General features: G+C 39.0%; 1 protein-coding gene across 1 annotated transcript; it reads right to left on the reverse strand.

Annotated features, from left to right (window-relative positions):
• Positions 1-18460: 18460 nt before the first annotated feature.
• On the reverse strand, positions 18461-50883 carry LOC137633704 (serine/threonine-protein kinase pakG-like). The gene is made up of 4 exons (XM_068365952.1): positions 50779-50883; positions 20558-20855; positions 19812-19918; positions 18461-18868 (listed from the first exon to the last, which is right to left on the reverse strand). Exons 1-4 carry the CDS (start codon positions 50881-50883, stop codon positions 18461-18463), a joined length of 918 nt encoding a protein of 305 aa, XP_068222053.1.
• Between the last annotated feature and the right edge of the window lie 19718 nt (positions 50884-70601).

The following is a 70601-nucleotide window of genomic DNA, read 5'->3' on the forward strand; positions in this document are numbered from 1 at the left end:
ATAACTACGTCGTATCTGACAAAAACAAAATCACGCATGGGTAGCCAGATCATCTAGACACACTTTCCAACATTAAAAAAGCAAAAGTTTTACGACACTATTTCGCAATATCTTACGGAAAAATGACTTGGCAAAAAAATTTAAAAAAATTAAAAAGAGACACTCGCGGTAAAATGCCCGACATTCTAATATACGACATCTCAGATAAAAAAAAAGACATGCACGTGTTAGCCCAACCATCAAGGCACACTTTCTAACACATAAACATGAAAAAAAAATGAATAATATACGGCAATTCCTTACTACGTAGTAATTTTTACAAATATTGAAAAAAAAACAGAAATTGGTAACCGCAGTTAAATACCCAATATACCAATAACTACGTCGTATCTGACAAAAACAAAGTCATGCATGGGTAGCCAGATCATCTAGACACACTTTCCAACACTAAACAAGCAAAAGTTTTACGACACTATTTGGCAATATCTTACGGAAAAATGACTTGGCAAAAAAATGAAAAAAAATGAAAAAGGGGCACTCGCGGTAAAATGGTCCTCGTGGTGATGAACGACATTTTAACTAAAAAAAAAAACATGCACATGGTAGCCAAACAATCCACCAAGACTTTCCACAACTGATAACCTATACAAGTTGCACCATTCTACGACAATTTCATAATACGTAATAACTTTGATAATTATGCAAACTACCTCAGAAGGGTAAACTCGGACGCGAACGACCCCGACGCGTCTCAGAAATCGGGGAAGGAGTACAGCTACAGCAATGCACATCTGGACACTACTAGAGCGTGTAGGGGAGACTCCTCCTGCAGGTCGATCACCCACAAATTCAGTCACAGGGGTGAGTCACGTGAGAAAAACCTGTTTTTTTTTGACGCTCGGGGTCGCAAACGACCCACCGTACCTATCCAGGGTTAAACTTTGGGTTTCCTGGGGGCTGATTTTTAAACTTCTGGTTTCCAGGGGCTGATTATCAAACAGTTGGTTCTCTAGGGGGCTGATTTTCAAACTTTTGGTTTCCTGAGGGCTGATTTTCAAACATTGGGTTTTCCAGGGGCTTATTTTAAAACTGGGTTTCCTGGTGGATGATTTTCAAACTCGGTTTTCAGTGCCTGATTTTCAAACTTTTGGTTTTCAGGGGGCTGATTTTCAAACTTTGGGTTTTCAGGGGGCTGTTTTCAAACTTTGGGTTTTCAGGGGACTGATTTTCAAACGCTGGGTTTCCTAAGAGGCTGTTTTTCAAACTTTTGGTTTTCAGGGGGCTGATTTTCTAAATTTTGGTTTTCAAGGGGCTGATTATCAAACTTTTGGTTTTCAAGGGGCCTGATTTTCAAACATTTGGTTTCCTGGGGCTTATTTTCCTACTTTGTGTTTCCTGGGGGCTGATTTTTAAACTTTTGGTTTTCAGGGGAATGATTTTTGAACTTGGTTTTTCAGAGGCCGATTTATAAACTTTGGATTTTCCAGGAAGCTGAATTTCAAACTTGGGTTTTCACAGGGAGATGATTTTCAAACTGTATTTTCAGGGGGCTGATTTTCAAATTTTAGGATTTCCAAGGGGCTGATTTCCAAACATTTGCTTTCCTGGGGTCTGATTTCCAAACTTTTGGTTTTCAGGAGGCTGATTTTCAAACTTTTGGTTTTTAGGGGGCTGATTTTCAAACTTTTGTTTGACAGGGGGCTGATTTTCAAACTCTAAGTTTTCAATGGGCTGATTTCAAAACTTTGGGTTTTCCAAGGCGCTGATTTTCAAACTTTGGGTTTCCTGGGGGGGGGGGGAATTTAGACTCTGGGTTTCTAGGGGCTGATTCTCAAACTTTTGGTTTTCCAGGTGGCTGAATTTCAAACTTTGGGTTTTCCAGGGTGCTGATTTTCGAACCTTGGGTTTCGTGGGGGCTGATTTTCAAACTTTGGGTTTCCTGGGGGCTGATTTTTAAACTTTTGGTTTTCGAGGGGCTGATTTTCGAACTTTTGGTTTTTCAGGGTCTTATTTATAAACTTTGGATTTTCCAGGGGGCTGATTTTCAAACTTGGGTTTTCACAAGGGGGCTGATTTTCAAACTTTGGGTTTTGGGGGCTGATTTTCAAATTTTGGGTTTTCCAATGGGCTGATTTTCAAACTTTTGGTTTCCTGGGGGCGGATTTTCAAACTTTTGATTTTCAGGGGACTGATTTTCCCACTTTGGGTATTCAAGGGGCTGATTCTCAAACTTTTGTTTGTCAGGGGGCTGATATTCAAACTCTAAGTTTTCAAGGGGCTGATTTCAAAACTTAGGGTTTTCCAGGGGGCTAATTTTAAAATTTGGGTTTCCTGGGGGCTGATTTTCATCTCTGGGTTTCCAGGGGGCTGATTCTCAAACATTTGGTATTTCACGGGGCTGAATTTCAAACTTTGGGTTTTCCAGGGGGCTTATTTTTCAACCTTGGGTTTCCTGGGGGCTGATTTTCAAACTTTGGGTTTCCTGGGGGCTGATTTCCAAACTTTGGGTTTTCAGGGGACTGATCTTCAAACTTTGGGTTTCCTGGGGGCTGATTTTCATAATTTTGGTTTCCTGGGGGCTAATTTTCAAACTGTGGGTTTTCAGGGGGAAGATTTTCCAACTTTGGGTTTCCTGGAGGCTGATTTGAAATCTTTTGGTTGTCAGGGGGCTGATTTTCAAACTTTGGGTTTTCAGGTTGCTGTTTCTCAAACTTTTGGTTTTCAGGGGGCTGATTTTCAAATTGGGTTTTCCAAGGGGCCGATTTTCAAACATTGGCTTTCACAGGGCTGATTTTCAGACTTTTGATTTTCAAGGGGCTGATTTTCGAAATTTGGGTTTCCTTGGGGCCGATTTTTAAACTTTTGGTTTTCAAATGGAAGATTTTCATACTTGGTTTTCCAGGGGACTGATTTCCAAACTTTGGGTTTCCCATGGGCTGATTTTCTAACTTTGGGTTTCTTGCGGGCTCTTTTTCAATTTTTTGGTTTTCTGGGGGCTAATTTTCAAACTTTTTTTTCAGGGGGGCGGATTTTCGAAATATTGGTTTGTCAGGGGGCTGATTTTCAAACTTTGGGTTTTTCAGGGTGCTGATTTTGAAAACTTTTGGTTTTCTATGGGGCTGATATCTAAACTGAGTTTTATAGGGGGCTGATTTTCAATTTTTGAGTTTTAAGGGGGCTGATTTCAAAACTTTGGGTTTTCTGGGGGCTGATTTTCAAACTTTGAGCTTACTGTGGGCTAATTTCCAAACTTTGGGTTTTCAGGGGCTGATTTTCCAACTTTGGGTTTTCAGGGCCTGATTTTCAAACTTTTGGTTTTCAGGGGGCTGATTTCCAAACTTTGGGTTTTCAGGGGGCTGTTTTAAAACTTTTGGTTCCCTGTGGCTGATTTTCATACTTTGGGTTTCCTGGGGGCTGATTCTTAAACTTTTGGTTTTCAAGATGCTGATTTTCGAACTTTTGGTTTTTCAGGGTCTTATTTATAAACTTTGGATTTTCCAGCGGGCTGATTTTCAAACTTGGGTTTTCACAGGGGGCTGATTCTCAAACTTTGAGTTTTTGGGGGCTCATTTTCAAATTTTGGGTTTTCCAATGGGCTGATTTTAAAACTTTTGGTTTCCTGGGGGCTGATTTTCGAACTTTTGGTTTTCAGGGGACTGATTTCCAAACTTTGGGTTTTCAGGGGGCTGATTCTCAAACTTTTGTTTGTCAAGGGGCTGATATTCAAACTTTTGGTTTTCAAGGGGCTGATTTTCAAACTTTTGATTTTCCTTAGGACATATTTTTAAACTTTGGGTTTCCTGGGGGCTGATTTTTAAACTTCTGGTTTCCAGGGGGCTGATTATCAAACTTTTGGTTCTCTAGGGGGCTGATTTTCAAACTTTTGGTTTCCTGAGGACTGATTTTCAAACATTGGGTTTTCCAGGGGCTTATTTTAAAACTGGGTTTCCTGGTGGATGATTTTCAAACTCGGTTTTCAGTGCCTGATTTTCAAACTTTTGGTTTTCAGGGGGCTGATTTTCAAACTTTGGGTTTTCAGGGGGCTGTTTTCAAACTTTGGGTTTTCAGGGGACTGATTTTCAAACGCTGGGTTTCCTAAGAGGCTGTTTTTCAAACTTTTGGTTTTCAGGGGGCTGATTTTCTAAATTTTGGTTTTCAAGGGGCTGATTATCAAACTTTTGGTTTTCAAGGGGCCTGATTTTCAAACATTTGGTTTCCTGGGGCTTATTTTCCTACTTTGTGTTTCCTGGGGGCTGATTTTTAAACTTTTGGTTTTCAGGGGAATGATTTTTGAACTTGGTTTTTCAGAGGCCGATTTATAAACTTTGGATTTTCCAGGAAGCTGAATTTCAAACTTGGGTTTTCACAGGGAGATGATTTTCAAACTGTATTTTCAGGGGGCTGATTTTCAAATTTTAGGATTTCCAAGGGGCTGATTTCCAAACATTTGCTTTCCTGGGGTCTGATTTCCAAACTTTTGGTTTTCAGGAGGCTGATTTTCAAACTTTTGGTTTTTAGGGGGCTGATTTTCAAACTTTTGTTTGACAGGGGGCTGATTTTCAAACTCTAAGTTTTCAATGGGCTGATTTCAAAACTTTGGGTTTTCCAAGGCGCTGATTTTCAAACTTTGGGTTTCCTGGGGGGGGGGAATTTAGACTCTGGGTTTCTAGGGGCTGATTCTCAAACTTTTGGTTTTCCAGGTGGCTGAATTTCAAACTTTGGGTTTTCCAGGGTGCTGATTTTCGAACCTTGGGTTTCGTGGGGGCTGATTTTCAAACTTTGGGTTTCCTGGGGGCTGATTTTTAAACTTTTGGTTTTCGAGGGGCTGATTTTCGAACTTTTGGTTTTTCAGGGTCTTATTTATAAACTTTGGATTTTCCAGGGGGCTGATTTTCAAACTTGGGTTTTCACAAGGGGGCTGATTTTCAAACTTTGGGTTTTGGGGGCTGATTTTCAAATTTTGGGTTTTCCAATGGGCTGATTTTCAAACTTTTGGTTTCCTGGGGGCTGATTTTCAAACTTTTGATTTTCAGGGGACTGATTTTCCCACTTTGGGTATTCAAGGGGCTGATTCTCAAACTTTTGTTTGTCAGGGGGCTGATATTAAAACTCTAAGTTTTCAAGGGGCTGATTTCAAAACTTAGGGTTTTCCAGGGGGCTAATTTTAAAATTTGGGTTTCCTGGGGGCTGATTTTCATCTCTGGGTTTCCAGGGGGCTGATTCTCAAACATTTGGTATTTCACGGGGCTGAATTTCAAACTTTGGGTTTTCCAGGGGGCTTATTTTTCAACCTTGGGTTTCCTGGGGGCTGATTTTCAAACTTTGGGTTTCCTGGGGGCTGATTTCCAAACTTTGGGTTTTCAGGGGACTGATCTTCAAACTTTGGGTTTCCTGGGGGCTGATTTTCATAATTTTGGTTTCCTGGGGGCTAATTTTCAAACTGTGGGTTTTCAGTGGGCAGATTTTCCAACTTTGGGTTTCCTGGGGGCTGATTTGAAATCTTTTGGTTGTCAGGGGGCTGATTTTCAAACTTTGGGTTTTCAGGTTGCTGTTTCTCAAACTTTTGGTTTTCAGGGGGCTGATTTTCAAATTGGGTTTTCCAAGGGGCCGATTTTCAAACATTGGCTTTCACAGGGCTGATTTTCAGACTTTTGATTTTCAAGGGGCTGATTTTCGAAATTTGGGTTTCCTTGGGGCCGATTTTTAAACTTTTGGTTTTCAAATGGAAGATTTTCATACTTGGTTTTCCAGGGGACTGATTTCCAAACTTTGGGTTTCCCATGGGCTGATTTTCTAACTTTGGGTTTCTTGCGGGCTCTTTTTCAATTTTTTGGTTTTCTGGGGGCTAATTTTCAAACTTTTTTTTCAGGGGGGCGGATTTTCGAAATATTGGTTTGTCAAGGGGCTGATTTTCAAACTTTGGGTTTTTCAGGGTGCTGATTTTGAAAACTTTTGGTTTTCTATGGGGCTGATATCTAAACTGAGTTTTATAGGGGGCTGATTTTCAATTTTTGAGTTTTAAGGGGGCTGATTTCAAAACTTTGGGTTTTCTGGGGGCTGATTTTCAAACTTTGAGCTTACTGTGGGCTAATTTCCAAACTTTGGGTTTTCAGGGGCTGATTTTCCAACTTTGGGTTTTCAGGGCCTGATTTTCAAACTTTTGGTTTTCAGGGGGCTGATTTCCAAACTTTGGGTTTTCAGGGGGCTGTTTTAAAACTTTTGGTTCCCTGTGGCTGATTTTCATACTTTGGGTTTCCTGGGGGCTGATTCTTAAACTTTTGGTTTTCAAGATGCTGATTTTCGAACTTTTGGTTTTTCAGGGTCTTATTTATAAACTTTGGATTTTCCAGCGGGCTGATTTTCAAACTTGGGTTTTCACAGGGGGCTGATTCTCAAACTTTGAGTTTTTGGGGGCTCATTTTCAAATTTTGGGTTTTCCAATGGGCTGATTTTAAAACTTTTGGTTTCCTGGGGGCTGATTTTCAAACTTTTGGTTTTCAGGGGACTGATTTCCAAACTTTGGGTTTTCAGGGGCTGATTCTCAAACTTTTGTTTGTCAAGGGGCTGATATTCAAACTTTTGGTTTTCAAGGGGCTGATTTTCAAACTTTTGGTTTTCCTGAGGACATATTTTTAAACTTTGGGTTTCCTGGGGGCTGATTTTTAAACTTCTGGTTTCCAGGGGGCTGATTATCAAACTTTTGGTTCTCTAGGGGGCTGATTTTCAAACTTTTGGTTTCCTGAGGGCTGATTTTCAAACATTGGGTTTTCCAGGGGCTTATTTTAAAACTGGGTTTCCTGGTGGATGATTTTCAAACTCGGTTTTCAGTGCCTGATTTTCAAACTTTTGGTTTTCAGGGGGCTGATTTTCAAACTTTGGGTTTTCAGGGGGCTGTTTTCAAACTTTGGGTTTTCAGGGGACTGATTTTCAAACGCTGGGTTTCCTAAGAGGCTGTTTTTCAAACTTTTGGTTTTCAGGGGGCTGATTTTCTAAATTTTGGTTTTCAAGGGGCTGATTATCAAACTTTTGGTTTTCAAGGGGCCTGATTTTCAAACATTTGGTTTCCTGGGGCTTATTTTCCTACTTTGTGTTTCCTGGGGGCTGATTTTTAAACTTTTGGTTTTCAGGGGAATGATTTTTGAACTTGGTTTTTCAGAGGCCGATTTATAAACTTTGGATTTTCCAGGAAGCTGAATTTCAAACTTGGGTTTTCACAGGGAGATGATTTTCAAACTGTATTTTCAGGGGGCTGATTTTCAAATTTTAGGATTTCCAAGGGGCTGATTTCCAAACATTGGCTTTCCTGGGGTCTGATTTCCAAACTTTTGGTTTTCAGGAGGCTGATTTTCAAACTTTTGGTTTTTAGGGGGCTGATTTTCAAACTTTTGTTTGACAGGGGGCTGATTTTCAAACTCTAAGTTTTCAATGGGCTGATTTCAAAACTTTGGGTTTTCCAAGGCGCTGATTTTCAAACTTTGGGTTTCCTGGGGGGGGGGAATTTAGACTCTGGGTTTCTAGGGGCTGATTCTCAAACTTTTGGTTTTCCAGGTGGCTGAATTTCAAACTTTGGGTTTTCCAGGGTGCTGATTTTCGAACCTTGGGTTTCGTGGGGGCTGATTTTCAAACTTTGGGTTTCCTGGGGGCTGATTTTTAAACTTTTGGTTTTCGAGGGGCTGATTTTCGAACTTTTGGTTTTTCAGGGTCTTATTTATAAACTTCGGATTTTCCAGGGGGCTGATTTTCAAACTTGGGTTTTCACAAGGGGGCTGATTTTCAAACTTTGGGTTTTGGGGGCTGATTTTCAAATTTTGGGTTTTCCAATGGGCTGATTTTCAAACTTTTGGTTTCCTGGGGGCTGATTTTCAAACTTTCGATTTTCAGGGGACTGATTTTCCCACTTTGGGTATTCAAGGGGCTGATTCTCAAACTTTTGTTTGTCAGGGGGCTGATATTCAAACTCTAAGTTTTCAAGGGGCTGATTTCAAAACTTAGGGTTTTCCAGGGGGCTAATTTTAAAATTTGGGTTTCCTGGGGGCTGATTTTCATCTCTGGGTTTCCAGGGGGCTGATTCTCAAACATTTGGTATTTCACGGGGCTGAATTTCAAACTTTGGGTTTTCCAGGGGGCTTATTTTTCAACCTTGGGTTTCCTTGGGGCCTATTTTCAAACTTTGGGTTTCCTGGGGGCTGATTTCCAAACTTTGGGTTTTCAGGGGACTGATCTTCAAACTTTGGGTTTCCTGGGGGCTGATTTTCATAATTTTGGTTTCCTGGGGGCTAATTTTCAAACTGTGGGTTTTCAGGGGGCAGATTTTCCAACTTAGGGTTTCCTGGGGGCTGATTTGAAATCTTTTGGTTGTCAGGGGGCTGATTTTCAAACTTTGGGTTTTCAGGTTGCTGTTTCTCAAACTTTTGGTTTTCAGGGGGCTGATTTTCAAATTGGGTTTTCCAAGGGGCCGATTTTCAAACATTGGCTTTCACAGGGCTGATTTTCAGACTTTTGATTTTCAAGGGGCTGATTTTCGAAATTTGGGTTTCCTTGGGGCCGATTTTTAAACTTTTGGTTTTCAAATGGAAGATTTTCATACTTGGTTTTCCAGGGGACTGATTTCCAAACTTTGGGTTTCCCATGGGCTGATTTTCTAACTTTGGGTTTCTTGCGGGCTCTTTTTCAATTTTTTGGTTTTCTGGGGGCTAATTTTCAAACTTTTTTTTCAGGGGGGCGGATTTTCGAAATATTGGTTTGTCAGGGGGCTGATTTTCAAACTTTGGGTTTTTCAGGGTGCTGATTTTGAAAACTTTTGGTTTTCTATGGGGCTGATATCTAAACTGAGTTTTATAGGGGGCTGATTTTCAATTTTTGAGTTTTAAGGGGGCTGATTTCAAAACTTTGGGTTTTCTGGGGGCTGATTTTCAAACTTTGAGCTTACTGTGGGCTAATTTCCAAACTTTGGGTTTTCAGGGGCTGATTTTCCAACTTTGGGTTTTCAGGGCCTGATTTTCAAACTTTTGGTTTTCAGGGGGCTGATTTCCAAACTTTGGGTTTTCAGGGGGCTGTTTTAAAACTTTTGGTTCCCTGTGGCTGATTTTCATACTTTGGGTTTCCTGGGGGCTGATTCTTAAACTTTTGGTTTTCAAGATGCTGATTTTCGAACTTTTGGTTTTTCAGGGTCTTATTTATAAACTTTGGATTTTCCAGCGGGCTGATTTTCAAACTTGGGTTTTCACAGGGGGCTGATTCTCAAACTTTGAGTTTTTGGGGGCTCATTTTCAAATTTTGGGTTTTCCAATGGGCTGATTTTAAAACTTTTGGTTTCCTGGGGGCTGATTTTCAAACTTTTGGTTTTCAGGGGACTGATTTCCAAACTTTGGGTTTTCAGGGGGCTGATTCTCAAACTTTTGTTTGTCAAGGGGCTGATATTCAAACTTTTGGTTTTCAAGGGGCTGATTTTCAAACTTTTGGTTTTCCTGAGGACATATTTTTAAACTTTGGGTTTCCTGGGGGCTGATTTTTAAACTTCTGGTTTCCAGGGGGCTGATTATCAAACTTTTGGTTCTCCAGGGGGCTGATTTTCAAACTTTTGGTTTCCTGAGGGCTGATTTTCAAACATTGGGTTTTCCAGGGGCTTATTTTAAAACTGGGTTTCCTGGTGGATGATTTTCAAACTCGGTTTTCAGTGCCTGATTTTCAAACTTTTGGTTTTCAGGGGGCTGATTTTCAAACTTTGGGTTTTCAGGGGGCTGTTTTCAAACTTTGGGTTTTCAGGGGACTGATTTTCAAACGCTGGGTTTCCTAAGAGGCTGTTTTTCAAACTTTTGGTTTTCAGGGGGCTGATTTTCTAAATTTTGGTTTTCAAGGGGCTGATTATCAAACTTTTGGTTTTCAAGGGGCCTGATTTTCAAACATTTGGTTTCCTGGGGCTTATTTTCCTACTTTGTGTTTCCTGGGGGCTGATTTTTAAACTTTTGGTTTTCAGGGGAATGATTTTTGAACTTGGTTTTTCAGAGGCCGATTTATAAACTTTGGATTTTCCAGGAAGCTGAATTTCAAACTTGGGTTTTCACAGGGAGATGATTTTCAAACTGTATTTTCAGGGGGCTGATTTTCAAATTTTAGGATTTCCAAGGGGCTGATTTCCAAACATTTGCTTTCCTGGGGTCTGATTTCCAAACTTTTGGTTTTCAGGAGGCTGATTTTCAAACTTTTGGTTTTTAGGGGGCTGATTTTCAAACTTTTGTTTGACAGGGGGCTGATTTTCAAACTCTAAGTTTTCAATGGGCTGATTTCAAAACTTTGGGTTTTCCAAGGCGCTGATTTTCAAACTTTGGGTTTCCTGGGGGGGAATTTAGACCCTGGGTTTCTAGGGGCTGATTCTCAAACTTTTGGTTTTCCAGGTGGCTGAATTTCAAACTTTGGGTTTTCCAGGGTGCTGATTTTCGAACCTTGGGTTTCGTGGGGGCTGATTTTCTAACTTTGGGTTTCCTGGGGGCTGATTTTCAAACTTAAGGTTTTCAGGTGGCTGATTTTCTAACATGGGGTTTGCTGGGGGCTGATTTTCAATATTTTGGTTTTCCAGGGGCTGATTATTCAACTTTGGGTTTTCAGGGGGCTGTTTTCAAACTTTTGGTTTTCAGGGGGCTGATTTTCAATCTTTTGGTTTTCTGGGGGCTGATTTTCAACTTTGGGCTTTCAAGGGGAAGTGATTTTCATACTTTGGGTTTCCTAGGGGCTGATTTTTAAACTTTTGGTTTTAAGAGGGCTGATTTTCAAACTTTTTGTTTTCCAGGGGGCTGATTTTCAGACTTTTGGTTTCCTGGGGCTGATTTTCATAATTTGGGTTTCCTGGGGGCTGATTCTCGAACTTTTGGTTTTCAGGGGGCTTATTTTCATACTTTTGTTTTTTCAGGGGTTGATTTTCTAACTTTGGATTTTCCAGGGGGCTGAAATTCAAACTTTGGGTTTCCCATTTGGCTGATTTTCAATCTTTGGGTTTTCAGGGGGCTGATTTTCAAATTTTGGGTTTTCCAAGGGGCTGATTTTTCAAACTTTTGGTGTCCTTGGGGACCGATTTTTAAACTTTTGGTTTCCTGGGGGCTGATTTTCAAACTTGATTTTCAAGGAGCTGATTTTCAAACTGGGGTTTCAGGGGGCTGATTACCAAACTTTTGGTTGTCATGGGGCTGATTTTCAAACTTTAAGTTTTCACAGGGCTGATTTTTCAACTTATGGTTTTCAGGGGATGATTTTGAACTCAGGGTTTCCAGGGGGGCTGATTTTCAAACTCTTGATTTTCCAGGGGACTGATTTTAAGCTATTGGTTTTCCAGGGGCTGTTATTCAAACTTTGGGTTTCCTGGGGGCTGATTTACTGACTTTGGGTTTTCTGGGTGCGGATTTTCTAACTTTGGGTTTTTCGGATGCTGATTTTCAAACTTTTAGTTTTCCAGGGGGCTGATTTTCAAACTTTGGGTGTTTTGGGTGATAATTTTCAATTTTTGGGTTTTCCAGGGGATGATTTTCAAAGATTGGGTTTTCCAGGGGGATGATTTTCATACTTTGGATTTCCTGGGGGAGGATTTTCAAACTTTTGGTTTTCAGAGGACTGATTTTCAAACTTTTGGTTTTCCAGGGGCTGATTTTCAAACTTTTGTTTCCCTAGGGCTGATTTTCATACTGTGGGTTTCCTGGGGTCTGATATTCAAACTTTTGGTTTTCAGGGGGCTGATTTTCAATCTTGGGTTTACTGGGGGCTGATTTTCAAACTTTTGGTTTCCTGGGGGCTAATTTTCAAACTTTGGGTTTTCAGGGGGCTGTTTTTCAAACTTTTGTTTCCCTAGGGCTGATTTTCAAACTGTGGGTTTCCTGGGGGCTGATTTTCAAACTCTGGTTTTCAGGGGGCTGATTTTCAACTTTGGGTTTCCTGGGGGCTGATTTTCAATCTTTTGGTTTTCAGGGGGCTGATTTTCAAACATTTGGTTTTCAGGGGGCTGTTTTTCAAACTTTTGGTTTTCAGGGGGCTGATTTTCAAACTCTGAGTTTTCCAAGGGTCTGTTTTTCAAACTTTTGGTTTTCAGAGGTCTAATTATCAAACTTTTGGTTTTCAAGGGGCTGATTTTCGAACTCTGGGTTTCTTGGGGGCTGATTTTCAAACTTCAGGTTTTCAGAGGGCTGATTTTTTTACTTTTGGTTTTCCAGGGGGCTGATTTTGAGGGCTGATTTTCAAACTTTTGGTTTCGGGGGGCTGATTTTCATACTTTGGGTTTCCTGGAGGCTGATTTTTAAACTTTTGGTTTTCAGGTGCCAGATATTCAAACTTTTGGTTTTCTAGGGGACTGATTTTCAAACTTTGGGTTTTCCAGGTGGCTGATTTTCAAAATTTGGGTTTTCCAGGGGCTGGTTTTCAAACTTTGGGTTTTCCAAAGGGGCTGATTTTTAAACTTTGGGTTTTCCAGGGGACTAATTTCAAAACTTTGGGTTTTCAGGGGGCTTATTTTCAAATTTTTGATTTTACAGGGGGCTGATTTTCCAAACTTTTGGTTTCCTGGGGGGCTGGTTTTCTAACTTTTCTTTTCCTGTACCGCTCATTTTCAAACTCTAGGTTCCCTTGGGGCTGATTTTCAAACTTTTGGTTTTCCAGGGGGCTGATTTTCAAACTTTGGGTTTTCCATGGGCTCATTTTCAAACTTTGGGTTTCTTTGGGGCTCATTTTCAATTTTTGGGTTTCCTGGGGGCTAATTTTCAAACTTTTGGTTTTCAGGGGGTGGATTTTCAAACTATTGGTTTGTCAGGGGGCTGATTTTCCAATTTTGGGTTTTCCATTGGGCTGATTTTCTAACTTTGGGTTTTCCAGGGGGCTGATTTCCAACATGGGTTTTCTAGGGGGCTGATTTTCAATTTTTGGGTTTTCAGGGGGCTGATTTTAAAACTTTGGGTTTCCTGGGAGCTGATTTTCAAACTATGGGTTTCCTTGGGGCTAATTTTCAAACTTTGGGTTTTCAGAGATCTGATTTTCAAACTTTTGGTTTTAAGGGGGCTGATTTCCAAACTTTGGGTTATCAGGGGGCTGTTTTCAAACTTTTGGTTTCCTGGGGCTGATTTTCATACTTTGGGTTTTCAGGGGGCTGATTTTTAAACTTTTGTTTGTCAGGGGGCTGATTTTCAAACTTCAAGTTATCAAGGGGCTGATTTCAAAACTTTGGGTTTTCCAGGGGACTGATTTTAATCTTTGGTTTTCCAGGGGGCTGAATTTCAAACTTTGGGTTTTCCAGGGGGCTGATTTCCGAACCTTGGGTTGCCTGGGGGCTGATTTTCGAACTTTCGGTTCCCTGGGGGCCGATTTTCAAACTTTTGGTTTTCAGAGGGTTGATTTTCAAACTTGGTTTTCCAGGGGCTGATTTTCAAACTTTTGTATCCCTGGGGCTGATTTTCATACTTTGGGTTTCCTGGGGGCCGATTTTCAAACTTCAGGTTTTCAGAGGGCTGATTTTTTAACTTTTGGTTTTCCCTGGGGATGATTTTCAAACTTTTGGTTTCCTGGGGCTGATTTTCATACTTTGGGTTTCCTGGAGGCTGATTTTGAAAGTTTTGGTTTTCAGGGGCCAGATATTCAAAATTTTGGTTTTCTAGGGGACTGATTTTCAAACTGGGTTTTCCAGGTGGCTGATTTCCAAAATTTGGGTTTTCCAGGGGGCTGGTTTTCAAACTTTGGGTTTTCCAAAGGGCTTTATTTTTAAACATTGAGTTTTCCCAGGGACAAATTTTAAAACTTTGGGTTTTCAGGGGGCTTATTTTCAAATTTTTGATTTTACAGGGGGCTGATTTCCAAACTTTTGGTTTCCTGGGGGGCTGGTTTTCAAACTTTTGGTTTCCTGTACCGCTCATTTTCAAACTTTAGGTTTCCTTTGGGCTGATTTTCAGACTTTTGGTGTTCCAGGGGGCTGATTTTCAAACTCTGGGTTTTCCATGGGCTCATTTTCAAATTTTGGGTTTCTTTGGGGCTCATTTTAAATTTTTGGGTTTCCTGGGGGCTAATTTTCAAACTTTTGGTTTTCAGGGGGTGGATTTTCAAACTATTGGTTTGTCAGGGGCTGATTTTCCAACTTTAGGTTTTCCATTGGGCTGATTTTCTAACTTTGGGTTTTCCAGGGGGCTGATTTTCAAACTGGGTTTTCTAGGGGGCTGATTTTCAATTTCTGGGTTTTCAGGGGGCTGATTTTAAAACTTTGGGTTTCCTGGGGGCTGATTTTCAAACTATGGGTTTCCTTGGGGGCTAATTTTCAAACTTTGGGTTTCCTGGGGGCTGATTTTCCAACTTTAGGTTTCCAGGTTCTGATTTTCAAACTTGGTTTTCAGGGGGCTCATTTTCAAACTTTGGGTTTTCAGGGGGCTGTTTTCAAACTTTTGGTTTCCTGGGGCTGATTTTCATACTTTGGGTTTCCTGGGGGCTGATTTTCGAACTTTGGGTTTTCAGGGGGCTGATTTTCAAACTTTTGTTTGTCAGGGGGCTGATTTTCAAACTTCAAGTTTTCAAGGGGCTGATTTCAAAACTTTGGGTTTTCCAGGGGACTGATTTTAAACTTTGGGTTTCCTGGGGGCTGATTTTCAACTCTGGGTTTCCAGGGGATAGATTCTCAAACTTCTGGTTTTCCAGGGGGCTGAATTTCAAACTTTGGGTTTTCCAGGGGGCTGATTCTCGAACCTTTGGTTTCCTGGGGACTGATTTTCAAACTTTGGGTTTAAAGGGGCTGATTTTCTAACTTTTGGTTTTCAAGGGGCTGATTTTCAAACTTTTGATTTTCACGGGGCTGATTTTCGAACTTTAGGTTTTCAAGGTGCTGATTTTCAAACCTTTGATTTTCAAGGGGCTGATTTTCGAATTTTAGGTTTCCTGCTGGTCGATTTTCAAACTTTTGGTTTTCAGAAGGCTGATTTTCAAAATTTTGGTTTTCCAGGGGCTGATTTTCAATCTTTTGTATCCCTGGGGCTGATTTTCATACTTTGGGTTTCCTTGGGGCTGATTTTCAAAATTTTGATTTCCTGTGGGTTAATTTTAAAACTTTGGGTTTTCAGGGAGCTGATTTTCCCACTGGGTTTCCTGGGGGCTGATTTTCAATCTTTTGGTTTTCAGGGGGCTGATTTTCTAACTCTGGGTTTTCACGGGGCTGTTTTTCAAACTTTTGGTTTTCAGTGGGCTAATTTTCAAAATCTGGGTTTTCCAAGGGGCTGATTTTCAAACTTTTGGTTTTCAATGGGCTGATTTTCAAACTTTTGATTTTCAAGGGGCTGATTTTCGAACTTTAGGTTCTCAAGGGGTTGATTTTTAAACTTTTGATTTTCAAGGGGCTGATTTTCAAACATTAGGTTTCCTGGGGCTGATTTTCATACCTTGGGTTTCTTGAGTGCTGATTTTCAAACTTTTGGTTTTCAGGGGGTTGATTTTCAAACTGTTGGTTTTTAAAGGGCTGATTTATAAACTGTATTTTCCAGGGGGCTGATTTTAAAACTTGGGTTTTCACAGGGGGCCGATTATCAAGCTTTGGGTTTTCAGGGGGCTGATTTTCAAATTTTGGGTTTTGCAAGGTCTGATTTTCAAACTTTTGTTTTCCTTGGGGCTGATTTTCAAACTTTTGGTTTTTCAAGGGACTGATTTTCGAACTTTGGGTTTTCAGGGGGCTGATTTTCAAATTTTGGGTTTTCCAGTGGGCTGATTTTTAAACTTTGGGTTTCCTGGGGGCTAATTTTCTACTCTGGGTTTGCGAGAGGCTGATTGTCAAACTTTTGGTTTTCCAGGAGGCTGATTTCAAACTTTGGGTTTTCAGGGGGCTAATTTTTGAACTTTGGGTTTCCTGGGGGCTGATTTTCAAACATTGGGTTCCCTGGTGACTGATTTTCAGTGTTTGGGTTTTCATGGGGCTGATTTTCAAACTTTGGGTGTCCTGGGGTCTGATTTTCAAACTTTTGGTTTCCTAGGGGCTAATTTTCAAACTTTGGGTTTTCAGGGGGCTGATTTTCGCACTTGGGGTTTCCCGGGGGCTGATTTTCAATCTTTTTGTTTACAGGGGGCTGATTTTCAAACTCTTGGTTTTCAGGGGGCTGTTTTTCAAACTTTTGGTTTTCAGGGGGCAGATTTTCAAACTCTGGGTTTTCCAAGAGGCTGATTTTAAAACTTTTGGTTTTCACGGGGGTGATTTTCAAACCTTTGGTTTTCACGGGGCTGATTTTCAAACTTTTGATTTAGAAAGGGGCTGATTTTCGAACGTTTGTTATTCAAGGGGCTGATTTTCAAACTTGATTTTTAAGGGGCTGATTTTCGAACTTTGGGTTCCCTTGGGGCCGATTTTCAAACTTTTGGTTTTCAGAGGGCTGATTTTCCAAGCTTTGGTTTTCCAGGGGCTGATTTTAAACTTTTGTTTCCCTGGGGCTGATTTTCATACTTTGGTTTCATGGGGGCTGATTTTCAAACTTTTGGTTTTCAGAGGGCTGATTTACAAACTTTTGGTTTTCCAGGGAGCTCATTTTCAAACTTTTGGTTTTCAGGTTGCTCATTACCAAACTTTTGTTTTTTCAGGGGCTGATTTTCAAACTATGGATTTTTCAGGGGGCTGATTTTCAAACTTTGGGTTTCCCAGGGGGCTGATTTTCAAACTTTGGGTTTTCAGGGGGCTTATTTTCAAATTTTGGGTTTTCCAGGGGCTGATTTTCAAACTTTTGGTTTCCTTGGGGACTGATTTTTGAACTTTTGGTTTCCTGGCGGCTAATTTTCAAAATTTTGCTTTTCAGGAAACTGATTTTCAAACTGAGTTTTCAAGGGGCTGATTTTCAAACTTTTGGTTGTCAGGGGGCTGATTTTCAAACTTTAAGTTTTCATAGGGCTGATTTTTTAACTTATGGTTTCCAGGGGCTAATTTAAAAAAATCTGGGTTTTCCAGGGGCTGATTTTCTAACTTTGGGTTTCCTGGGGGCTGATTTTGAACTCTGGGTTTCCAGGGGGCTGATTTTCAAACTTTCGGTTTTCCAGGGGACGGAATTTCAAGCTCTGGGTTTTCCAGGGAGCTGATTTTCAAACTTTGGGTTTCTTGGGGGCTGATTTTCCTACTTTGGGTTTCCTGTGGGCTGATTTTCAAACTTTGGGTTTTTTCAGGTGTGAATTTCAAAACTTTCTGTTTTCCGTGGGCTGATTTTCAAACTCTGGGTTTTGTGGGTGCTAATTTTCAAACATTGGGTTTTCCAGGGGGATTATTTTCAAACTGCGTTTTCCAGGGGGATGATTTTCATACTTTGGGTTTCCTGGGGGATGATTTTAAAACTTTGGGGGTCCTGGGGGCTGATTTTCAAACTTTGGGTTTCCTGGGGGCTGATTATCAAATTCTGGGTTTCCAAGGTGGTGATTTTCAAACTTTTGGTTTTCAGGGGGCTGATTTTCATACTTTTGGTTTTCAAGGGGGCTGATTTTCAAACTTTTAGTTTCCTGGGGCTTATTTTCAAACTTTAAGTTTTCCAGGGGGCTGATTTCCAAATTCTGGTTTTCCTGGAGGATGATTTTCAAACTTTGGGTTTCCTGGGGGCTGATTTCCAAACTTCTTGTTGTAAGGGGCTGATTTTCGAACTATGGGTTTCTTGGGGGCTGATTTTGAAACTATGGGTTTTCAGGGGTCTGATTTTCAAACTTTTGGTTTTCAGGGGAATGATTTTCAAACTTTTGGTTTTCCTGAGGGCATATTTTCAAACTTTGCATTTCCTGGCGGCTGATTTTCAAACTTCTGGTTTCCAGGGGGCTGATTTTCAAACTTTTGGTTTTCCTGAGGGCTGATTTTCAAACTTTTGGTTTTCCAGGGGCTTATTTTAAAACTGGGTTTTCAGGGGACTGATTTCCAAACTTTTGGTTTTAAGGGGGCTGATATTCAAACTTTTGGTTTCCTGGGACTGATTTTCTAACTTTGGAATTCCAGGGGACTGATTTTCAAACTTTGGGTTTCCTGGAGGTTGATTTTCAAAATTTTTGTTTTCAGGGGTCTGATTTCCGAACTGGGTTTTTCACGTGGCTGATTTTCAAAGTTTGGGTTTTTAGGGGCTGATAATCAAACTGGGTTTTCAAGGGGGCTGAATCTAAAACTTTGGGTTTCCTAGGGGGTGATTTTCAAACTTTTGGATTCCAGGGGGTTGATTTTCAAACTTTTGGTTTCCTGGTGCTTATTTTCTAACTGGGTTTTCAAGGGGCTTATTTTCAAACTTTTGGATTTCAGGGGGCTGATTTTCAAACTTTTGGTTTCCTGGTGCTTATTTTCTAACTGGGTTTTCAAGGGGGCTTATTTTCAAATTTTGGGTTTCCTGGGGGCTGATTTTCCTACTTTGGGTTTCCTGTGGGCTGATTTCCAAACTCTGGGTCTTGTGGGTGCTAATTTTCAAACATTGGGTTTTCCAGGGGTCTGATTTTCAAACTTTGGGTTTCCTGGGGGATGATTTTAAAACTTTGGGGGTCCTGGGGGCTGATTTTGAAATATTTGGTTTTCTGGGGGCTGATTATCAAATTCTGGGTTTTCAAGGGGGTGATTTTCAAACTTTTGGTTTTCAGGGGGCTGATTTTCATACTTTTGGTTTTCAAGGGGGCTGATTTTCAAACTTTTAATTTCCTGGGGCTTATTTTCAAACTTTAAGTTTTCCAGGGGGCTGATATCCAAATTCTGGTTTTCCTGGAGGATGATTCTCAAACTTTGGGTTTCCTGGGGGCTGATTTCCAAACTTCTTGTTGTAAGGGGCTGATTTTCAAAATATGGGTTTCCTGGAGGCTGATTTTGAAACTTTGGGTTTTCAGGGGTCTGATTTTCAAACTCTTTGTTTTCAGGGGGATGATTTTCAAACTTTTGGTTTTCCTAAGGGCATATTTTCAAACTTTGCATTTTTTGGCGGCTGATTTTCAAACTTCTGGTTTCCAGGGGGCTGATTTTCAAACTTTTGGTTTTCCTGAGGGCTGATTTTCAACCTTCGGTTTTCCAGGGGCTTATTTTAAAACTGGGTTTTCAGGGGGCTGATATCCAAACTTTTGGTTTTCAGGAGGCTGATTTACAAACTTTTGGTTTCCTGGGACTGATTTTCTAACTTTGGAATTCCAGGGGACTGATTTTCAAACTTTGGGTTTCCTGGAGGTTGATTTTCAAAATTTTTGTTTTCAGGGGTCTGATTTCCTAACTGGGTTTTTCACGTGGCTTATTTTCAAAGTTTGGGTTTTTAGGGGCTGATAATCAAACTGGGTTTTCAAGGGGGTGAATCTAAAACTTTGGGTTTCCTAGGGGCTAATTTTCAAACTTTTGGATTTCAGGGGGCTGATTTTCAAACTTTTGGTTTCCTGGTGCTTATTTTCTAACTTTGGGTTTTCAAGGGGCTTATTTTCAAACTTTTAGATTTCAGGGGGCTGATTTTCAAACTTTGGGTTTCCTGTGGGCTGATTTTCAAACTTTGGGTTTTTTCAGGTGCGGATATCAAAACTTTCTGTTTTCCGTGGGCTGATTTTCAAACTCTGGGTCTTGTGGGTGCTAATTTTCAAACATTGGGTTTTCCTGGGGGATGATTTTCAAACTTTGGGTTTTCCAGGGGGATGATTTTCAAACTTTGGGTTTCCTGGGGATGATTTTAAAACTTTGGGGGTCCTGGGGCTGATTTTCAAACATTTGGTTTCCTGGGGGCTGATTATCAAATTCTGGGTTTTCAAGGGGGTGATTTTCAAACTTTTGGTTTTCAGGGGGCTGATTTTCATACATTTGGTTTTCAAGGGGGCTGATTTTCAAACTTTTAGTTTCCTGGGGCTTATTTTCAAACTTCAAGTTTTCCAGGGGGCTGATTTCCAAATTCTGGTTTTCCTGGAGGATGATTTTTAAACTTTGGGTTTCCTGGGGGCTGATTTCCAAACTTCTTGTTGTAAGGGGCTGATTTTCAAAATATGGGTTTCATGGGGGCTGATTTTGAAACTTTGGGTTTTCAGCGGTCTGATTTTCAAAATTTTTGGTTTTCAGGGGGATGATTTTCAAACTTTTGGTTTTCCTGAGGGCATATTTTCAAACTTTGCATTTCTTGGCAGCTGATTTTCAAACTTCTGGTTTCCAGGGGGCAGATTTTCAAACTTTTGGTTTTCCTGAGGGCTGATTTTCAAACTTTCGGTTTTCCAGGGGCTTATTTTAAAACTGGGTTTCCTGGTGGATGATTTTCAAACTTCAGGTTTCCGGGGGCTGATTTTCAAAATTTTGGTTTTACAGGGGGCTGATTTTCAAACTTTTGGTTTTCAGGGGCTGATTTTCAAACTTTTGGTTTCCTGGGACTGATTTTCTAACTTTTGAATTCTAGGGGACTGATTTTCAAACTTTGGGTTTCCTTGAGGTTGATTTTCAAAATTTTGGTTCTCAGGGGTCTGATTTTCTAACTGGGTTTTTCACGTGGCTGATTTTCAAACTTTGGGTTTTTAGGGGCTGATAATCAAACTGGGTTTTCAAGGGGGCTGAATCTAAAACTTTGGGTTTCCTAGGGGCTGATTTTCAAACTTTTGGATTTCAGGGGGCTGATATTCAAACTTTTGGTTTCCTGGTGCTTATTTTCCAACTTCGGGTTTTCAAGGGGCTTATTTTCAAACTTTTGGATTTCAGGGGGCTGATTTTCAAACTTTATGTTTCCTGGGGGCTGATTCTCAAACTTTTGGTTTTCAGGAGGCTGATTTTCTAACTTTGGAATTCCAGGGAGCTTATTTTCAAACTTTGGGTTTCCTGGAGGCTGATTTTCCAACTTTTGGTTTTCAGGGGGCTGATTTTCTAACTTTGGGTTTTTCAGGTGGCTGATTTTCAAACTTTGGGTTGTCAGCGGCTGATAATCAAACTGGGTTTTCAAGGGGTCTGATTTAAAAACTTTGGGGTTCCTAGTAGCTGATTTTCAAATTTTGGGTTTTCAGGGGGCATATTTCCAAACTTTTGGTTTTCAGGGGGCTGATTTTCAAACTTTTTGTTTCCTGGGGGCTGATTTTCAAACTTTTGGTTTTCAGGAGGCTGATTTTCTAACTTATGGTTTTTCAGGGGGCTGATTTTCATACTTTGGGTTTCTTGGGGGATGATTTTCAAACTTTGTGTTTCCTGGGGCATATTTTCAAACTTTGGGTTTTCAGGGCGCTGATTTCAAAACTTTGGGTTTTCCAGGTGGCTAATTCTCGAACTTTGGGTTTCCGAGGGGCTGATTTTCAAACTTTGGGTTTTTCAGGTGCCTTATTTTCAAACTTTGGTCTTTTCAGGAGGCTTGTTTTCAAACTTTGGGTTTCCTGGGGGCTGATTTCCAAACGTAGGGTGTCTTGGGGGTTGATTTCAAAATTGGGTTTTCAGAGGCTGATTTTAAAACTTTTGGTTTTCAGAGGGCTGATTTTCAATATTTCGGTTTTCCAGGGAGCTGATTTTCAAACTTTTGATTTTCAAACGGTTGATTTTCAAACTTTTGATTTTCAAGGGGTTGATTTTCAAACTTTTGGTTCTCCAGGGGGCTTTTTTTCAAACTATGCGGTACAAGGGGGTTGATTTTCCAAAATGGGTTTCTTGGGGGCTGATTTTCAAACTTTTGGTTTTCAGAGGGGCTGATTTTCAAACTTTTTGTTTTTCAGGGGCTGATTTTCAAACTTTGTGTTTTCCAGGAGGCTGATTTTCAAAATAGGTTTTCCAGGGGGCTGATTTTCAAACTTTGGGTTTCCTTGGGGCAGATTTTCAAACTTTGGGTTTTCCAGGTGCCTTATTTTCAAACTTTGGGTTTTCCAGGTGCCTTATTTTCTAACTTTGGTTTTTTCAGGAGGCTGATTTTACAACTTTGGGTTTCCTGGGGGCTGATTTCCAAACTTAGCGTGTCTTGGGGGTTGATTTCAAAATTGGGTTTTCAGAGGCTGATTTTAAAACTTTTGGTTTTCAGAGGGCTGATTTTCAATATTTCGGTTTTCCAGGGAGCTGATTTTCAAACTTTTGATTTTCAATCGGTTGATTTTCAAAATTTTGATTTTCAAGGGGTTGATTTTCAAACTTTTGGGTCTCCAGGGGGCTTTTTTTCAAACTATAGGGTACAAGGGGGTTGATTTTCCAAAATGGGTTTCCTGGGGGCTGATTTTCAAACTTTTGGTTTTCAGAGGGGCTGATTTTAAAACTTTTTGTTTTTCAGGGGGCTGATTTTCAAACTTTGTTTTCCAGGAGGCTGATTTTCAAAATAGGTTTTCCAGGGGGCTGATTTTCAATCTTTTGGTTTCCTGGGGGCTGATTTTCAAAATTTGGGTTTTCAGGGGGCTGATTTTCAAACTTTAGGTTTCAGGGGGCTGATTTTCAAACTTCTGGTTTTCAAGAGGGCTGATTTTCAAACTTTTGGTTTTCTTAGGCTGATTTTCAAGCTTTGGGTTTTCCAGGGGGCTGATTTTCAAACTAAGGGTTTCCTCGGGGCTGATTTTCAAAATTTGGGTTTCCTTGGGGCTGTGTTTCAAACTTGGTTTTCAGGGGGCAAATTTCCAAACTCTGGGTTTTTCAGGTGGCTGATTCTCAAACTGGGTTTCCTTGGGGCTGATTTTCAAACTTTGGTTTTTTGGGGGGCTGATTTCCAAACATTGGGTTCTCCAGGGGTCTGATTTTCAAACTTTTGGTTTTCATGGGGGTGATTTTCAAACTTTTGGTTTTCTTGGGGGCTGATTTTCAAACTTTAGGCTTCCCAGGGGCTCATTATCAAACTTTTGGTTTCCTGGTAGCTGATTTTCAAACTTTTGGTTTGCAGGGGACTGATTCTCAAACTTTTGGTTTCCAGGGGGCTGATTTTCAATTTTTTGGTTTACCAGGAGGCTGATTTTCATACTTTGGGTTTTCCGGGGTGGTGGCCGATTTTAAAACTTTGTCTTTTCCCGGGGGTTGGTTTGCAAAATTTTGGTTTTCAGGGGGCTGATTTTCAAACTTTTCGTTTTCTAGGGGACTGATTTTCAAACTTTCGGTTTTCCAGGTGGCTGGTTTTCAGAATTTTGGTTTTCCAGGGGGCTGATTTTCAAACTTTGGGTTCTCCAAGGGGGCTGATTTTCAAATTTGGTTTTCCAGGCGGCTGATTTTCAAACTTTGGGTTTCCTTGGGGCTCTTTTTCAATTTTTGGGTTTCTCTGGGTCTAATTTTCAAACTTTTTGTATTCAGGGGGCCTATTTTCAAACTATTGGTTTGCAAAGGGGGCTTTTTTCAAACTTTGGGTTTCCAGGGGGATGATTTCAAACTTTGGGTTTTCCAGGGGGCTGATATTCAAACTTTGGGTTTTCTAGGGGGCTGATTTTAAAACTTTGGGTTTTCAGGGGCGGATTTTCAAACTTTGGGTTTCCTGGGGGCTGATTTTAAAACTTTTGGTTTCCTGGGGGCTGATTTTCAAACTTTGGGATTTCAGGGGCCTGATTTTAAAACTTTGGGTTTTCAGGGGACTGATTTTCAAACTTTGGGTCTTCAGAGCCTTTTTTCAAACTTTCGGTTTTCAGGGGGCTGATTTTCAAACTCTGAGTTTTCCAAGGGTCTGTTTTTCAAACTTTTGGTTTTCAGAGGTCTAATTATCAAACTTTTGGTTTTCAAGGGGCTGATTTTTGAACTCTGGGTTTCCTGGGGGCTGATTTTCAAACTTCAGGTTTTCAGAGGGCTGATTTTTTTACTTTTGGTTCTCTAGGGGGCTGATTTTGAGGGCTGATTTTCAAACTTTTGGTTTCGTGGGGCTGATTTTCATACTTTGGGTTTCCTGGAGGCTGATTTTTAAACTTTTGGTTTTCAGGTGCCAGATATTCAAACTTTTGGTTTTCTAGGGGACTGATTTTCAAACTTTGGGTTTTCCAGGTGGCTGATTTTCAAAATTTGGGTTTTCCAGGGGCTGGTTTTCAAACTTTGGGTTTTCCAAAGGGGCTGATTTTTAAACTTTGGGTTTTCCAGGGGACTAATTTCAAAACTTTGGGTTTTCAGGGGGCTGGTTTTCCAAACTTTTGGTTTCCTGGGGGGCTGGTTTTCTAACTTTTCTTTTCCTGTACCGCTCATTTTCAAACTCTAGGTTCCCTTGGGGCTGATTTTCAGACTTTTGGTTTTCCAGGGGGCTGATTTTCAAACTTTGGGTTTTCCATGGGCTCATTTTCAAACTTTGGGTTTCTTTGGGGCTCATTTTCAATTTTTGGGTTTCCTGGGGGCTAATTTTCAAACTTTTGGTTTTCAGGGGGTGGATTTTCAAACTATTGGTTTGTCAGGGGGCTGATTTTCCAATTTTGGGTTTTCCATTGGGCTGATTTTCTAACTTTGGGTTTTCCAGGGGGCTGATTTCCAAAATGGGTTTTCTAGGGGGTGATTTTCAATTTTTGGGTTTTCAGGGGGCTGATTTTAAAACTTTGGGTTTCCTTGGAGCTGATTTTCAAACTATGGGTTTCCTTGGGGGCTAATTTTCAAACTTTGGGTTTTCAGAGATCTGATTTTCAAACTTTTGGTTTTAAGGGGGCTGATTTTCAAACTTTGGGTTTTCAGGGGGCTGTTTTCAAACTTTTGGTTTCCTGGGGCTGATTTTTATACTTTGGGTTTCCTGGGGGCTGATTTTCGAGCTTTGGGTTTTCAGGGGGCTGATTTTCAAACTTTTGTTTGTCAGGGGGCTGATTTTCAAACTCCAAGTTATCAAGGGACTGATTTCAAAACTTTGGGCTTTCCAGGGGACTGATTTTAATCTTTGGTTTTCCAGGGGGCTGAATTTCAAACTTTGGGTTTTCCAGGGGGCTGATTTTCGAACCTTGGGTTGCCTGGGGGCTGATTTTCGAACTTTGGGTTTCCTGGGGGCCGATTTTCAAACTTTTGGTTTTCAGAGGGCTCATTTTCAAACTTGGTTTTCCAGGGGCTGATTTTCAAACTTTTGGTTTTCCCTGGGGATGATTTTCAAACTTTTGGTTTCCTGGGGCTGATTTTCATACTTTGGGTTTCCTGGAGGCTGATTTTGAAACTTTTGGTTTTCAGGGGCCAGATATTCAAAATTTTGGTTTTCTAGGGGACTGATTTTCAAACTGGGTTTTCCAGGTGGCTGATTTCCAAAATTTGGGTTTTCCAGGGGGCTGGTTTTCAAACTTTGGGTTTTCCAAAGGGCTTGATTTTTAAACTTTGAGTTTTCCCGGGGACAAATTTTAAAACTTTGGGTTTTCAGGGGGCTTATTTTCAAATTTTTGATTTTACAGGGGGCTGATTTCCAAACTTTTGGTTTCCTGGGGGGCTGGTTTTCAAACTTTTGGTTTCCTGTACCGCTCATTTTCAAACTTTAGGTTTCCTTCGGGCTGATTTTCAGACTTTTGGTGTTCCAGGGGGCTGATTTTCAAACTCTGGGTTTTCCATGGGCTCATTTTCAAATTTTGGGTTTCTTTGGGGCTCATTTTCAATTTTTGGGTTTCCTGGGGGCTAATTTTCAAACTTTTGGTTTTCACGGGGTGGATTTTCAAACTATTGGTTTGTCAGGGGGCTGATTTTCCAACTTTAGGTTTTCCATTGGGCTGATTTTCTAACTTTGGGTTTTCCAGGGGGCTGATTTTCAAACTGGGTTTTCTAGGGGGCTGATTTTCAATTTCTGGGTTTTCAGGGGGCTGATTTTAAAACTTTGGGTTTCCTGGGGGCTGATTTTCAAACTATGGGTTTCCTTGGGGGCTAATTTTCAAACTTTGGGTTTCCTGGGAGCTGATTTTCCAACTTTAGGTTTCCAGGTTCTGATTTTCAAACTTTTGGTTTTCAGGGGGCTCATTCTCAAACTTTGGGTTTTCAGGGGGCTGTTTTCAAACTTTTGGTTTCCTGGGGCTGATTTTCATACATTGGGTTTCCTGGGGGCTGATTTTCGAACTTTGGGTTTTCAGGGGGCTGATTTTCAAACTTTTGTTTGTCAGGGGGCTGATTTTCAAACTTCAAGTTTTCAATGGGCTGATTTCAAAACTTTGGGTTTTCCAGGGGACTGATTTTAAACTTTGGGTTTCCTGGGGGCTGATTTTCAACTCTGGGTTTCCAGGGGATAGATTCTCAAACTTCTGGTTTTCCAGGGGGCTGAATTTCAAACTTTGGGTTTTCCAGGGGGCTGATTCTCGAACCTTTGGTTTCCTGGGGACTGATTTTCAAACTTTGGGTTTAAAGGGGCTGATTTTCTAACTTTTGGTTTTCAAGGGGCTGATTTTCAAACTTTTGATTTTCACGGGGCTGATTTTCGAACTTTATGTTTTCAAGGTGCTGATTTTCAAACTTTTGATTTTCAAGGGGCTGATTTTCGAATTTTGGGTTTCCTGGGGGTCGATTTTAAAAACTTTTGGTTTTCAGAAGGCTGATTTTCAAAATTTAGGTTTTCCAGGGGCTGATTTTCAATCTTTTGTATCCCTGGGGCCTATTTTCATACTTTGGGTTTCCTTGGGGCTGATTTTCGAAATTTTGGGTTCAGAGGGCTGATTTTCAAACTTTTGGTTTTCTAGGGGCTGATTTTCCAACTTTTGGTTTCCTGGGGCTGATTTTCATACTTTGGGTTTCCTTGGGGCTGATTTTGAAACTTTTGGTTTTCAGGGGCCTCATTTCCAAACTTTTGGTTTTAAAGGGACTGATTTTCAAACTTTGGGTTTTCCAGGGGGCTGATTTTCAAACTTTGGGTTTTCCAAAGGGGCTAATTTTTAAACTTTGGGTTTTCCAGGGGACTAATTTCCAAATTTTGGGTTTTCAGGGGGCTGATTTTCAAATTTTTGATTTTACAGGGGGCTGATTTTCAAAATTTTGGTTTCTTGGGGGGCTGATTTTAAAACTCTAGGTTTCCTGGAGCGCTCATTTTCAAACTTTGGGTTTCCTTGGGGCTGATTTTCAGACTGGGTTTTCCAGGGGGCTGATTTTCAAACTTTGGGTTTTCCATGGGCTGATTTTCAAAATATGGGGTTCTTGGGGGCTCATTTTCAATTTTTGGGTTTACTGGGGGCTAATTTTCAAACTTTTGGTTTTCAGGGGTGAATTTTCAAACTTTTGGTTTTCCAGGGAGCTGAATTTTAAACTTTGGGTTTTCAAGGGGGCTTATTTTCGAACCTTGGGTTTCCTGGGGAGTGATTTTCAAACATTTGGTTTCCTGGGGGCTGATTTTCAACCTTGGGTTTTCAGGGGGCTGATTTTCAAACTTTGGGTTTCCTGGGGGCTGATTTTCAAACTTTTGGTTTCCTGGGGGCTAATTTTCAAACTGTGGGTTTTCAGGGGGCTGATTTTCCAACTTTGGGCTTCCTGGGGGCTGATTTTCAATCTTTTGGTTTTCAGGGAGCTGATTTTCGAACTTTGGGTTCTCAGGGGGCTGATTTTCAAACTTTTGGTTGTCACGTGGCTGATTTTCAAACTTTTGGTTTTCAAGGGGCTGATTTTTAAACTTTTGATATTCACAGGGCTGATTTTTTAACTTTAGGTTTTCAAGGGGGTGATTTTCAAACTTTTGATTTTCAAGGGGCTGATTTTCGAACTTTGGGTTTCCTGGGGGCCGATTTTCAAAGTTTTGGTTTTCAGAGGGCTGATTTTCAAACTTTTGGTTTTCCAGGGGCTGATTTTCAAAATTTGGGTTTTCCAGGGGGCTGATTTTCAAACTTTGGGTTTTCCAAAGGGGCTTATTTTTAAACTTTGGGTTTTCCAGGGGACTAATTTTAAAACTATGGGTTTTCAAGGGGATGATTTTCAAATTTTTTATATTACAGGGGCTGATTTTCAAACTTTTGGTTTCCTGGGGGGCTGATTTTCGAACTTTGGGTTCCCTTGGGGCTGATTTTCAAACTTTTGGTTCTCAGAGGGCTGATTTTCAAACTTTTGGTTTTCCAAAGGGGCTTATTTTTAAACTTTGGGTTTTCCAGGGGACTAATTTTCAAACTTTGGGTTTTCAAGGGGCTGATTTTCAAATTTTTGATATTACAGGGGCCGATTTTCAAACTTTTGGTTTCCTGGGGGCTGATTTCAAAACTCTAGGTTTCCTGGAGCGCTCATTTTCAAACTTTGGGTTTCCTTGGGGCTGATTTTCGGACTTTTGGTTTTCCAGGGGGCTGATTTTCAAACTTTGGGTTTTCCATGGGCTGATTTTCAAAATATGGGGTTCTTGGGGGCTCATTTTAAATTTTTGGGTTTCTGTAGGCTAATTTTCAACCTATTGGTTTTCAGGGGGTGAATTTTCAAACTTTTGGTTTTCCAGGGAGCAGAATTTCAAACTTTGGGTTTTCCAGGGGGCTGATTTTCGAACCTTGGGTTTCCTGGGGAGTGATTTTCAAACTTTGGGTTTCCTGGGGGCTGATTTTCAAACTTTGGGTTTTCAGGGGGCTGATTTTCAAACTTTGGGTTTCCTGGGGGCTGATTTTCCAACTTTGGGTTTCCTGGGGGCTAATTTTTAAACTGTGGGTTTTCAGGGGGCTGATTTTCCAACTTTGGGCTTCCTGGGGGCTGATTTTTAATCTTTTGGTTTTCAGGGGGCTGATTTTTAAACTTGAGGTTTCCCAAGGGGCCGATTTTCAAACTTTTGGTTGTCACGGGGCTGATTTTCAAACTTTTGGTTTTCAAGGGGCTGATTATTAAACATTTGATTTTCACGGGGCTGATTTTTGAACTATAGGTTTTCAAGGGGCTGATTTACAAACTTTTGATTTTCAAGGGGCTGATTTTCGAACTTTGGGTTTCTTGGGGGCATATTTTCAAACTTTTGGTTTTCAGAGGGCTGATTTTCAAACTTTTGGTTTTCCAGGGGCTGATTTTCAAACTTTTGTATCCCTAGGGCTGATTTTCATACTTTGGGTTTCCTGAGGGCTGATTTTCAAAATTTTGGGTTTTCAGAGGGCTGATTTTCAAACTTTTGATTTTCTAGGGGGCTGATTTTCAAACTTTTGGTTTCCTGCGGCTGATTTTCATACTTTGAGTTTCCTGGGGCTGATTTTTAAACTTTTGGTATTCATGGTCCTGATTTTCAAACTTTTGGTTTCTAGGGTACTGATTTTCAAACTTTGTTTTCCAGGTGGCTGATTTTCAAAAATTGGGTTTTCCAGGAGGCTGATTTTCAAGCTTTGGGTTTTCCAAAGGGGCTTATTTTTAAACTTTGGGTTTTCCAGGAGACTAATTTTAAAACTTTGGGTTTTCAGGGGGCTGATTTTCCAATTTTTGATTTCACAGGGGGCTGATTTTCAAACTTTTGGTTTCCTGGGGGGCTGATTTTAAAACTTTTGGTTTCCTGTACCATTTTCAAACTTTGGGTTTCCTTGGGGCTGATTTTCAAACTTTGGGTTTCTTGGGGGCATATTTTCAAACTTTTGGTTTTCAGAGGGCTGATTTTCAAACTTTTGGTTTTCCAGGGGCTGATTTTCAAACTTTTGTATCCCTAGGGCTGATTTTCATACTTTGGGTTTCCTGAGGGCTGATTTTCAAAATTTTGGGTTTTCAGAGGGCTGATTTTCAAACTTTTGATTTTCTAGGGGGCTGATTTTCAAACTTTTGGTTTCCTGCGGCTGATTTTCATACTTTGAGTTTCCTGGGGCTGATTTTTAAACTTTTGGTATTCATGGTCCTGATTTTCAAACTTTTGGTTTCTAGGGTACTGATTTTCAAACTTTGTTTTCCAGGTGGCTGATTTTCAAAAATTGGGTTTTCCAGGAGGCTGATTTTCAAGCTTTGGGTTTTCCAAAGGGGCTTATTTTTAAACTTTGGGTTTTCCAGGAGACTAATTTTAAAACTGGGTTTTCAGGGGGCTGATTTTCCAATTTTTGATTTCACAGGGGGCTGATTTTCAAACTTTTGGTTTCCTGGGGGGCTGATTTTAAAACTTTTGGTTTCCTGTACCATTTTCAATCTTTGGGTTTCCTTGGGGCTGATTTTCAAACTTTTCGTTTTCAGGGGGCGGATTTTCAAACTATCGGTTTGTCAGGGGGCTGATTTTGAAACTATGGGTTTTCCAAGGGGGTCGATTTTCAAACTTTGGGTTTTCCAAGGGGCTGATTACCAAACTGAGTTTTTTAGGGGGCTTATTTTAAATTTTTGGGTTCTCAGGGGGCTGATTTTCCAACTTTGGGATTTTAAAGACTGATTTTCAAACTTTTGGCTTACAGGGGACTGATTTAAAACTTTTGGTTTCCTGGGGTTGATTTTCATACTTTGGGTTTCCTGGGGGCTGATTTTTAAACTTTTGGTTTTCAAGGGGCTGATTTTCAAACTTTGGGTTTTCATGGGGCTGATTTTCAAATTTTGGGTTTTCCAAGGGCCTGATTATCAAACTTTTGGTGTCCTGGGGGTTGATTATCGAACTTTTGGTTTTAAGGGAACTGATTTTCAAACTTTGGGTTGTCAGGGGGCTGATTTTCAAACCTTTGTTTGTCAGGGGGCCTATTTTCAAACTTTTGTTTGTCAGGGGGTTGATTTTCAAACTAAGTTTTCAAGGGGCTGATTTCAAAACTTTGGGTTTTCCAGGGGGCTGATTTTAAACTTAAGGTTTCCTGGGGGCTGATTTCAAACTCTGGGTTTCAAGGGGGCTGATTCTCAAAAATTTGGTTTTCCAGGGGGCTGAATTTCAAACTTTGGGTTCTCCAGGGGGCTGATTTTCGAACCTTGGGTTTCCTGGGGACATATTTTCAAACTTCAGGTTTCCTGGGGGCTAATTTTCAAACTTCGGGTTTTCAGGGGGCTGATTTTCAAACTTTGTGTTTCCTGGGAGCTGATTTTCAAACTTTTGGTTTCCTGGGGCTGATTTTCATACTTTGGGTTTCCTGGGGGCTGATTTTCAAAATTTGGGTTTTCAGGGGGCTGATTTTCAAACTTTTGTTTGTCAGGAGGCTGATTTTCAAACTTTAAGTTTTGAAGGGGCTGATTTCCAAACTTTGTGTTTTCCAGGGGGCTGATTTTAAACTTTGGGTTTCCTGGGGGCTGATTTCAAACTCTGGGTTTACAGCGGGTTGATTTTCACTCTTTTGGTTTTCCAGGGGGCTGAATTTCAAACTTTGGGTTTTCCAGGGGGCAGATTTTCGAACCTTGGGTTTTCTGGGGACTGATTTTCAAACTCTGATTTTCCCGTGGGCTGATTTTAAAAGTTTGGTTGTCAAGGGGCTGATTTTCAAACTTTTGGTTTTCCAGGGGCTGATTTTCAAACTTTTGTTTCCATGGGTCTGATTTTCATACCTTGGGTTTCCTGGGGGCTGATTTTCAAACTTTTGTTTTCCAGAGGGCTGATTTTCGAACTTTTGGTTTCCTGGGGCTGATTTTCATACTTTGGGTTTCCTGGGGGCTGATTTTTAAACTTTTGGTTTTCAGGGGCTTGATTTTCAAACTTTTGGTTTTCTAGGGGACCGATTTTCAAACTTTTGATTTTCCAGGTGGCTGATTTTCGAAATTTTGGTTTTCCAGGAGGCTGATTTTCAAACTTTGGGTTTTCCAAAGGGGCTGATTTTTAAACTTTGGGTTTTTCAAGAAACTAATTTGAAAACTTTGGGATTTCAGGGGGCTGATTTTTAAATTTTTGATTTTACAGGGAGCTGATTTACAAACTTTTGGTTTCCTGGGGGCTGATTTTCAAACTTTTGGTTTCCTGGAGTGCTCAATTTTAACTTTGGGTTTCCTTGGGGCTGATTTTCAGACTTGGTTTTTCATGGGGCTGATTTTCAAACTTTGGGTTTTCAAGGGGCTGATTTTCTATCTTTGGGTTTCTTGGGGGCTCAATTTACATTTTTGGGTTTCCTGGGGGCTAATTTACAAACTTTTGGTTTTCAGGGGGCAGATTTTCAAACTATTGGTTTGTCAGGGGGCTGATTTTAAAACTTTTGGTTTCCTCTGGCTGATTTTCAAACTTTGGGTTTCCAGGGGGCTAATTTTCAAACTTTGGGTTTTCAGGGGACTGATTTTCCAACTTTGGGTTTTCAGGGCCTGATTTTCAAACTTTTTGTTTTCATGGGGCTGACTTTCAAACTTTGGGTTTTCAGGGGGCTGTTTTTAAACTTAAGGTTTCCTGGGGGCTGATTTCAAACTCTGGGTTTCAAGGGGGCTGATTCTCAAAAATTTGGTTTTCCAGGGGGCTGAATTTCAAACTTTGGGTTCTCCAGGGGGCTGATTTTCGAACCTTGGGTTTCCTGGGGACATATTTTCAAACTTCAGGTTTCCTGGGGGCTAATTTTCAAACTTCGGGTTTTCAGGGGGCTGATTTTCAAACTTTGTGTTTCCTGGGAGCTGATTTTCAAACTTTTGGTTTCCTGGGGCTGATTTTCATACTTAGGGTTTCCTGGGGGCTGATTTTCAAAATTTGGGTTTTCAGGGGGCTGATTTTCAAACTTTTGTTTGTCAGGAGGCTGATTTTCAAACTTTAAGTTTTGAAGGGGCTGATTTCCAAACTTTGTGTTTTCCAGGGGGCTGATTTTAAACTTTGGGTTTCCTGGGGGCTGATTTCAAACTCTGGGTTTACAGCGGGTTGATTTTCACTCTTTTGGTTTTCCAGGGGGCTGAATTTCAAACTTTGGGTTTTCCAGGGGGCAGATTTTCGAACCTTGGGTTTTCTGGGGACTGATTTTCAAACTCTGATTTTCCCGTGGGCTGATTTTAAAAGTTTGGTTGTCAAGGGGCTGATTTTCAAACTTTTGGTTTTCCAGGGGCTGATTTTCAAACTTTTGTTTCCATGGGGCTGATTTTCATACCTTGGGTTTCCTGGGGGCTGATTTTCAAACTTTTGTTTTCCAGAGGGCTGATTTTCGAACTTTTGGTTTCCTGGGGCTGATTTTCATACTTTGGGTTTCCTGGGGGCTGATTTTTAAACTTTTGGTTTTCAGGGGCTTGATTTTCAAACTTTTGGTTTTCTAGGGGACCGATTTTCAAACTTTTGATTTTCCAGGTGGCTGATTTTCGAAATTTTGGTTTTCCAGGAGGCTGATTTTCAAACTTTGGGTTTTCCAAAGGGGCTGATTTTTAAACTTTGGGTTTTTCAAGAAACTAATTTGAAAACTTTGGGATTTCAGGGGGCTGATTTTTAAATTTTTGATTTTACAGGGAGCTGATTTACAAACTTTTGGTTTCCTGGGGGCTGATTTTCAAACTTTTGGTTTCCTGGAGTGCTCAATTTTAACTTTGGGTTTCCTTGGGGCTGATTTTCAGACTTGGTTTTTCATGGGGCTGATTTTCAAACTTTGGGTTTTCAAGGGGCTGATTTTCTATCTTTGGGTTTCTTGGGGGCTCAATTTACATTTTTGGGTTTCCTGGGGGCTAATTTTCAAACTTTTGGTTTTCAGGGGGCAGATTTTCAAACTATTGGTTTGTCAGGGGGCTGATTTTAAAACTTTTGGTTTCCTCTGGCTGATTTTGAAACTTTGGGTTTCCAGGGGGCTAATTTTCAAACTTTGGGTTTTCAGGGGACTGATTTTCCAACTTTGGGTTTTCAGGGCCTGATTTTCAAACTTTTTGTTTTCATGGGGCTGATTTTCAAACTTTGGGTTTTCAGGGGGCTGTTTTGAAACTTTTGGTTTCCTGGGGCTGATTTTCATACTTTGGGTTTCCTGGGGGCTGATTTTTAAACTTTTGGTTTTCAAGTGGCTAATTTTCAGACTTTTGGTTTTTCAGGGGCTAATTTATAAGGTTTGGATTTTCCAGGGGGCTGATTTTCAAACTTGTGTTTTTTCAGGGATCTGATTTTCAAACTTTGGGCTTTCAGGAGGCGGATTTTCAAATTTTAGGTTTTCCAAGGGGCTCATTTTCAAACATTTGGTTTCCTGGGGGCTGATTTTAAAACAATAGTTTTTCAGGGGACTGATTTTCAAACTTTGGGTTCTCAGGGGGCAAATTTTCAAACTTTTGTTTGTCAAGGGGCTGATTTTCAAACTATGTTTTCAAGGGGCTGATTTTCAAACTTTAAGTTTTCAAGGGGCTGATTTCCAAACTTTGTTTTTTTCCAGGGGGCTGATTTTAAACTTTGGGTTTCCTGGGGGCCTTTTTTCAACTCTGGGTTTCCAGGGGGCTGATTCTCAAATTTTTGGTTTTCCAGGGGGCTGAATTCCAAACTTTGGGTTTTCCAGGGGGATGATTTTTTTTACCTTCGGTTTCCTGGGGACTGATTTTCAAACTTTGGGTTTCCTGGGGGCTGATTTTCAAACCTTGGGTTTTCAGGGGGCTGATTCTCAATCTTTTGGTTTTCCAGGGGGCTGAATTTCAAACTTTGGGTTTTCCAGGGTACTGATTTTTGAACCTTGGGTTTCCTGGGGGCTGATTTTTAACTCTGGGTTTCCAGGGGGCTGATTTTCAAACTTTTGGTTTTCCAGGGGCTGATTTTCAAAGTTTTGTTTCTTTGAGGCTGATTTTCATACTTTGGGTTTCCTGGGGGCTGATTTTCCAACTTTTGGTTTTCAGAGGGCTGATTTTCAAACATTTGGTTTCCCAGGGGGCTGATTTTCAAACTTCTGGTTTCCTGGGGCAGATTTTCATAATTTGGGTTTCTGGGGGCTGATTTTCAAAATTTTGGTTTTCAGGGGGCTTATTTTCAAACTTCTGTTTTTTCAGGGGCTGATTTTCAAACTTTGCATTTTCCATGTAGCTGATTTTCAAACTTTGGGTTTCCCAGGGGGCTGATTTTCCAACTTTGGGTTTTCAGGGGGCTGATTTTCAAATTTTGGTTTTTCCAAGGGGGTGATTTTCAAACTTTTGGTTTCCTGGGGAACTGATTTTTAAACTTTTAGTTTCCTGGGGGCTGATTTTCAAACTTTTGATTTTCAGGAAGCTGATTTTCAAACTGGGTTTTCAGGGGCTGATTTTCAAACTTTTGGTTGTCAGGGGGCAGATTTTCAAACTTTAAGTTTTCACAGGGCTGATTTTATAACTTATGGTTTTCAGGGGCTGATTTAAAAAATCTGGGTTTTCCGGGGGCTGATTTTCTAACTTTGGGTTTCCTGGGGGCTGATTTTGAACTCTGGGTTTCCAGGGGGCTGATTTTCAAACTTTTGGTTTTCCAGGGGACGGAATTTCAAGCTATGGGTTTTCAAGGGGGCTGACGTTCAAACTTTGGGTTTCCTAGCAGCTGATTTTCCAACTTTGGGTTTCCTGGGGGCTGATTTTCAAACTTTGAGTTTTTCAGGTGCGGATTTTAAAACTTTCGGTTTTCCAGGGGGCCGATTTTCAAACTTTGGGTCTTGTGGGTGCTAATTTTCAAACTTTGGGTTTTCCAGGGGGCTGATTTTCAAACTTTGGGTATTCCAGGGGATGATTTTCAAACTTTGGGTTTCTTGGGGGATTATTTTATAACTTTGGGGGTCCTGGGGGCTGATTTTCAAACTTTTGGTTTCCTGAGGGCTGATTATCATACTCTGGGATTTCAAGAGGCTGATTTTCAAACTTTTGGTTTTCAAGGGGCACATTTTCAAACTTTTGATTTTCAAGGGGCTGATTTTTGAACTTTGGGTTTCCTGGGAGCCGATTTTCAAACTAGGTTTTCAGAGGGCTGATTTTCAAACTTTTGGTTTTCCAGGGGCCTGATTTTCAAACTTTTGGTTTCCTGGGGCTGATTTTCATACTTTGGGTTTCCTGGGGGCTGATTTTTAAACTTTTGGTTTTCAAGGGGCTGATTTTCAAACTTTTGGTTTTTCAAGGGCATATTTATAAACTTTGGATTTTGCTGGGGGCTGATTTTCAAACTTGGGTTTTCACAGAAGGCTGATTTTCAAACTTTGGGTTTTCAGGGGCTGATTTTCAAATTTTGGGTTTTCCAAGGGGCTGATTCTCAAACTTTTGGTTTCCTGGGAGCTGATTTTCAAACTTTTGTTTTTCAGGGGACTGATTTTAAAACTTTGGGTTTTCAGGGGGCTGATTTTCAAACTTTTGTTTTTCAAGGGGCTTATTTACAAACTTCAAGTTTTCAAGGGGCTAATTTCAAAACTTTAGGCTTTCCATTGGGCTGATTTTCAAACTTTGGGTTTCCCGGGGGAGGATTTTCAATTCTGGGTTTCCAGGGGGCTGATTCTCAAACATTTGGTTTTCCAGGGGGCTGAATTTAAAACTTTGGGTTTTCCGGGGGCTGATTTTCGAACGTTGGGTTTCCTGAGGGCTGATTTTTCAACTTTTTGTTTCCTGGGGGCTAATTTTCAAACTTTGGGTTTTCAGAGGGCTGATTTTCATACTTTGGGTTTCCTGGGGGCTGATTTTCAAACTTTTGGTTTCCTGTGGGCTAATTTTCAAACTTTTGGTTTTCAGGGGGCTTATTTTCAAACTTTGGGTTTTCACGGGGCGGTTTTTCAAACTTTTGGTTGTCAGGGGGCTGATTTTCAAACTTTTGATTTTCATGGGGCTGATTTCCGAACTGTAGGTTTTCAAGGGGCTGATTTTCAAACTTTTGATTTTCAAGGGACTGATTTTCGAGCTTTAGGTTTCCTGGGGCTGATTTTCATACTTTGGGTTTCCTGGGGGCTGATTTTTAAACTTTTGGTTTTCAGGGGGCTGATTTTGGAACTTTTGGTTTTTCATGGGGCTGATATATGAACTTTGGATTTTCCAGGGGGCTGATTTTCAAACTTGGGTTTTCACAGCGGGCTGATTTCCAAACTTTGGGTTTTCAGGGGGCTGATTTTCAAATTTTGGGTTCTCCAAGGTCTGATTTTTAAACTTTTGGTTTCCTGGGGGCTGATTTTCCAACTTTTGGTTTTCATGGAGCTGATATTCAAACTGGGTTTCCAGGGGACTGATTTTCAAACATTTGGTTGTCAAGGGGGCCGATTTTCAAACTTTAAGTTTTCACAGGGCTGATTTTTGAGCTTATGGTTTTCAGGGGCTGATTTTAAAAATCTGGGTTTTCCGTGAGGCTGATTTTCTAACTTTGCGTTTCCTGGGGGCTGATTTTGAACTCTGGGTTTCCAGGGGGGCTGATTTTCCAACTTTTGGTTTTCCAGGGGACAGAATTTCAAGCTATGGGTTTTCCAGCGGGCTTATATTCAAACTGGGTTTCCTGGGGGCTGATTTTCAAACTTTGGGTTTTTCAGGTGCGGATTTCAAAACTTTCGGTTTTCCAGGGGGCTGATTTTCAAATTTTGGGTCTTTTGGGTGCTAATTTTCAAACTTTGTGTTTTCCATGGGGCTGATTTTCAAACTTTGGGTTTTCCAATGGGATGATTTTCAAACTTTGGGTTTCCTGGGGTATGATTTTCAAAAGTTGGGGGTCATAGGGGCTGATTTTCAAACTTTTGGTTTCCTGGAGACTGATCATCAAATTATGGGTTTTCAAGGGGGTGATTTTCAAACTTTTGGTTTTCAAGGGGCTTATTTTCAACTTTTGATTTTCAAAGGGCTGATTTTTGAACTTTGGGTTTCCTTGGGGCCCTTTTTCAAACTAGGTTTTCAGATGGCAGATTTTCAAACTTTTGGTTTTCCAGGTGCCTGATTTTCAAACTTTTGGTTTCTGGGGCTGATTTTCATACTTTGGGTTTCCTGGGGGCTGATTTTCAAACTTTTGGGTTTTCAGGGGCTTATTTATAAACTTCGGATTTTCCAGGGGGCTGATTTTCAAACTTGGGTTTTCACAGGGGACTGATTTTCAAACTTTGGGTTTTCAGGGGGCTGATTTTGAAATTTTGGGTTTTCTAAGGGGCTGATTTTCAAACATTTGGTTTCCTGGGGGCTGATTTTCAAATTTTTGGTTTTCAGGGGACTGATTTTCAAACTTTGGATTTGCAGGGTGTGGCGGGATGTTGCAAAACAACCCCCACACCCTTGATCACACTAACTGACAAATGTCTCCTCAACACATACTTTCCCCTTACGTTATCATAAACTGGACTCTTAGACAAAAGGACAAACAAAACCAAACATACCCTTAATACTATATTTCTTAAAACTAAAATGCTCAACATAAATAATCCACAATCAAATTATCAACACTTGAATATATAATAACCGTATACCATTCAAATGTATCACCAAAAAAACCTAACAAACTTAAAATTAAACTTCACACCAAATTTACAATAACCACCATTCAAATAATCAACAAAACCCCTAACAAAACTTAAATCAACTGCACACCAACACCCAAATAAATATCTGTGTTCATATATATTTTATAGACACCAACACTGTCTATACACAAAGCCAACTGTCTTTTATGGCACAACACCACTATATGAAACCCGAAGACTGTCTTAAATTTCCATAACGGCCTTAACTCCTCGGGGTCATGGGTGTCATCGTCGTCGATATCATCATCATCATCATAATCATCATAAACATCGTCATCATCATCAATCGTAGGTTCATTCTGTCCGGGTCATCAACAAGCGATCAATCCAAAGAGCAGTGTAAATATAATCAATTCCAGGCCAAGTCATCAACAATACATCCACTTTCAAACTTTAGTCTCTCCAAAGGAGGAATCACGGCCTGCCAAAATAAAAAAAGAAAAACACTTACGGACACTCCTAACTAACTGAACTATCGCACTATAATCAAAGATAAATAATAAACTGTTCCTATCATTCACAATCACGACAAGCAAAGATAAACAAAACTGTACTTACTGTTAAAATATATAATAACTTCCACGCTGGTCGAAAAATGATTAAATAAGGTAAAATCCAGCATTCAAACACAACTGAATCGAGCAGCAGTCCAATCAAAATAAGCATTCACCCAAGACATTCACCACTGTTGTAACCTAACTAAAAACATAAACAAACAATCTTATTTGTACCAACAGTCTTTCTCACCACCAACGATCGATACACTAACTACTTTCGCTCGCTGACACAATCTCTCTCTCTCTCTCTCTCTCTCTCTCTCTCTCTCTCTCTCTCTCTCTCTCTCTCTCTCTCTCTCTCTCACAGGATTTGGCAAAAAACAAAAAATAAAAATAAAGCAAAAATAAATCTTCCATATTCCTCCCCCCTTACTTTGCCAAATCCGTCTCACACAAAACTTACAATATTTTTTTTTTAATACCCAGTCGCAGTCGGGAACGGGACTTCTACTCCGAGTAACTGGGCCTCCATACACTCTCTCATTCACTTCTTCCTTATCACAATCATTCGCTACATTAACACTATTCCTATCTAAATCCCTATCATCTAATATATCATGTACAATCATATCTACCTCGTTCTCATCTGGCCCTATAATTACACTCATTTCTGTAAACAGTTCATCCATTTCATCAAAAACATTCTCAACTTTAGCAAAAGATTCATTCATACTACTAATCATTCTCCTATCTCTCACTCTCGCGTTATTCATTTTTTCTTTTACATCATCTAATGAAAAGCCACACACACTATAAGTATCATTCATACTTAGCCACGTTTAATCTGTATTAATGCATTTATCCTCCACACTCACTTGTACATTTACACCCTTGTCATACTTATTCATATTCTTACCTATACCTATGAATTTTCCTTGCACTTTCTCCTCATTTAAAACTTTCAAACGCTTCTTTTTCCTATATTCAACTAACACTAATTGTTTATTTTCCAGCCCTAATTTCTCATGCATACTAGATTCATACTTGTTCATTTCCAACCAATTATTCATCCCATTCTCACAAACATTGATCCTATTCCTTCCACACACACAGGAGGAGTCACCCAGCTGAACCCTCTCACACTCTAGTTTCCCGAATATCCTGGCTGACTTACTCCCTTCTTCCTACATACTCTAGCTACATGCCCATCTGCACCACATTCAGTACACATTCTAGCATAATGACCATCCTTACCACAATTACCACAAATCACATTCATACGATTACTACGACATCCACTCGCTACGTGCCCAGTCATACCACACCGATAACATTTTACCCCTTTCTCTTTCTTGCACTCGCTAATTCTATGCCCTACCTCACCACATCCAAAACAAGCACCTAGAGCCCATCTACATTCATTCTTCTTATGTCCTACTTTACCACACCTATAACACTTTTCATCACGGACACGGCTATCTGACATACCTCGATGTGCACTCACACTCCTATCCCTATTGCGCCAATTACCCTGCCTAAATCCTTCATTTGTCCTTACAGGTATTCCCACATTACTCGCCCTAACACTCCTATCTACTACACTATCAGCTACCCTCATCGGTCCTCTCATAACAGCATCTCTAAAACTAACAAATTCTGGCACACTTTCCTCCATTCCAGTTCTTACACTCACAGATTTACTTTCTTTCATACACCTATCCAACTCGTAATCCTCAACTATCTCTAAAATATCATCCCATGTCAATCTTTCTTTCGTCCACCTCATTTTCTCCTTCCGTTTCAAATTAACAAACTCAGCAACATTCTCGGGTACAGTAGCCAAAAACTTCTTCATTAACTCCTTATTCTCATTTATACCTTTATCCCCATACTTCTTCCTAGCTAAAGTTTCCAACCTACATACATACATCGATATCGCTTCTCCTGCATTCATCCGTGCTTCATCAAAATCATTCTTACGCTTATACTTAACACTTCCTTTCATACGTTTTACCTGCTCAATTATTCTCTTTTTCACACTTTCATAATCAACGTCCCCTACACTCATTATCACTCCATACATCGTCAACAAATACCCAGTCAAATATTCTCCTAACTCCCTAGCCCAAACTCTCTTACTATCACCATACTTATCCTGACAATACCTCTCATACTCCTTGAAAAAATCATATACATCCCTACTGCTATGCTCATTGAACCTTTCACACCGAGGTACCTCTCTCATAAACACAGTCTTACACACATCACGTTCATTCTCACTGCTATCATCACTGTCTACTCCCTTGTTACCTTCTTCCTCATTTGAATATAATGAATCCACTTCCACACTTAAATTCCTAAACTTAACCATTCCCTTCTTACCCTTTTTCTTACTTACCAATTTCACCCATTCACGATCATCCTTGCTATCATCCTGACACTTTTTCTTCTCTTTCTTTACATCACTTTTACCTTTCTTATTCTTCCTATTACATTTTTGTTCATCCTTACTATGCCTAATTCCCTTATCTTCAATCTCACTATCACTATTACTATTACTATCACTATCACTTCCTTTCCCATTATCACTAACCTTAGCCTTCTCATCTACTATCAACCCATTACCCGAAACTGAGGACACTCCTCCGACTGCACCTTCACCCATTATAGTTTTCATCATCCCCATTACTTGCCCCATCATATCTTCCATTCGTTTCTCCGTCCGTTCTTCATTCTCTCGCATCCTCATCTCAACACCCTCTTCCACTCTCTCTACAGTTCCCTGAATTTCCCTCAGTTTCCTATGCATCTCCTCATTCTCACACCTTAACCACTTAATCTCTTGCAACAACTTCTCCTCACGCTCCTTACTCAGCCGCAATTCCTCCTTCAAAACCTTTACCTGTTCTTCCATTTCTTTTCAGTCTTAATTCTAAATTCGTATCCTATCAGTCCTTCGTCAAAGAGTCCAGCTATCAGTCCCGCCTCAGCAGTCCCTGTTCGGGCGCCAAAATAATGTGGCGGGATGTTGCAAGGACAACCCCCACACCCTGAATCACACTTACTGACAATGGTCTCCACTAAACAAACTTTCCCCTTACGTAATCTACAACCAGACTCTTAGACAAAAGGACAAAATAAACAAAAACATAACCTTAAAACTATATATTTCTTACAAACTATAATAAATCAAACCAAACCATCCACACAAAAAAACCTTTCCACAATCAAATAAATCTTACCAAAACTTAAAACTAACCATAACCCACACATAAACACAAAACATATATATATTAACCGTACACCATTCATATAAATCCTCAAAAAAAACTAACAAACTTAAAATTAAACGTCACACCAACACCCAAATATGTATGTTTATATATGTTGACACCAACAATGTCGTTCACAACCTGCCGAACTGTCTTTCACGGCACAACCACAGCTTTGTGGTTATCAATAAACTGTGTGGCAATTTGCCACCACTGCCTCCCTAATTGGGGTCCTGGATGTCATCATCATCATCATCATCATCATCATCAAGAACAGCAATCGAAGTTCATCCAGTCCTGGTCATCAACATTTATCTAAATCCAAAGAGCAAATCCAAAGAGCTGTCTAAACATGATCTTAATTCAGGCCAGGTCATCAACGGTTGGGCAACAATCAAAACTAAGTTTTCTCCAAAGGAGGAATCACGGCTTTTGAAATATATAAACACTTTCTCGCTGGTCGAAAAATGATATAAAATATAATCCAGCATTCACAAACGAACTGTCTCAAGCTGCAGTCAAATAAAAAAAGCATTCGCTCCGAAACATTCACCACTGTCGTAACCTAACTAAAAAATGTAAACAAAGAACCTCATTTGTACCAACAGTCTTTCTCACCACAAACAATCATTCTCTAACTACCACTTGCTCTTCGGCGCGCACCGCGGACACACAAACACACAAACACACGAACACACACACACTCTCTCGCGCGATTTCGCAAAACTAAAACAAATGAAATTCTCTCTCTCTCTCTCTCTCTCTCTCTCTCTCTCTCTCTCTCTCTCTCTCTCTCTCTCTCTCTCTCTCTCTCTCTGGATTTGGCAAAAGAAAAAATTAAAATAAAACAAAAATAAATCCTCCACACTACAAGCTTTTTTCGAGCCTGAAAGCTTATTTCAAGCCTACAAGCTAATTTCTAGCCTAAAAGCTTATTTCAAGGTTGGAAGCTTATTTCGAGCCTACAATCTTTTTTTGAGCCTAAAAGCTTATTTTGAGCCTAAAAAGCTTATTTCTAGCCTGAAAGCTTATTTCGAGGCTAAAAGCTTATTTCGAGCCTAAAAGCTTATTTTGAGCCTAAAAGCTTATTTCTAGCCTGAAAGCTTATTTCGAGCCTAAAAGCTTATTTCGACCCTGAAAGGTTATTTCGAGCCTAAAAGGTTATTTCGAGCCTGGAAGCTTATTTCGAGCCTTTAAGCTTATTTTGAGCCTAAAAGCTTATTTCAAGCCTAAAAGCTTATTTCAAGCCTAAAAGCTTATTTCGAGCCTGAAAGCTTATTTCGAGCCTACAAGCTTATTTCGAGCCTAAAAAGCTTATTTCAACCCCACAAGCTTATTTCGAGCCTGAAAGCTTTTTTCAAGCCTACAAGCTTATTTCGAGCCTAAAAAGCTTAGCTGAAGCATAAAAGCTTATTGCGAGCCTGAAAGCTTATTTCAAGCCTGCAAGCCTTTTTCGAGCCTACAAGCTTTTTTTGAGCCTACAAGCTTATTTCGAGCCTAAAAGCTTATTTCGAGCCTGAAAGCTTATTTCAAGCCTACAAGCTTATTTCGAGCCTGAAAGCTTATTTCGAGCCTAAAAGTTTATTCGGAGCCTGAAAGTTTATTTCAAACCTACTAACTTATTTCGAGCCTAAAAGCTTATTTCGAGCCTAAAAGCTTATTTTGAGCCTGAAAGCTTATTTCGAGCCTAGAAGCTTATTTCGAGCCTAAAAGCTTATTTCGAGCCTTAAAGCTTATTTCGAGCCTGAAAGCTTATTTTGAGCCTACAAGCTTATTTCGAGCCTAAAAGCTTATTTTGAGCCTAAAAGCTTATTTCTAGCCTGAAAGCTTATTTCGAGCCTAAAAGCTTATTTCGAGCTTGAAAGCTTATTTCGAGCCTAAAAGGTTATTTCGAGCCTGGAAGCTTATTTCGAGCCTTTAAGCTTATTTTGAGCCTAAAAGCTTATTTCAAGCCTAAAAGCTTATTTCGAGCCTGAAAGCTTATTTCAAGCCTACAAGCTTATTTCTAGCCTAAAAAGCTTATTTCAAGCCCACAAGCTTATTTCGAGCCTGAAAGCTTTTTTCAAGCCTAAAAGCTTATTTCGAGCCTAAAAAGCTTAGCTCAAGCATAAAAGCTTATTGCGAGCCTGAAAGCTTATTTCAAACGTACAACTTTTTTCGAGCCTAAAAAGCTTAGCTCAAGCCTAAAAGCTTATTTCGAGCCTGAAAGCTTATTTCAAGCCTACAAGCTTATTTCGAGCCTAAAAAGCTTATTTCAAGCCTACAAGCTTATTTTGAGCTTGAAAGTTTATTTCAAGCCTACAAGCTTATTTCGAGCCTAAAAGCTTATTTCAAGCCTAAAATCTTATTTCGAGCCTAAAAGCTTATTTCGAGCCTAAAAGCTTATTTCGAGCCTACAAGCTTATTTGAGCCTAAAAGCTTATTTCAAGCCTAAAAGCTTATCTCGATCCTAAAAGTTTATTTCAAGCCTACAAGCTTATTTCTAGCCTGAAAGCTTATTTCAAGCCTACAAGCTTATTTCGAGCCTAAAAGCTTATTTCAAGCCTACAAGCTTCTTTCGAGCCTGAAAGCTTATTTCTAGCCTAAAAGCTTATTTCGAGCCTAAGAGCATATTTCAAGCCTACAAGCTTATTTCGAGCCTAAAGGCTTATTTCAAGCCTAAAAGCTTTTTTCGAGCCAGAAAGCTTATTTCAAGCCTACAAGCTTATTTCGAGCCTGAAAGCTTATTCAAGCCTACAAATTTCTTTCGAGCCCAAAAGCTTATTTCAAGCCTAAAAGCTTATTTCGAGCCTGAAAGCTTATTCCAAGCCTACAAGCTTATTTCGAGCCTAAAAAACTTAGCTCAAGCCTAAATGCTTATTTCGAGTCTGAAAGCTTATTTCAAGCCTACAAGCTTATTTCGAGCCTAAAAAGCTTAGCTCAAGCCTAAAAGCTTATTTCGAGCCTGAAAGCTTATTTCAAGCCTAAAAGCTTATTTCGAGCCTAAAAAGCTTAGCTCAAGCCTAAAAGCATATTTCGAGCCTAAAAGCTTATCTCAAGCCAACAAGCTTATTTCGAGCTTAAAAAGTTTATTTCAAGCCAACAAGCTTTTTTCGAGCTTGAAAGCTTATTTCAAGCCTACAAGCTTATTTCGAGCTTGAAAGCTTATTTCAAGCCTACAAGCTTATTTCGAGCCTAAAAGCTTATTTCGAGCCTAAAAGCTTATTTCGAGCTTACAAGCTTATTTCGAGCCTAAAAGCTTATTTCAAGCCTAAAAGCTTATTTCAAGCCTAAAAGCTTATTTCGAGCCTAAAAGCTTATTTCAAGCCTACGAGCTTATTTCGAGCCTGAAAGCTTATTTCAAGCCTAAAAGCTTATTTCGAGCCTAAGAGCATATTTCAAACCTACAAGCTTATTCCGAGCCTAAAGGCTTATTTCAAGCCTAGAAGCTTATTTCGAGCCTAAAAGCTTATTTCAAGCCTAAAAGCTGATTTCGAGCATGAAAGCTTATTTCAAGCCTACAAGCTTATTTCGAGCCTAAAAGCTTTTTTCAAGCCTACAAGCTTATTTCGAGCCTAAAAAGCTTAGCTCAAGCATAAAGCTTATTGCGAACCTGAAAGCTTATTTCAAACGTACAACTTTTTTCGAGCCTAAAAAGCTTAGCTCAAGCCTAAAAGCTTATTTCGAGCCTGAAAGCTTATTTCAAGCCTACAAGCTTATTTCGAGCCTAAAAAGCTTATTTCAAGCCTACAAGCTTATTTCGAGCTTGAAAGTTTATTTCAACCCTACTATCTTATTTCGAGCCTAAAAGCTTATTTCAAGCCTAAAATCTTATTTCGAGCCTACAAGCTTATTTCGAGCCTAAAAGCTTATTTCGAGCCTACAAGCTTATTTGAGCCTAAAAGCTTATTTCAAGCCTAAAAGCTTATCTCGATCCTAAAAGTTTATTTCAAGCCTACAAGCTTATTTCTAGCCTGAAAGCTTATTTCAAGCCCAAAAGCTTATTTCGAGCCTAAAAGTTTATTTCAAGCCTACAAGCTTCTTTCGAGCCTGAAAGCATATTTCAGGCCTAAAAGCTTATTTCGAGCCTAAGAGCATATTTCAAGCCTACAAGCTTATTTCGAGCCTAAAGGCATATTTCAAGCCTAAGAGCTTTTTCCGAGCCTGAAAGCTTATTTCAAGCCTACAAGCTTATTTCGAGCCTGAAAGCTTATTCAAGCCTACAAATTTCTTTCGAGCCTAAAAGCTTATTTCAAGCCTAAAAGCTTATTTCGAGCCTGAAAGCTTATTTCAAGCCTACAAGCTTATTTCGAGCCTAAAAAGCTTAGCTCAAGCCTAAAAGCTTATTTCGAGCCTGAAAGCTTATTTCAAGCCTACAAGCTTATTTTGAGCCTAAAAAGCTTAGCTCAAGCCTAAAAGCTTATTTCGAGCCTGAAAGCTTATTTCAAGCCTACAAGCTTATTTCGAGCCTAAAAAGCTTAGCTCAAGCCTAAAAGCTTATTTCGAGCCTAAAAGCTTATCTCAAGCCTACAAGCTTATTTCGAGCTTAAAAAGTTTATTTCAAGCCAACAAGCTTTTTTCGAGCTTGAAAGCTTATTTCAAGCCTACAAGCTTATTTCGAGCTTGAAAGCTTATTTCAAGCCTACAAGCTTATTTCGAGCCTAAAAGCTTATTTCGAGCCTAAAAGCTTATTTCGAGCTTACAAGCTTATTTCGAGCCTAAAAGCTTATTTCAAGCCTAAAAGCTTATTTCAAGCCTAAAAGCTTATTTCGAGCCTAAAAGCTTATTTCAAGCCTACGAGCTTATTTCGAGCCTGAAAGCTTATTTCAAGCCTAAAAGCTTATTTCGAGCGTAAGAGCATATTTCAAACCTACAAGCTTATTCCGAGCCTAAAGGCTTATTTCAAGCTTAGAAGCTTATTTCGAACCTAAAAGCTTATTTCAAGCCTAAAAGCTGATTTCAAGCCTGAAAGCTTATTTCAAGCCTACAAGCTTATTTCGAGCCTAAAAGCTTTATTCAAGCCTAAAAGCTGAATTCGAGCCTGAAAGCTTATTTCAAGCCTACAAGCTTATTTCGAGCTTAAAAGCTTTTTTCAAGCCTAAAAGCTTATTTCGAGCCTGAAAGCTTATTTCAAGCCTACAAGCTTATTTCGAGCCTAAAAAGCTTATTTCAAGCCCACAAGCTTATTTCGAGCCTGAAAGCTTTTTTTCAAGCCTACAAGCTTATTTCAAGCCTAAAAAGCTTAGCTCAAGCCTAAAAGCTTATTTCTAGCCTGAAAGCTTATTTCAAGCCTACAAGCTTATTTCGAGCCTAAAAAGCTTAGCTCAAGCCTAAAAGCTTATTTCGAGCCTGAAAGCTTATTTCAAGCCTACAAGCTTATTTCGAGCCTAAAAAGCTTATTTCAAGACTTCAAGCTTATTTCGAGCTTGAAAGCTTATATCAAGCCTACAAGCTTATTTTGAGCCTAAAAGCTTGTTTTAAGCCTAAAAGCTTATTTCGAGAATGAAAGGTTATTTCAAGCCTACAAACTTATTTTGAGCCTAAAAGCTTATTTCAAGCCTAAAAGCTTATTTCGAGCCTGAAAGCTTATTTCAAGCCTACAAGCTTATTTCGAGCCTAAAAGCTTATTTCAAGCCTGAAAGCTTATTTCAAGCATACAAGCTTATTTCGAGCCTGAAAGCTTATTATGATCCAAAAAGCTTATTTCAAGCCTAAAAGCTTATTTCGAGCCTGAAAGCTTATTTCAAGCCCACAAGCTTATTTTGAGCCTAAAAGCTTATTTCAAGCCTGAAAGCTTATTTCAAGCCTACTGTGGCGGGATGTTGCAAGGACAACCCCCACACCCTGAATCACACTTACTGACAATGGTCTCCACAAAACAAACTTTCCCCTTACGTAATCTACAACCAGACTCTTAGACAAAAGGACAAAATAAACAAAAACATAACCTTAAAACTATATATTTCTTACAAACTATAATAAATCAAACCAAACCATCCACACAAAAAAACCTTTCCAAAATCAAATAAATCTTACCAAAACTTAAAACTAACCATAACCCACAAATAAACACAAAACATATATATATTAACCGTACACCATTCATATAAATCCTCAAAAAAAACTAACAAACTTAAAATTAAACCTCACACCAACACCCAAAAATGTATGTTTATATATGTTGACACCAACAATGTCGTTCACAACCTGCCGAACTGTCTTTCACGGCACAACCACAGCTTTGTGGTTATCAATAAACTGTGTGGCAATTTGCCACCACTGCCTCCCTAATTGGGGTCCTGGATGTCATCATCATCATCATCATCATCATCATCAAGAACAGCAATCGAAGTTCATCCAGTCCTGGTCATCAACATTTATCTAAATCCAAAGAGCAAATCCAAAGAGCAGTCTAAACATGATCGTAATTCAGGCCAGGTCATCAACGGTTGGGCAACAATCAAAACTAAGTTTTCTCCAAAGGAGGAATCACGGCTTTTGAAATATATAAACACTTTCTCGCTGGTCGAAAAATGATATAAAATATAATCCAGCATTCACAAACGAACTGTCTTAAGCTGCAGTCAAATAAAAAAAGCATTCGCTCCGAAACATTCACCACTGTCGTAACCTAACTAAAAAATGTAAACAAACAACCTCATTTATACCAACAGTCTTTCTCACCACAAACAATCATTCTCTAACTACCACTTGCTCTTCGGCGCGCACCGAGGACACACAAACACACAAACACACAAACACACACACACACTCTCTGGCGCGATTTCGCAAAACTAAAGCAAATGAAATTTTCTCTCTCTCTCTCTCTCTCTCTCTCTCTCTCTCTCTCTCTCTCTGGATTTGGCAAAAGAAAAAATTAAAATAAAACAAAAATAAATCCTCCACATTCCTCCCCCCTTACTTTGCCAAATCCTTCTCACACAACACTTACATTATTTTTTTCATAACCCAGTCGCAGTCGGGAACGGGACCTTTACTCCGAGTAACTTGGCCTCCATATACTCTCTCATTCACTTCTTCCTTATCACCATCATTCGCTACATTAACACTATTCCTATCTAAATCCCTACCATCTAATATATCATGTACAATCATATCTACCTCGTTCTCATCTGGCTCTATAATTACACTCATTTCTGTAAACAGTTCATCCATTTCATCAAAAACATTCTCAACTTTAGTAAAAGATTCATTCATGCTACTAATCATTCTCCTATCTCTCACTCTCGCATTCGTCATCTTTTCTTTTACATCACCTAAGGAAAAGCCACACACACTATAGGTATCATTCATACTCAGCCATGATTCATCTGTATTAACACATTCATCTTCCATACACACTTGCACATTTACACCCTTGTCATACTTATTTCTATTCTCACTTTTACTTATAAAATTTCCCCTTTTTTCATCCTCACTTAAAACTTTCAAACGCCTCTTTTTCCTATATTCAACTAACACTAATTGTTTATTTTCCAGCCCTACCTTTTCATGCATACTAGATTCATACTTGCTCATTTCTAACCAATTATTCATCCCATTCTCACAAACATTGATCCTATTCCTTCCACACACACAGGAGGACTCACCTAGCAGAACCCTCTCACACTCTAGTTTCCCGAACATCCTGGCTGACTTAATCCCTTCTTCCTACATACTCTAGCTACATGCCCATCTGCACCACATTCAGTACACTTACTCTGCGGCTCCTTGCACATTCTAGCATAATGACCATCCTTACCACAATTACCACAAATCACATTCATACGATTACTACGACATCCACTCGCTACGTGCCCAGTCATACCACACCGATAACATTTTACCCCTTTCTCTTTCTTGCACTCGCTAATTCTATGCCCTACCTCACCACATCCAAAACAAGCACCTAGATCCCATCTACATTCATTCTTCTTATGACCTACTTTACCACACCTATAACACTTTTCATCACGGACACGGCTATCTGACATACCTCGATGTGCACTCACACTCCTATCCCTATTGTGCCAATTACCCTGCCTAAATCCTTCATTTGTCCTTACAGGTATTCCCACATTCCTCGCCCTAACACTCCTATCTACTACACTATCAGCTACCCTCATCGGTCCTCTCATAACAGCATCTCTAAAACTAACAAATTCTGGCACACTTTCCTCCATTCCAGTTCTTACACTAACAGATTTACTTTCTTTCATACACCTATCCAACTCGTAATCCTCAACTATCTCTAAAATATCATCCCATGTCAATCTTTCTTTCGTCCACCTCATTTTCTCCTTCCGTTTCAAATTAACAAACTCAGCAACATTCTCGGGTACAGTAGCCAAAAACTTCTTCATTAACTCCTTATTCTCATTTATACCTTTATCCCCATACTTCTTCCTAGCTAAAGTTTCCAACCTACATACATACATTGATATCGCTTCTCCTGCATTCATCCGTGCTTCATCAAAATCATTCTTACGCTTATACTTAACACTTCCTTTCATACGTTTTACCTGCTCAATTATTCTCTTTTTCACACTTTCATAATCAACGTCCCCTACACTCATTATCACTCCATACATCGTCAACAAATACCCAGTCAAATATTCTCCTAACTCCCTAGCCCAAACTCTCTTACTATCACCATACTTATCCTGACAATACCTCTCATACTCTTTGAAAAAATCATATACATCCCTACTGCTATGCTCATTGAACCTTTCACACCGAGGTACCTCTCTCATAAACACAGTCTTACACACATCACGTTCATTCTCACTGCTATCATCACTGTCTACTCCCTTGTTACCTTCTTCCTCATTTGAATATAATGAATCCACTTCCACACTTAAATTCCTAAACTTAACCATTCCCTTCTTACCCTTTTTCTTACTTACCAATTTCACCCATTCACGATCATCCTTGCTATCATCCTGACACTTTTTCTTCTCTTTCTTTACATCACTTTTACCTTTCTTATTCTTCCTATTACATTTTTGTTCATCCTTACTATGCCCAATTCCCTTATCTTCAATCTCACTATCACTATTACTATTACTATCACTATCACTTCCTTTCCCATTATCACTAACCTTAGCCTTCTCATCTACTATCAACCAATTACCTGAAACTGAGGACACTCCTCCGACTGCACCTTCACCCATTATAGTTTTCATCATCCCCATTACTTGCCCCATCATATCTTCCATTCGTTTCTCCGTCCGTTCTTCATTCTCTCGCATCCTCATCTCAACACCCTCTTCCACTCTCTCTACAGTTCCCTGAATTTCCCTCAGTTTCCTATGCATCTCCTCATTCTCACACCTTAACCACTTATTCTCTTGCAACAACTTCTCCTCACGCTCCTTACTCAGCCGCAATTCCTCCTTCAAAACCTTTACCTGTTCTTCCATTTCTTTTCAGTCTTAATTCTAAATTCGTATCCTATCAGTCCTTCGTCAAAGAGTCCAGCTATCAGTCCCGCCTCAGCAGTCCCTGTTCGGGCGCCAAAATAATGTGGCGGGATGTTGCAAGGACAACCCCCACACCCTGAATCACACTTACTGACAATGGTCTCCACTAAACAAACTTTCCCCTTACGTAATCTACAACCAGACTCTTAGACAAAAGGACAAAATAAACAAAAACATAACCTTAAAACTATATATTTCTTACAAACTATAATAAATCAAACCAAACCATCCACACAAAAAAACCTTTCCACAATCAAATAAATCTTACCAAAACTTAAAACTAACCATAACCCACACATAAACACAAAACATATATATATTAACCGTACACCATTCATATAAATCCTCAAAAAAAAACTAACAAACTTAAAATTAAACGTCACACCAACACCCAAATATGTATGTTTATATATGTTGACACCAACAATGTCGTTCACAACCTGCCGAACTGTCTTTCACGGCACAACCACAGCTTTGTGGTTATCAATAAACTGTGTGGCAATTTGCCACCACTGCCTCCCTAATTGGGGTCCTGGATGTCATCATCATCATCATCATCATCATCATCAAGAACAGCAATCGAAGTTCATCCAGTCCTGGTCATCAACATTTATCTAAATCCAAAGAGCAAATCCAAAGAGCAGTCTAAACATGATCGTAATTCAGGCCAGGTCATCAACGGTTGGGCAACAATCAAAACTAAGTTTTCTCCAAAGGAGGAATCCGGCTTTTGAAATATATAAACACTTTCTCGCTGGTCGAAAAATGATATAAAATATAATCCAGCATTCACAAACGAACTGTCTCAAGCTGCAGTCAAATAAAAAAAGCATTCGCTCCGAAACATTCACCACTGTCGTAACCTAACTAAAAAATGTAAACAAACAACCTCATTTATACCAACAGTCTTTCTCACCACAAACAATCATTCTCTAACTACCACTTGCTCTTCGGCGCGCACCGCGGACACACAAACACACAAACACACACACACTCTCTCGCGCGATTTCGCAAAACTAAAGCAAATGAAATTCTCTCTCTCTCTCTCTCTCTCTCTCTCTCTCTCTCTCTCTCTCTCTCTCTCTCTCTCTGGATTTGGCAAAAGAAAAAAAGAAAATAAAACAAAAATAAATCCTCCACACTACAAGCTTATTTCGAGCCTAAAAGCTTATTTCAAGCCTACAAGCTTATTTCGAGCCTGAAAGCTTATTTGAAGCCTAAGAGCTTATATCAAGCCTAAAAGCTTATTTTAAGCTTACAAGCTTATTTCGAGCCTGAAAGCTTATTTCAATCCTACAAGCTTATATCGAGCCTAAAAGATTATTCCGAGCCTGAAAGCTTATTTTGAGCCTGAAAGCTTATTTCAAGCCTGGAAGCCTTTTCCGAGCCTACAAGCTTTTTTCGAGCCTACAAGCTTATTTCGAGCCTGAAAGCTTATTTCGAGCCTGAAAGCTTATTTTGAGCCTGAAAGCTTATTTCAAGCCTGCAAGGCTTTTTCGAGCCTACAAGCTTTTTTCGAGCCTACAAGCTTATTTCGAGCCTGAAAGCTTATTTCAAGCCTGAAAGCTTATTTCAAGCCTACAAGCTTATTTCGAGCCTGAAAGCTTATTTCGAGCCTAAAAGCTTATTTCAAGCCTACAAGCTTATTTCGAGCCTAAAAGCTTATTTTGAGCCTGAAAGCTTATTTCGAGCCTACAAGCTTATTTCGAGCCTAAAAGCTTATTTCGAGCCTTAAAGCTTATTTCGAGCCTGAAAGCTTATTTTGAGCCTACAAGCTTATTTCGGGCCTAAAAGCTTATTTCAAGCCTACAAGCTTATTTCGAGCCTAAAAGCTTATTTCGAGCCTTAAAGCTTATTTCGAGCCTGAAAGCTTATTTTGAGCCTACAAGCTTATTTCGAGCCTACAATCTTATTTTGAGCCTAAAAGCTTATTTCAAGCCTGCAAGACTTTTTCGAGCCTACAAGCTTTTTTCGAACCTACAAGCTTATTTCGAGCCTGAAAGCTTATTTCGAGCCTGAAAGCTTATTTTGAGCCTGAAAGCTTATTTCAAGCCTGCAAGCCTTTTTCGTGCCTACAAGCTTTTTTTGAGCCTACAAGCTTATTTCGAGCCTGAAAGCTTATTTCGAGCCTAAAAGCTTATTTCGAGCCTGAAAGTTTATTTCAAGCCTACTAGCTCATTTCGAGCCTAAAAGCTTATTTCGAGCCTAAAAGCTTATTTTGAGCCTGAAAGCTTATTTCGAGCCTACAAGCTTATTTCGAGCCTAAAAGCTTATTTCGAGCCCTAAAGCTTATTTCGAGCCTGAAAGCTTATTTTGAGCCTACAAGCTTCTTTCGAGCCTAAAAGCTTATTTCGAGCCTTCAAGCTTATTTCGAGCCTAAAAGCTTATTTCGAGCCTTAAAGCTTACTTCGAGCCTGAAAGCTTATTTGGAGCCTACAAGCTTATTTCGAGCCTACAATCTTTTTTCGAGCCTACAAGCTTTTTTCGAGCCTGAAAGCTTATTTCGAGCCTAAAAGCTTATTTCAAGCCTGAAAGTTTATTTCAAGCCTACTAGCTTATTTCGAGCCTAAAAGCTTATTTCGAGCCTAAAAGCTTATTTTGAGCCTGAAAGCTTATTTCAAGCCTACAAGCTTATTTCGAGCCTGATAGCTTATTTCGAGCCTTAAAGCTTATTTCGAGCCTGAAAGCTTATTTTGAGCCTACAAGCTTATTTCGAGCCTAAAAGCTTATTTCAAGCCTACAAGCTTATTTCGAGCCTAAAAGTTTATTTCGAGCCTTAAAGCTTATTTTGAGCCTGAAAGCTTATTTAGAACCTGCAAGCTTATTTCGAGCCTACAATCTTATTTTGAGCCTAAAAGCTTATTTCAAGCCTGCAAGCCTTTCTCGAGCCTACAAGCTTTTTTCGAGCCTACAAGTTTATTTCGAAACTGAAAGCTTATTTCGAGCCTGAAAGCTTATTTCAAGCCTACAAGCTTTTTTCGAGCCTGAAAGCTTATTTCGAGCCTAAAAGCTTATTTCGAGCCTGAAAGTTTATTTCAAGCCTACTAGTTTATTTCGAGCGTAAAAGCTTATTTCGAGCCTAAAAGCTTATTTTGAGCCTGAAAGCTTATTTCGAGCCTACAAGTTTATTTCGAGCCTTAAAGCTTATTTCGAGCCTGAAAGCTTATTTTGAGCCTACAAGCTTATTTCGAGCCTAAAAGCTTAATTTGAGCGTAAAAGCTTATTTCGAGCCTGAAAGCTTATTTCGAGCCTAAAAGGTTATTTCGAGCCTGAAAGCTTATTTCGAGCCTAAAAGCTTATTTCGAGCCTTAAAGCTTATTTCGAGCCTGAAAGCTTATTTTGAGCCTACAAGCTTATTTCGGGCCTAAAAGCTTATTTCAAGCCTACAAGCTTATTTCGAGCCTAAAAGCTTAATTCGAGCCTTAAAGCTTATTTCGAGCCTGAAAGCTTATTTTGAGCCTACAAGCTTATTTCGAGCCTACAATCTTATTTTGAGCCTAAAAGCTTATTTCAAGCCTGCAAGACTTTTTCGAGCCTACAAGCTTTTTTCGAACCTACAAGCTTATTTCGAGCCTGAAAGCTTATTTCGAGCCTGAAAGCTTATTTTGAGCCTGAAAGCTTATTTCAAGCCTGCAAGCCTTTTTCGTGCCTACAAGCTTTTTTTGAGCCTACAAGCTTATTTCGAGCCTGAAAGCTTATTTCGAGCCTAAAAGCTTATTTCGAGCCTGAAAGTTTATTTCAAGCCTACTAGCTCATTTCGAGCCTAAAAGCTTATTTCGAGCCTAAAAGCTTATTTTGAGCCTGAAAGCTTATTTCGAGCCTACAAGCTTATTTCGAGCCTAAAAGCTTATTTCGAGCCCTAAAGCTTATTTCGAGCCTGAAAGCTTATTTTGAGCCTACAAGCTTCTTTCGAGCCTAAAAGCTTATTTCGAGCCTTCAAGCTTATTTCGAGCCTAAAAGCTTATTTCGAGCCTTAAAGCTTACTTCGAGCCTGAAAGCTTATTTGTAGCCTACAAGCTTATTTCGAGCCTACAATCTTTTTTCGAGCCTACAAGCTTTTTTCGAGCCTGAAAGCTTATTTCGAGCCTAAAAGCTTATTTCAAGCCTGAAAGTTTATTTCAAGCCTACTAGCTTATTTCGAGCCTAAAAGCTTATTTCGAGCCTAAAAGCTTATTTTGAGCCTGAAAGCTTATTTCAAGCCTACAAGCTTATTTCGAGCCTGATAGCTTATTTCGAGCCTTAAAGCTTATTTCGAGCCTGAAAGCTTATTTTGAGCCTACAAGCTTATTTCGAGCCTAAAAGCTTATTTCAAGCCTACAAGCTTATTTCGAGCCTAAAAGTTTATTTCGAGCCTTAAAGCTTATTTTGAGCCTGAAAGCTTATTTAGAACCTGCAAGCTTATTTCGAGCCTACAATCTTATTTTGAGCCTAAAAGCTTATTTCAAGCCTGCAAGCCTTTCTCGAGCCTACAAGCTTTTTTCGAGCCTACAAGTTTATTTCGAAACTGAAAGCTTATTTCGAGCCTGAAAGCTTATTTCAAGCCTACAAGCTTTTTTCGAGCCTGAAAGCTTATTTCGAGCCTAAAAGCTTATTTCGAGCCTGAAAGTTTATTTCAAGCCTACTAGTTTATTTCGAGCGTAAAAGCTTATTTCGAGCCTAAAAGCTTATTTTGAGCCTGAAAGCTTATTTCGAGCCTACAAGTTTATTTCGAGCCTTAAAGCTTATTTCGAGCCTGAAAGCTTATTTTGAGCCTACAAGCTTATTTCGAGCCTAAAAGCTTAATTTGAGCGTAAAAGCTTATTTCGAGCCTGAAAGCTTATTTCGAGCCTAAAAGGTTATTTCGAGCCTGAAAGCTTATTTCGAGCCTAAAAGCTTATTTGGAGCCTGGAAGCTTATTTATAGCCTTTAAGCTTATTTTGAGCCTAAAAGCTCATTTCAAGCCTAAAAGCTTATTTCGAGCCTGAAAGCTTATTTCGAGCCTATAAGCTTATTTCGAGCCTAAAAAGCTTATTTCAAGCCCACAAGCTTATTTCGAGCCTGAAAGCTTTTTTCAAGCCTACAAGCTTATTTCGAGCCTAAAAAGCTTAGCTCAAGCATAAAAGCTTATTGCGAGCCTGAAAGCTTATTTCAAGCCTACAAGCTTATTTCGAGCCTGAAAGCTTTTTTCAAGCCTACAAGCTTATTTCGAGCCTAAAAAGCTTATTTCAAGCCCACAAGCTTATTTCGAGCCTGAAAGCTTTTTTCAAGCCTACAAGCTTATTTCGAGCCTAAAAAGCTTAGCTCAAGCATAAAAGCTTATTGCGAGCCTGAAAGCTTATTTCAAGCCTACAAGCTTATTTCGAGCCTAAAAAGCTTATTTCAAGTCTATAAGCTTATTTCGAGCTTGAAAGTTTATTTCAAGCCTAAAAGCTTATTTCGGGCCTAAAAGCCTATTTCAAGCCTAAAATCTTATTTCGAGCCTACAAGGTTATTTCGAGCCTAAAAGCTTATTTCAAGCCTACAAGCTTATTTCGAGCCTAAAAGCTTATTTCAAGCCTAAAATCTTATCTCGATCCTAAAAGTTTATTTCAAGCCTACAAGCTTATTTCTAGCCTGAAAGCTTATTTCAAGCCTAAAAGCTTATTTCGAGCCTAAAAGCTTATTTCAAGCCTACAAGCTTATTTCGAGCCTGAAAGCTTATTTCAAGCCTAAAAGCTTATTTCGAGCCTAAGAGCATATTTCAAACCTACAAGCTTATTTCGAGCCTAAAGGCTTATTTCAAGCCTAAAAGCTTTTTTCGAGCCTGAAAGCTTATTTCAAGCATACAAGCTTATTTCGAGCCTGAAAGCTTATTTAAGCCTACAAACTTCTTTCGAGCCTAAAATCTTAGCTCAAGCCTAAAAGGTAATTTCGAGCCTGAAAGCTTATTTCGAGCCCACAAGCTTATTTCAAGCCTATAAAGCTTAGCTCAAGCCTAAAAGCTTATTTCGAGCCTGAAAGCTTATTTCAAGTCTACAAACTTATTTCGAGCCTAAAAAGCTTAGCTCAAGCCTAAAAGCTTATTTCAAGCCTGAAAGCTTATTTCAAGCCTACAAGCTTATTTCGAGCCTAAAAAGCTTAGCTCAAGCCTAAAAGCTTATTTCGAGCTTGAAAGTTTATTTCAAACCTACAAGCCTATTTCAAGCCTAAAAGCCTATTTCGAGCCTAAAAAGTTTATTTCAAGCCAACAAGGTTATTTCGAGCCAGAAAGCTTATTTCAAGCCTACAAGCTTATTTCAAGCCTAAAAAGCTTATTTCAAGCCTACAAGCTTATTTCGAGCTTGAAAGTTTATTTCAAGCCTACAAGCTTATTTCAAGCCTAAAAGCTTATTTCAAGCCTAAAATCTTATTTCGAGCCTACAAGCTTATTTCGAGCCTAAAAGCTTATTTCGAGCCTACAAGCTTATTTCAAGCCTAAAAGCTTATTTCAAGCCTAAAATCTTATCTCGATCCTAAAAGTTTATTTCAAACCTACAAGCTTATTTCTAGCCTGAAAGCTTATTTCAAGCCTAAAAGCTTATGTCGAGCCTAAAAGCTTATTTCAAGCCTACAAGCTTATTTCGAGCCTGAAATCTTATTTCAAGCCTAATAGCTTATTTCGATCCTAAGAGCATATTTCAAACCTACAAGCTTATTTCGAGCCTAAAGGCTTATTTCAAGCCTAAAAGCTTTTTTCGAGCCTGAAAGCTTATTTCAAGCCTACAAGCTTATTTCAAGCCTAAAATCTTAGATCAAGCCTAAAAGCTTATTTCGAGCCTGAAAGCTTATTTCGAGCCCACAAGCTTATTTCGAGCCTAAGAAGCTTAGCTCAAGCCTAAAAGCTTATTTCGAGCCTGAAAGCTTATTTCAAGCCTACAAACTTATTTCGAGCCTAAAAAGCTTAGCTCAAGCCTAAAAGCTTATTTCGAGCCTGAAAGCATATTTCAAGCCTACAAGCTTATTTCGAGCCTAAAAAGCTTAGCTCAAGCCTAAAAGCTTATTTCGAGCATGAAATCTTATCTCAAGCCTACAAGCTTATTTTGAGCCTAAAAAGTTTATTTCAAGCCAACAAGCTTATTTTGAGATTGAAAGCTTATTTCAAGCCTACAAGCTTATTTCGAGCCTAAAAGCTTATTTCATGCCTACAAGCTTATTTCGAGCCTAAAAACGTATTTCGAACCTAAAAGCTTATTTCAAGCTTACAAGCTTATTTAGAGCCTAAAAGCTTATTTCAAGCCTAAAAGCTTATTTCAAGCCTAAAAGCTTATTTCGAGCCTAAAAGCTTATTTCAAGCCTAAAAGCTTATTTCGAGCCTAAGAGCATATTTCAAACCTACAAGCTTATTCCGAGCCTAAAGGCTTATTTCAAGCCTAAAAGCTTATTTCGAGCCTGAAAGATTATTTCAAGCCTAAAAGCTGATTTCAAACCTGAAAGCTTATTTCAAGCCTAGAAGCTTATTTTGAGCCTAAAAGCTTATTTCAAGCCTAAAAGCTGATTTCGAGCCTTAAAGCTTATTTCAAGCCTACAAGCTTATTTCGAGCCTATAAGCTTATTTCAAGCCTAAAAGCTGGATTCGAGCCTGAAAGCTTATTTCAAGCCTACAAGCTTTTTTCGAGCTTAAAAGCTTTTTTCAAGCCTAAAAGCTTATTTCGAGCCTGGAAGCTTATTTCAAGCCTACAAGCTTATTTCGAGCCTAAAAGCCAATTTCAAGCCTTAAAGCTTATTTCAAGCCTGAAATCTTATTTCAAGCCTACAAGCTTTTTTCGAGCCTAAAAGCTTATATGAAGCCTAAAAGCTTATTACGAGCCTAAAAGCTTATTTCAAGCCTGAAGGCTTATTTCGAGCCTCAAAGCTTATTTCATGCCTAAAAGCTTATTTCGAGCCTGAAAGCTTATTTCAAGCCTACAAGCTTATTTCGAGCCTAAAAGCTTATTTCGAGTCGAAAAGCTTACTAGGAGCGTAAAAACTTATTTCAAGCCTACAAGCTTATTTCGAGCCCGAAAGCTGATTTCAAGCCGAAAAGCTTATTTCGAGAATGAAAGGTTAATTCAAGCCTACAATCTTATTTCGAGCCTAAAAGCTTATTTCGAGCCTGAAAGCTTATTTCGAGCCGAAAAGTTTATTTTAAGCCTAAAAGCTCATTTCGAGCCTGAAAGCTTATTTCGAGCCTTCAAGCTTATTTCGAGCGTAAAAAGCTTTTTTCAAGCCTGAAAGCTTTTTTCAAGCCTACAAGCTTATTTTGAGCATAAAAAGCTTAGATTAAGCCTAAAAGCTTATTTCGAGCCTGAAAGCTTATTTCAAGCTTACAAGCTTATTTCCAGCCTAAAAAGCTTAGCTCAAGCCTAAAAGCTTATTTCGAGCTTGAAAGCCTATTTCAAGCCTACAAGTTTATTTCGAGCCTAAAAAGATTATTTCAAGCCTACAAGCTTATTTCGAGCTTGAAAGCTTATTTCAAGCCTACAAGCTTATTTCGAGCCTAAAAGCTTATTTCAGGCCTAAAATCTTATTTCGAGCCTACAAGCTTATTTCAAGCCTAAAAGCTGATTTCGAGCCTACAAGTTTATTTCGAGCCTACAAGCTTATTTCGAGCCTGAAAGCTTATTTGAAGCCTAAAAGCTTATTTCGAGCCTAAGAACATATTTCAAACCTACAAGCTTATTTCGAGCCTAAAGGCTTATTTCAAGCCTAAAAGCTTTTTTCGAGCCTGAAAGCTTATTTCAAGCCTACAAGCTTATTTCGAGCCTAAAAAGCTTAGCTCAAGCCTAAATGCTTATTTTTGGCCTGAAAGCTTATTTCAAGCCTACAAGCTTATTTCGTGCCTAAAAAGCTTAGCTCAAGCCTAAAAGCTTATTTCGAGCCTGAAAGCTTATTTCAAGCCCACAAGCTTATTTCGAGCCTAAAAAGTTTAGCTGAAGCCTAAAAGCTTATTTCGAGCCTGAAAGCTTATTTCAAATCTACAAGCTTATTTCCAGCCTAAAAAGTTTATTTCAAGCCAACAAGCTTATTTCGAGCTTGAAAGCTTATTTCAAGCCTACAAGCTTATTTCGAGCTTAAAAGCTTATTTCAAGCATAAAATCTTATTTCGAGCCTACAAGCTTATTTCGTGCCTAAAAGCTTATTTTGAGCTTTCAAGCTTATTTCGAGCCTAAAAGCTTATTTCAAGCCTAAAAGCTTATTTCGAGCCTAAAAGTTTATTTCAAGCCTACAAGCTTATTTCTAGCCTGAAAGCTTATTTCAAGCCTAAAAGCTTATTTCGAGCCTAAAAGCTTATTTCGAGCCTGAAAGCTTATTTCAAGCCTACAAGCTTATTTCGAGCCTAAAAGCTGATTTCAAGCCGAAAAGCTTACTTCGAGCCTGAAAACTTATTTCAAGCCTACAAGCTTATTTCGAGCCTGAAATCTGATTTCAAGCCGAAAAGCTTATTTCGAGAATGAAAGGTTATTTCAAGCCTACAAGGTTATTTCGAGCCTAAAAGCTTATTCCAAGCCTAAAAGCTTATTTCGAGCCTGAAAGCTTATATCAAACCTAAAAGCTTATTTCGAGCGTAAAAGTTTATTTCGAGCCTGAAAACTTAATTCAGCCATAGAAGCTTATTTTGAGCCTAAAAGCTTATTTTGAGCCTAAAAGCTTATTTCAAGCTTACAAGCTTATTTCGAGCGTAAAAGCTTATTTCGAGCGTGAAAGCTTATTCAAAGCCTACAAGCTTATTTTGAGCCTAAAAGCTTATTTCGAGCCTAAAAGCTTATTTCGAGCCTGAAAGTTTATTTCAAGCTTACTAGCTTATCTCGAGCCTAAAAGCTTATTTCGAGCCTAAAAGCTTATTTTGAGCCTGAAAGCTTATTTCGAGCCTAAAAAGCTTATTTCGAGCCCAAAAGCTTATTTCGAGCCTAAAAGCTTATTTCCAGCCTGAAAGCTTATTTCAAGCATACAAGCTTATTGCGAACCTAAAAGCTTATTTTGAGCCTAAAAGCTTATTCCGAGCCTGAAAGCTTATTTCAAGCCTGGATGCTTATTTCGAGCCTAAAAGCTTATTTCAAGCCTAAAAGCTTATTTCGAGCCAGAAAGCTTATTTCAAGCCTACAAGCTCATTTCGAGCCTAAAAGCTTATTCCAAGCCTAAAAGCTTATTTCGAGTGTAAAAGCATAATTCAAGCCTAAAAGCTTAATTCGAGCCTAAAAGCTTATTTCAAGCCTAAAAGCTTATTTTGAGCCTGAAAGCTTATTTCAAGCCTACAAGCTTATTTCGAGCCTAAAAGCTTATTTCAAGCCTGAAAGCTTATTTCAAGCCTGAAAGCTTATTTCAAGCCTACAAGCTTATTTCGAGCCTAAAAGCTGATTTCAAGCCGAAAAGCTTACTTCGAGCATGAAAACTTATTTCAAGCCTACAAGCTTATTTCGAGCCTGAAAGCTGATTTCAAGCCGAAAAGCTTATTTCGAGAAAGAAAGGTTATTTCAAGCCTACAAGCTTATTTCGAGCCTAAAAGATTATTTCAAGCCTGAAAGCTTATTTCGAGCCTGAAAGCTTATATCAAGCGTAAAAGCTTATTTCGAGCGTAAAAGTTTATTTCGAGCCTGAAAACTTATTTCAGCCATAAAAGCTTATTTTGAGCCTAAAAGCTTACTTCGAGCATAAAAGCTTATTTCAAGCCTACAAGCTTATTTCGAGCCTAAAAGCTTATTTCGAGCCTTAAAGCTTATTTAAAGCCTATAAGCTTATTTTGAGCCTAAAAGCTTATTTCGAGCCTAAAAGCTTATTTCGAGCCTGAAAGTTTATTTCAAGCCTACTAGCTTATTTCGAGCCTAAAAGCTTATTTCGAGCCTAAAAGTTTAATTTGAGCCTGAAAGCTTATTTCGACCCTACAAGCATATTTCGAGCCCAAAAGCTTATTTCGAGCCTAAAAGCTTATTTCGAGCGTGAAAGCTTATTTTGAGTCTACAAGCTTATTTCGAACCTAAAAGCTTATTTTGAGCCTAAAAGCTTATTTCGAGCCCGAAACCTTATTTCGAGCCTAAAAGCTTATTTCTAGCTTTAAAGCTTATTCTGAGCCTAGAAGCTTATTTTGAGCCTGGAAGCTTATTTTGAGCCTACAAGCTTATTTCGAGCCCAAAAGCTTATTTCAAGCCTACAAGCTTATTTCGAGCCTGAAAGCTTATTTCGAGCCTACAAGCTTATTTCGAGCCTAAAAAGCTTATTTCAAGCCGACAAGCTTATTTCGAGCCTGAAAGCTTTTTTCAAGCCTACAAGCTTATTCCGAGCCTAAAAAGCTTAGCTCAAGCCTAAAAGCTTATTTCGAGCGTGAAAGCTTATTTCAAGCCTACAAGCTTATTTCGAGCCTAAAAAGGTTAGCTGAAGCCTAAAAGCTTATCTCGAGCCTGAAAGCTTATTTCAAGCCTACAAGTTTTTTTCGAGCCTAAAAAGCTTATTTCAAGCCTACAAGCTTATTTCGAGCTTGAAAGCTTATTTCAAGCCTACAAGCTTATTTCGAGCCTAAAAGCTCATTTCAAGCCTAAAAATCTTATTTTGAGCCTACAAGCTTATTTCGAGCCTAAAAGTTTATTTCAAGCCCACAAGCTTATTTCTAGCGTGAAAGCTTATTCCAAGCCTTAAAGCTTATTTCGAGCCTAAAAGCTTATTTCATGCCTAAAAGCTTATTTCAAGTTTGAAAGCTTATTTCAAGCCTACAAGTTTATTTCGAGTCTAAAAGCTTATTTCGAGCGTGGAAGCTTATTTCGAGCCTACAATCTTATTTCGGGCCTAAAAGCTTATTTCAAGCCTGCAAGCCTTTTTCGAGCCTACAAGCTTTTTTCGAGCCTAAAAGCTAATTTCGAGCCTAAAAGCTTATTTCTAGCCTGAAAGCTTACTTCAAGCCTACAAGCTTATTTCGAGCCTAAAATCTTATTTCAAGCCTAAAAGCTTATTTCGAGCCTGAAAGTTTATTTCAAGCCTACTAGCTTATTTCGAGCCTAAAAGCTTAATTCGAGCCTAAAAGCTTATTTTGAGCATGAAAGCTTATTTCAAGCCTACAAGCTCATTTTGAGCCTACAAGCTCATTTCGAGCCTAAAAGTTTATTTTGAGCCTAAAAGCTTATTTCGAGCCCGAAAGCTCATTTCGAGCCTGAAAGCTTATTTCAAGCCTAAAAGCTTATTTCGAGCCTGGAAGCTTATTTCGAGCCTACAAGCTTATTTCGAGCCTAAAAAGCTTATTTCAAGCCCACAAGCTTATTTCGATCCTGAAAGCTTTTTTCAAGCCTACAAGCTTATTTCGAGCCTAAAAAGCTTAGCTCAAGCCTAAAAGCTGATTTCGAGCCTGAAAGCTTATTCCAATCCTACAAGCTTATTTAGAGTCTAAAAAGCTTAGCTCAAGCCTAAAAGCGTATTTCGAGGCTGAAAGCTTATTTCAAGCCTACAAGCTTATTTCGAGCCTAAAAAGCTTATTTCAAGCCTACGAGCTTATTTCGAGCTTGAAAGCTTATTTCAAGCCTACAAGCTTATTTCGAGCCTAAAAGCTTATTTCAAGCCTAAAATCTTATTTCAAGCCTACAAGCTTATTTTGAGCCTAAAAGCTTATTTCAAGTCTACAAGCTTATTTCGAGCCTAAAAGCTTATTTCAAGCCTAAAAGCTTATTTCGAGCCTAAAAGTTTATTCCAAGCCTACAAGCTTATTTCTAGCCTGAAAGCTTATTTCAAGCCTAAAAGCTTATTTCGAGTCTAAAAGCTTATTTCAAGCCTACAAGCTTATTTCGAGCCTGAAAGCTTATTTTAAGCCTAAAAGCTTATTTCGAGTCTGAGAGCATATTTCAAACCTACAAGCTTATTTCGAGCCTCAAGGTTTATTTCAAGCCTAAAAGCTTTTTTTGAGCCTTAAAGCTTATTTCAAGCCTACAAGCTTATTTCGAGCCTGAAAGCTTATTCAAGCCTAGAAGCTTATTTCGAGCCTAAAAGCTTATTTCAAGCCTAAAAGCTTATTTCAAGCCTAAAAGCTGATTTCAAGCCTGAAAGCTTATTTCAAGCGTACAAACTTATTTCGACCGTAAAAGCTTATTTCAAGCCTAAAAGCTGATTTCGAGCCTGAAAGCTTATTTCAAGCCTGCAAGCTTATTTTGAGCTTAAAAGCTTATTTCAAGCCTAAAAGCTTATTTCGAGCCTGAAAGCTTATTTCAAGCCTACAAGCTTATTTCGAGCCTAAAAGCCTATTTCAAGCCTAAAAGTTTATTTCGAGCCTGAAAGCTTTTTTCAAGCCTACAAGCTCATTTCGAGCCTAAAAGCTTATTTCAAGCCTAAAAGCTTATTTCGATCCTGAAAGCTTATTTCAAGCCTAAAATTTATTTCGAGCGTAAAAGTTTATTTCAAGCCTAAAAGCTTATTTCGAGCCTGAAAGCTTATTTCAAGCCTACAAGCTTATTTCGAGCCTAAAAGCTTATTTCAAGCCGAAAAGCTTACTTCGAGCCTGAAAACTTATCTCAAGCCTACAAGTTTATTTCGATCCTGAAAGGTTATTTTAAGCCGAAAAGCTTATTTCGAGTATGAAAGGTTATTTTAAGCCTACAAGCTTATTTCGAGCCTAAAAGCTTATTTCAAGCCTAAAAGCATATTTCGATCCTGAAAGCTTATATCAAGCCTACAAGCTTATTTCGAGCGTAAAAGTTTATTTCGAGCCGGAAAACTTATTTCAAGCATACAAGCTTATTTTGAGACTAAAATCTTATTTCGAGCCTTAAAGCTTATTTCAAGCCTAAAAACTTATTTCGAGCCTGAGAGCTTATTTCAAGCCTACAAGCTTATTTCGAGCCTAAAAGCTTATTTCAAGCCTAAAAGCTTATTTTGAGCCTAAAAAGGATATTTCAAGCCTGAAAGCTTATTTCGAGCCTAGGAGCTTATTTGAAGCTTAAAGGCTTATTTCGAGCCTGAAAGCTTATTTCAAGCCTACAAGCTTATTTCGAGCCTAAAAGCTTATTTTGAGCCGAAAAGCTTACTTCGGGCCTGAAAACTTATTTCAAGCCTACAAGCTTATTTCGAGCCTGAAAGCTGATTTCAAACCTACAAGCTTATTTCGAGCTTAAAAGCTCATTTCAAGTCTACAAGCTTATTTCGAGCCTAAAAGCTTATTTCGAGCCTGAAAGCTTATTTCAAGCCTACAAGCTTATTTCAAGCCTAAAAGCTTATTTCGAGCCTAAAAGCTTATTTCGAGCCTGAAAGTTTATTTCAAGCCTACTAGCTTATTTTGAGCCTAAAAGCTTATTTCGAGCCTAAAAGCTTATTTTGAGCCTGAAAGCTTATTTCGAGCCCACAAGCTTATTTCGAGCCTGAAAGCTTAATTCAAGCCTGAAAACTTATTTTGAGTCTACAAGCTTATTTCGAGCCTAAAAGCTTATTTTGAGCCTAAAAGCTTATTTCGAGCCCGAAAGCTTATTTCGAGTCTAAAAGCTTATTTCGAGCCTGAAAGCTTAATTCGAGCCCAAAAGTTTATTTCGAGCCTGGAAGCTTATTTCGAGCCTTTAACCCTGGATAGGTACGGTGGGTCGTTCGCGACCCCGAGCGTAAAAAAAAACAGGTTTTTCTCACGTGACTCACCCCCGTGACTGAATTTGTGGGTGATCGACCTGCAGGAGGTGTCTCCCCTAAACGCTCTAGTAGTGTCCAGATTTGCATTGCTGTAGCTGTACTCCTTCCCCGATTTCTGAGACGCGTCGGGGTCGAGCGCGACCGAGTTTACCCTTCTAAGGTAGTTTGCATAATTATCAAAGTTATTACGTATTATGAAATTGTCGTAGAATGGTGCAACTTGTATAGGTTATCAGTTGTGGAAAGTCTTGGTGGATTGTTTGGCTACCATGTGCATGATTTTTTTTAAGTTAAAATGTCGTTCATCACCACGAGGACCATTTTACCGCGAGTGCCACTTTTTCATTTTTTTTTCATTTTTTTGCCAAGTCATTTTTCCGTAAGATATTGCCAAATAGTGTCGTAAAACTTTTGCTTGTTTAGTGTTGGAAAGTGTGTCTAGATGATCTGGCTACCCATGCGTGAATTTGTTTTTGTCAGATACGACGTAGTTATTGGTATATTGGGTATTTAACTGCGGTTACCAATTTCTGTTTTTTTTCAATATTTGTAAAAATTACTACGTAGTAAGGAATTGCCGTATATTATTCATTTTTTTTTTTCATGTTTATGTGTTAGAAAGTGTGCCTTGATTGTTGGGCTAACACGTGCATGTCTTTTTTTTATCTGAGATGCCGTATATTAGAATGTCGGGCATTTTACCGCGAGTGCCCCTTTTTCATTTTTTTTCATTTTTTATCCTAGTCATTTTTCCGTAAGATATTGCGAAATAGTGTCGTAAAACTTTTGCTTTTTTAGTGTTGGAAAGTGTGTCTAGATGATCTGGCTACCCATGCGTGATTTTGTTTTTGTCAGATACGACGTAGTTATTGGTATATTGGGTATTTAACTGCGGTTGCCAATTTCTGTTTTTTTCAATATTTGTAAAAATTTACTACGTAGTAAGGAATTGCCGTATATTATTGATTTTTTTTTCATGTTTATGTGTTAGAAAGTGTGCCTTGATGGTTGGGCTAACACGTGCATGTCTTTTTTTTTATCTGAGATGCCGTATATTAGAATGTTGGGCATTTTTCCGCGAGTGCCCCTTTTTATTTTTTTTGCATTTTTTTGCTTAGTCATGTTACCGTAAGGAATTGGCAAGTAGTGTCGCAAAACTTATATAATTTTATAGTGTTGGAAAGTGTTTCTAGATGATCTGGCTACCCATGCCTATTTTTTTTTAGCCAGATATGGCGTATATATAAGTATGTGTTCGATTTTCCTGTGATTGCCATTTTTTCGTTTTTTCCCATTTCTTTCAAAATTACTACGTACTAAGGAACTATCACAGAGTAATGATTCATTTATATGTTTATTTGTCGGAAAATGTGCCTTGATGGTTTGCCTAGCACGTGGCTGAAATTTTTTTTTTCTGAAATGCCGTATATCAGAACAGCCATTTTTCCACGAGTGCCCCTTTTTATTTGTTTTGCATTTTTTTGCTTAGTCATGTTACCGTAAGGAATTGGCAAGTAGTGTCGCAAAACTTATAATTTTATAGTGTTGGAAAGTGTTTCTAGATGATCTGGCTACCCATGCCTATCTTTTTTTTTTAGCCAGATATGGCGTATATATAGGTATGTGTTCGATTTTCCTGTGATTGCCATTTTCTCGTTTTTTCCCATTTCTTTCAAAATTACTACGTACTAAGGAACTATCACAGAGTAATGATTCATTTAGATGTTTATTTGTCGGAAAATGTGCCTTGATGGTTTGCCTAGCACGTGGCTGAATTTTTTTTTTCTGAAATGCCATATATTAGAATGTTAGCCATTTTTCCGCGAGTGCCCCTTTTTATTTGTTTTGCATTTTTTCGCTTAGTCATGTTACCGTAAGGAATTGGCAAGTAGTGTCGCAAAACTTATATTTTTATAGTGTTGGAAAGTGTTTCTAGATGATCTGGCTACCCATGCCTATCTTTTTTTTAGCCAGATATGGCGTATATATAGGTATGTGTTCGATTTTCCGGTGATTGCCATTTTTTCGTTTTTTCCCAATTCTTTCAAAATTACTACGTACTAAGGAACTATCACAGAGTAATGATTCCTCTAGATGTTTATTTGTCGGAAAATTTTGTTTACTTTTTTTTTGATTGAATATCATCAAATTTTTTTAGCTAAAATATTATATTGTTTTACATTTTTTTTTCGATTTTATTTCCCTTCAAAAATTTTTTTTTGGTTCAGAATTTTAATTTTATAGTCGTAAAATAATCGACAATTATCCAGCAACCCACCATACAATTTTTATGCATATCCAATAATAATTAGATTAGTAAATAACACCTTGAAATTGACATACCCTTCCTACATTTCAAGTGGCAGATTAGGGAGTCTGAGTCAGTGTGGTTGGCGGCCATTTTGTGGACATATCCGAAGCGTAAGCTGCCCTATCTATATATATTCTTGTTCCCTATAGAATTTGTGATATTTTGGTATATTTTTACCTGCATAAATATCATATTATATAATAAATATATGTATTTTTTTACGAAATTTCTAAGTACTCAAAAAATTACCTTTAGATATGGCCCCTGATATAAATGTAATTTACAAAATAATGAAGATTTTTTTACATATTTATATTTTGGGATAACATATGTTTATTCCCTAAAAAAATTAGCCACTTCCTATTTCATTTGGGTACCCAAAAAAATTCATGAAATTTGGACAAATTTTTTTGGCCAAAAAAAGTTACCCTTTTTTTCTCATTTCAGATCTTCACCTCCATGGGTCTGACTTCATCCAAAATACATCAAGATGTGTCCTAAACATTCAAGAATCAATTCCTAAAAGGATTTGTGTATATATGTATAAACTTTTTTTTATGAATTTTTATGTCAGGTCTTTTTGTTTTCCTACTTAATTTTTTAAAATATTTATAATAAATAGTTTTTCTGCAGATGAGTAGTATTTATCTTTACAGTTGTTTTAAGCATTCATTTAAGTTTTTTTTTGGCAAAAGAAAAAAGGAGGTTACTGCAAAAACTGATTTTTCAAGAATTTTTTTTGGCGTCGGGGTCGTTCGCGTCCGAGTATACCCTTAAAGGGGTGTCCGAGGAGCGTACCTATCCAGGGTTAAGCTTATTTCGAGCCTAAAAGCTTATTTCAAGCCTAAAAGCTTATTTCAAGCCTGAAAGCTTATTTCGAGCCTACAAGCTTATTTCGAGCCTAAAAAGCTTATTTCAAGCCAACTAGCTTATTTCGAGCCTGAAAGCTTTTTTCAACCCTACAACCTTATTTCGAGCCTAAAAAGCTTAGCTCAAGCCTAAAAGCTTATTTCGAGCCTGAAAGCTTATTTCAAGCCTACAAGCTTATTTCGAGCCTAAAAAGCTTAGCTCAAGCCTAAAAGCTTATTTCGAGCTTGAAAGCTTATTTCAAGCCTACAAGCTTATTTCGAGCCTAAAAGCTTATTTCAAGCCTAAAATCTTATTTCGAGCCTACAAGCTTATTTCGAGCCTAAAAGCTTATTTCGAGCCTACAAGCTTATTTCGAGCCCAAAAGCTTATTTCAAGCCTAAAAGCTTATTTTGAGCCTAAAAGTTTATTTCAAGCTTACAAGCATATTTCTAGCCTGAAAGATTATTTCAAGCCTAAAAGCTTATTTCGAGCCTAAAAGCTTATTTCAAGCCTACAAGCTTATTTCGAGCCTGAAAGCTTATTTTGATCCTAAAAGCTTAATTCGAGCCTAAGAGCATATTTCAAATCTACAAGCTTATTTCTAGCCTAAAAGCTTTTTTCAAGCCTAAAATCTTATTTCGAGCCTACAAGCTTATTTCGAGCCTAAAAGCTTATTTCTAGCCTAAAAGCTTATTTCAAGCCTAAAAATCTTATTTCGAGCCTACAAGCTTATTTCGAGCCTAAAAGTTTATTTCAAGCCTACAAGCTTATTTCTAGCCTGAAAGCTTATTTCAAGCCTAAAAGCTTATTTCGAGCCTAAAAGCTTATTTCAAGCCGAAAAGCTTATTTCGAGCCTGAAAGCTCATTCAAGCCTACAATCTTATTTCGGTCCTAAAAGCTTATTTCAAGCCTGCAAGCCTTTTTCGAGCCTACAAGCTTTTTTCGAGCCTACAAGCTTATTCCGAGCCTAAAAGCTTATTTCGAGCCTGAAAGCTTATTTCAAGCCTCTAAGCTTATTTCGAGCCTAAAGCTCATTTCGAGCCTGAAAGCTTATTTCGAGCCTGAAAGTTTATTTCAAGCCTACTAGCTTATATCAGCCCTAAAAGCTTATTTCAAGCCTAAAAGCTTATTTCAGGCCTAAAATCTTATTTCGAGCCTACAAGCTTATTTCAAGCCTAAAAGCTGATTTCGAGCCTACAAGTTTATTTCGAGCCTACAAGCTTATTTCGAGCCTGAAAGCTTATTTCAAGCCTAAAAGCTTATTTTGAGCCTAAGAACATATTTCAAACCTACAAGCTTATTTCGAGCCTAAAGGCTTATTTCAAGCCTAAAAGCTTTTTTCGAGCCTGAAAGCTTATTTCAAGCCTACAAGCTTATTTCGAGCCTGAAAGCTTATTCAAGCCTACAAGCTTCTTTCGAGCCTAAAAGCTTTGCTCAAGCCTAAAAGCTTATTTCGAGCCTGAAAGCTTATTTCGAGCCCACAAGCTTATTTCGAGCCTAAAAAGCTTAGCTCAAGCCTAAATGGTTATTTTGGGCCTGAAAGCTTATTTCAAGCCTACAAGCTTATTTCGTGCCTAAAAAGCTTAGCTCAAGCCTAAAAGCTTATTTCGAGCCTGAAAGCTTATTTCAAGCCCACAAGCTTATTTCGAGCCTAAAAAGTTTAGCTGAAGCCTAAAAGCTTATTTCGAGCCTGAAAGCTTATTTCAAAGCTACAAGCTTATTT

The sequence above is a fragment of the Palaemon carinicauda genome, chromosome 43, assembly GCF_036898095.1.
Source record: "Palaemon carinicauda isolate YSFRI2023 chromosome 43, ASM3689809v2, whole genome shotgun sequence".
Taxonomy (NCBI): domain Eukaryota; kingdom Metazoa; phylum Arthropoda; class Malacostraca; order Decapoda; family Palaemonidae; genus Palaemon; species Palaemon carinicauda.

Bases quoted from the DNA above. Each gene is read 5' to 3' on its own strand.
- LOC137633704 (XM_068365952.1), bottom strand. From the start codon at position 50,883: ATGGGGCAAGTAATGGGGATGATGAAAACTATAATGGGTGAAGGTGCA. The intron at 20,856-50,778 runs GTTAGTGATAAT...TTGAAAACCCAG, and splicing joins TAGTAGATGAGAAGGCTAAG to TTTGATTATCAGCCGCTGAC. The intron at 19,919-20,557 runs GTTTGAATATCA...TTTGAAAATCAG, and splicing joins TAAGCACCAGGAAACCAAAA to CCCCTTACAACAAGAAGTTT.